The following is a 72089-nucleotide window of genomic DNA, read 5'->3' on the forward strand; positions in this document are numbered from 1 at the left end:
TATCATGGCATGTGCGATAAAATAATGTTGCTTACTAGTGGCTTTTGGAGTTATTTTAGTTTGAAAGTTTAAAGTTTATGCCACCATAGACTGAATTGATTTGTTTTAATAATAAATTCACCATTTTTTTGTATGATCATAATTCTTTGCATTCAACTTTGTTCAGTGTAAAGGACAAGACAAGTAGGAGAGGCCATAAGTTTCTACTAATTTTTTTGATTGATATTAGTACTTTTGTTGCTCTCATACTATTAAAACAAAAATCCAAGTTTAATTTCATAATAGTGCATCTATAATGTGCAAGTCATTGTGCTAGCTGTTGTAGGAAATGAAAAGATGAATAAATCACAAATGTTGCTGCTTTAGGAACTAATGCCCCAGGAATTAATAATAAAGTGGCTAGAGGACTTCTCTGGTGGCATACTGGTTAAAATTCCACCTGCCAATGCAGGGGACACGTGTTCGATCCCTGGTCCAGGAAGATCCCACACACCACAGAGCAGCTAAGCCCACGAGCCACAACTACTGAGCCTGTGCTCTAGAGCCCATGAGCCCCAACTATTGAGCCCACACGCCACAATTACTGAAGAGCTTGTGTGCCTAGAGCCCATGCTCCACAACAAGAGAAGCCACCACAGTGAGAAGCCCGTGCACCACAACGAAGAATAGCCCCCGCTCGCCACAGCTAGAGAAAGCCCGCGCGCAGCTACAAAGACCCAACGCAGCCAAAAATAAAATAAATAAGTTAAAAAAATAATCAAGTAGCTAAATATGATGGTTACATACATTAAAAAAGGGAATCTTAGAGAAGAGCCCCAAGACAAAAGAAGGAGGGGCCACATTTACTTGGGTGCTCAGAAAAGGCTAGACTTGAGAGTGTGAGTTGATCTGGGTTTATGGGAACTAGTAAAATTTCAACATGAGCCTTCTATATAGATAGATTGTATTTTAGCATATCACAGCTACATTCGTAATTAGGACATGGTTTCAGAATGGCTTTTCTATACAATCAGTTCTTTTGATTCTAAATCCATATAGGACTCTCCCCACCATGATGTTGGTAAAAATTTTGAAGGAGCAACTTCTTAACATCCATAATTTAGTTTGGAATCATGAGGAACTGTGAATAAATTCACATTCCAAATGTATATTCTTTACCACCAGTATACATGCATACAGATACACACACACACACACACAAACTGCACTAGGCTACTAGCTCTTCTAAAGACAGAGGCAGACCTATGTTAGTTCATCTTGCCACTATCCATTTATGAAGCTCCTTCTATACGGCAAAGTGCTAACTCTAGAGATACAAAGGGTAAAAGAGACAGGAACCTTCAAGAGAAGTAATTCTAAATGCTCTTTTATTCTAAGTACAGGCAGTTCCAGGTGACACTACAGTACATCCACTCCAGTGGAACTGAGAGGGAAGAATGGATCTCTTAGTTAGGACAGAAAAAAATGCTTAAATATTAACCAGACAACATGTGTAAGGTAAAGGGAGGAATGTTCTAATCTGTACAAAAAAGGAAATCATTTTCAGAAGTAAGAAAATACGTAAGTTTGAGAACCTGGCTTTAGTTCTGTATGCTGAGTATATACACTGTGAGTTGAAAGAGACATGAGATGAACCTAGAAAGAGATAATTTATACATAAATCATTAAGGACCTTATAATTTATTTTAAGGATACCAGACATTAGATGAAAAACTTCTAACCACTAAGTGCTAAAACAGAGCTACTCATTATATAAAATAAAATTGAAAGAATATAAGGAGACATTTATAAATCCATAACATCTGAGAGATCTTAATACAGTCCTTTCAGAAATTGATATATCAAACAGAATATAATACAAATACAGAAGTTTTGAATACAACACAGCACAAGGTTGATCTAATTGTCATATGTAGATCACTATATCCACACAATTTACTTTCAAGAGCACATGGAATCTTGAAACGTGATTAAATTCAAAAGGAAAACACTGATAGTATTGTTGAACAGATAGGATGCTGTTGAAGAATAGATAGGAAGTTAAAGAAATGGGATCAAAGTGGGGTACATAAGACAGTTCAACTGTATATGTATTGTTTTAATTCTTTACTTTTTTTGAAAAGAAAAAGGTTGAGAGTTGACATAGCTTGGTAGTAAATGCATGGGTTTTCATTATTATAGTTTCTTGTAAACATGAAGTATTTAATAATTAGAAGAAAAAGGGTTAGATATGAAAAGAAAAGCTTGTAAGAAGACAAGGATGAAGGAACCAGGGAGGAAGGTAGATTTCTAGAACATGGTTACTGAAACTAAGGGAAGGAAGAAACTGTTCCAAAGAGGAAATGATCAGCAATAAAATAAAAGGCTTATGAGGTATCAAGTAAGATAATTATACATGTATACACGAGCATACATACAAATACATATGCAGTTAATCTGTAGATGAAGACGATCTTGAGAGATGTTTAATATATTGATGGCGGCAAATGTCATATTTCAGTGCATTACAGACTGAATGGGCTGTGAAGAAATGAAGAAAGGGTGTATATGCACAGCTCTGTAAACAAGTCCAGCTATGAAGGAAGGAGATGGGAGTTGAGGGAGGTTGTTTTTCAATTTATTTTTAATGACTGGAAATCTTCGAAGTTATTTAAATGCTGATAAAATGAAACCAACAAAAAGGAGGTTGATTATCATTGTCAGATGAGATAAAAGATAGAGTGAAGTCATTAAGAAGGAAAAGTTTAATAAGGTCTAGAGTATCCTTACAAGGATTAACCTGGGGCTAGAGAAATGCTTATTTGATCCTACCAGGAAGATAGAGGAAAGATGCTTCCACATGCAAGTTGTGCACCAGAAAATTAGTGAAGATCTCTGGATTCAATATCCTTTGTGATTTGAGAGGCAACTTCTCCTAAAACTAACAGTGGCAGATTTAGCAGTGTCATTTGGGGGAGAGGGATGACTATTTTAAATAAGCTGTGGCGAATGCGAGAGACTGATAAGTAATCTGCTGGCAGCTCTGAGGATCCAGTTGAATTTGAATGTCATGAATTCATAGTCACAGACTCTGCATATTACATGCTTTTCTCCAGCAGTTCAGGAACCTGCACGTTGCTGTAGGAAGGTGAATGTTTAGAAGAATCTTTAGTGTAAGGATTTGTGAGGCATGTGCAACAAGATTAGAAGGTAAATGGCAAGGTAAAGAATGACAAGGAATTTAATTGTAATGACATAGAATAGATTGAAATAATGAATCATGTCTCCCCACCGGAGTCTTTTCTCACCCATATCCAATATGCCATGCCTTTAACAATTTTGTGAAATTAATGGACTATATACAGGTAGTTTCTAAGTGTCAATAAATAGAAAATATATGTTTTCTTCATTTATAATACGTAGCGGTCAGAATATTTCTTTGCGCTTCTCTGAACAAATATATACTTTTAAATAATTATTTTAAAAATTCTTCTATTACCCTATTCATTGTCAAAAGCTAATAGCACATTTCTAATTTCATTGGAAAAGACTTTTATTTCAAAGGTATCAAGTCATTGCCTACTAAGAAACTGTCAAGGTAGGTAATTTATGCTGGTTTTGCTTTTATAAAATGTCACTGTTTATCTCTACTGATACTTTTTGCTTTAAAGCCTACTTTATGTGTATGATTAATTACCATTCTTTTGGTTAGTCTTTGTATGGTAAAACTATTATTCATATTTTACTTTCATGTTCTACATTCTTATACTTATGCCTCCTTTAGTTGGTTTTCTTGTTCTTTTTGGAAGTTATGATGTTTTTTCTTGATCCACTCTTGTGTCTTTTAATTGTAACGTTTAGCCCAGTTACATTAACATAGTAAATATGGTTGGGTTGAAATCTATGATCTACAATTTCCTTTTATAAATCTACCATCTACAATTGTATTAGCTGTTCTTTTCACTTCTTTTAGGCTAACACTTCTTATAATTTGATTTCTGCCCCTCTATTGGCTCATTAGTTATAATTCTTATTTTTTTAAGATTTTTTTTGATGTGGATCATTTTTAGAGTCTTTATTGAATTTGTTACAATATTGCTTCTGTTTTATGTTTTGGTTTTTTTGGCCCTGTGACATGTGGGATCTTAGCTTCCCGACCAGGGATCAAACCTGCACCCCCTGCATTGGAAGGCAAAGTCTCAACCACTGGACTGCCAAGGAAGTCCCCAGTTATAATTCTTTTATTATTATTTTCATAAGTTCTCATTATTTTAGTCTATTATTAGTTAATGTTTATAGTATTATAAACTTATAACAGACTACCTTAAATTATACTCTTTCCATATTCTGGACAATGCAAGGATATTACAACACTTTACCTGCATTTGTTCCCTCCCTCATTTCATGCTATTTTTTGTCATTTAAAAATGTCTACATACATGTTAAATCCCATGTAGTCCACACTGTCCAGCAGAGGGCTTTCTGCTGGTAGTCACATGAGGACTTTTCCTGCCCCCTAAATCCTACCTTGTCTGCACACAGGGAGGGCTGAAATGCCAAGGAGTTAACCATTCAGCCAAAGAATAAAGGATCCGATACATAAATAACCAGCATTCAGCTACTGCAAACTTTGTTTGGAAAAACTCTGTGGTCTGTTCTATACTGTCTCTCAGAGTTGTCTAATGAGACTGAGCTCCACTTATACGATATCTTTAAGAAATTAACTATCAGTTCTATTGTTGCACTTTGAAGATAACATGTCTTTTATCTCTGCTAGTAAGTTTATCTTCTTGTCTTAGGTTTCAGTAGTTTCACAGTGCTGTGCCTAGATGAAGATTTCTTTGTATTTATTCTTCTTGGGATTCACAGAGTTTCTTGAATGTGTGGAGTGGTATCTTTCATCAGTTTCAGAAATTCTCAAACATTATCTCTTTAAATATTGCTTCTGCACCATTCTCTTTTTTCTCTTTTTCTAGGACTCCAGTGAAGTGTTCGACCTTTTCACTATAGCTCATATATCTCTAATGTGCTTTCCTGTATTTTTCATCCATTTGGAGTTTCTTCAGAATTTTCTTCTAGTTTATTATACTTCTCTTCTGCTGTATGTAACACAGAATTCTTAATTTTATTTATTGTGTTTTTTTTTTACTTTGATGACTTATGGTTGATTATTTCAGGGAGCACACTAGTGACATTCTCTTTTTCCATCTTTTTCATCATACTTTTTAAAGTCTATACCCAATACTCCAATATTTTTATACTTTGAAATAATTATATTATTTTTAATAAATAACTTTTCTTCCGTGGTCATTTTTACTGTTTTATGGCATACTTTGCATTTTTAATTTGAATAATGGATGCACATTGTATATGAAAATCTGTACAGCCTCTAAATGTTATTGTCTCTTTTGAGATTCATCTTATAAGAACATTTGAGTAAGGGATAAAATTAAATAATTTTTCCAGAGTCTACAACAATAATCCAAATCACTGCTCTTACCTGGCCATTGGCCCTAAAGAATCAGCATCTCACCAGGAAGCCCTTTTTTTTTTTCTTTTTTTTTTTTGTGGGCCAGGTCCATTCTCTTTTCTTTCTTTCTTTTTTTTTTTTTTAACATCTTTATTGGAGTATAATTGCTTTACAATGGTGTGTTAGTTTCTGCTTTATAGCAAAGTGAATCAGTTATACATATACATATGTCCCAACATCTCTTCCCTCTTGCATCTCCCTCTCTCCCACCCTCCCTATCCCACCCCTCTAGGTGGTCACAAAGCACCGAGCTGATCTCCCTGTGCTATGCGGCTGCTTCCCACTGGCTATCTATTTTATGTTTGGTAGTGTATATATGTCCGTGCCCCTCTCTCACTTTGTCCCAGCTTACCCTTCCCCCTCCCCATATCCTCAAGTCCAGTCTCTAATAGGTCTACATCTTTATTCATGTCTTGCCCCTAGGTTCTTCTGACCTTTTTTTTCTCTTTTTTTTTTTAGACTCCATATATATGTGTTAGCATATGGTATTTGTTTTTCTCTTTCTGACTTACTTCACTCTGTATCATAGTCTCTAGGTCCATCCACCTCACTACAGATAACTCAGTTTCATTCCTTTTTATGGCTGAGTAATATTCCATTGTATATATGTGCCACATCTTCTTTATCCATTCATCTGTTGATGGACACTTAGGTTGCTTCCATGTCCTGGCTATTGTAAATAGAGCTGCAATGAACATTGTGGTACATGACTCTTTTTGAATTATGGTTTTCTCAGGGTATATGCCCAGTAGTGGGATTGCTGGGTCATATGGTAGTTCTAGTTTTAGTCTTCTAAGGAACCTCTATATTGTTCTCCATAGTGGCTGTATCAATTTACATTACCACCAGCTTTGCAGGAGGGTTCCCTTTTCTCCACACCCTCTCCAGCATTTATTGTTTGTAGATTTTTTGATGATGGCCATTCTGACTGGTGTGAGATGATATCTCATTGTAGTTTTGATTTGCATTTCTCAAATGATTAATGATGTTGAGCATTCTTTCATGTGTTTGTTGGCAATCTGTATATCTTCTTTGGAGAAATGTCTATTTAGGTCTTCTGCCCATTTTTGGATTGGGTTTTTTTTTTTTTTTTTGATATTGAGCTGCATGAGTTGCTTGTATATTTTGGAGATTAATGCTTTGTCAGTTGCTTTGTTTTCAAATATTTTCTCCCATTTTGAGGGTCGTCTTTTCGTCTTGTTTATGGTTTCCTTTGCTGTGTAAAAGCATTTATGTTTCATTAGGTCCCATTTGTTTATTTTTGTTTTTATTTCCATTTCTCTAGGAGGTGGGTCAAAAAGGATCTTGCTGTGATTTATGTCATAGAGTGTTCTACCTATGTTTTCCTCTAAGAGTTTGATGGTATCTGGCCTTACAGGAAGCCCATTTTTAACTGCTCTGCCCTCATATACAAAATCTATATATGTAACATTTTTAAAAAAATCATTATCTCCAGTTGACTGCTGTAGGCTATTTGGAGTAGCTTATATCAAACTAAGCCTCCAACTGAGAATAACTATGAGAGCTAGATTTTTTTAAAGGGGAGCAGCATTGGAAAACAACCAAGGCATCCAAGAAGGGAGGAATTAAGGGACAGGATCTCTGAGAAAAGGAAATCAAAGAGAAGTGAGTCTAACATACTGCATGCAGTTATCCCTTTAGGCATTTGCCAAATGCTGTGTATGTGGAAGACAAGGGCAGAATACTAAGTAAAAAACACTTACTGAAAAGCTAAAAAATGTTAAACAGAGTTGTTTTTTGTTTTTTGTGTTTTTTTTTTTGATTTAACAATCTCATCCTCAGGAAAGACACCACCTGGAATTTGGGGCTCAGAAACAAAGAGGGGCCCTTGCAAACATCACCAGGTCTCAGTTCAGGTGCTTAAAATGTCTATGACTTAGGCATAGACCATTTAGAAAGGAACTTTTTGAAAATGCTTTTAAAGTTTTATTTCTTATGTATGTGTAAGTATAGAACATTGAAGCACCAACAGGTCTATTCAGATTACACTAATACAACAGTGATCTGAAAATTTTTCTAACAATTTAACTGTTAGAACTCTGTTTCACAAAAGCCGCACTGGTCCAGAACAAACCTATATACTTAACATAATTTATCACAACCATGTAGATGTTGCTGCCATTGTATTCAAAATAATATTAGAGTGTCAAAAACATGCCAGAATTTTGTTCAAGAAATACTCATGGCTGTCATATTTCCCAGTAGACTTCTAGGTATCTTTTGTTTATATGCACTCAGCAAATACAGGATGATACCTCTTGCAAATCTGAATTTTTAAAGCTTTAAACTAACAGGTAGAATAATAACTATTCTTAGTTATCTTCCAGAGATTATATATCTTGGAAAAAGCAGTCTTTCAGTGGTAGGACAAGTGGACATTTAGTTCTTTTAATAAAATGGCTTTATTTTTGTTACGTGTTGGTGGTAATTCCTAGAATCACAGTATCCAGATCTATGCTAATGTGAGCTCTTCCTCAGGGTATGTAAATCTTTCTAGTTCTAGTGCTAGAATCTAGTAGATGTAAAGCAGTTTTGGAGCTATTGGTCACTTGCACGAATGCTTATTAATATCTATAATGTGATTATATAATATATATGCTTGGCATTATGGGGATACAAAATATACACATGATAACACCCTTCTTTCAGAATCATAGATTCCTATAAAAAATTGTTCCTAAAATCATTTGAGAGAGTTTTAAGAGCTATGATAAAACAGTCACAGGAAGCTATTATAAAAATATTTTTAGTTGAGTATTATTTTTTTTATTATCTGTAGGCATTATGGTAAGTTGTTTAAATTTAATCCTCACAATTATTATTGATAGATATTGTATATGCCAATTTCAAAATTGTAGATTCTGAGACATTACATTTAAGTAATTTAGAAAAATTTACAAAGCCATTTGGTTGGAACATTCCTAACCATTACACTGAAATTTGAAAAAATCAAAATAAAAGAAGTGAAAATAAGATGATGATTTTGTAAGGATGGATATTTCTATTGGTGCCTGGACTTCTGCTAATATATGCTAGATATATTCAGCAGTGTATTTGTCAATTTAAAGAAAGAAGATGATCCTTTCCCTGAATTAGAGTAATCCAGTAATATAATATGTGAGATTCTATTGTAATCCATAACACACACACACCATTGTGAAATCAATTGAGCCACAACACTAGATTTGAGCTCCAAGTTCACATTCTTTTTAAAGAGGTGATTGATTTATTTTTAGATTTATTTAATTTATTAGTTTATGTTTTTGGTTGTGCCAGGTCTTAGTTGGGGCAGGAGTGCTCCTTAGTTGTGGCTTGCCTGCTCCTTATTTGTGGCCTGTGAACTCTTGGCTGTGGTATGCATGTGGGATCTAGTTCCCCAACCAGGGATCGAGCCTGGGCCCCTGGCATTGGGAGCATGGAGTCTTAGCCACTGTACCACCAGGGAAGTTCCAAGTTCACATTTTTAATCAGGGATTTTTTTAATCCTTATGACAAAACAAAAAAACATGTAGAACAAACGTTTCACTGCTTCATTATCCCAAGTTATAATGCAGAATCATAATGCAGTGTTAACATGAGAACACCTTTTCTTTTAAGACTCCAATGCTCTATAGCTCTTTTGAGAATGAGAGCCACAGCTGCCATGAGTAAGTTACCTATCACAACCACTTTTATTTTTGATACTGCTGATTGACATAACCAAATGTATTAATTCAGGGGTGATGACTCCACCTTAAAAATGATCTCTACAAAGAAAAATTTGAAAACAAGTTAGTTATATCCACCTTTTACACCTCATGTGACTGTTTAAATAAAAGTTTTTCAAACTGTTTAGTGGTCTTTTTTTTTTTTCAATTGCTTTCTCTGTCTGAGTTTAGAAAAACCCTTTAAGTGTTTTCAAACATGTAAAGGATATAAGAAATGGAACAGGGTGCTTAAAATGAATAATTTGGGAGCAGAGTAAATTTTTGCAGGCATCTGACTGGAAAGGTCTTGACAAATAGAAAGTTCACTATATTTGACATTCAAACAAGCAGTCAATATTTAAAGAGAAGTTCTTGTTTTTGAAATATTGATTTGGGGAGAAAATAAGTTGTTAGGAGGAACTCTAGCTACTTGAAATTCAAATCTATGTGCATTTCAAAGTTATCTCAAGGAAAGTTGCCCAAGTAAAGATATATAGCATAAATACATGAGAAATGAGAAATAATTATCTTGAACTTCAGGCCCAGTATAAACGTGGAAAAGCTCCATTGACATGGGTAATTCTCAGAAGGTAACTAATGCCAACGTGCTTAATGATTATAGAAAAATCTAGGTATGAGCAACAAAATAAAACAAAAACACCAATTTTTCCTCATTAATAAAATAAACATCATCTGTACATTCTTCAATATGGTTCGTATATAAATAGATATTATGCATATAGGTATTTCCTCAACTTAAAAAATGTTTTCTTGTCCAGAATTCATAAACAAGAGGAAAAACATTTTCTACGTTGTGATTTAATCCTAAAATTCAAAATTTTATATTATTTTCAAGGTAGAGTTAAAAGAATCAGTAAGAATAATTCAAAGAAGGAATATTTTTTCTTCACCTACCTGAGTAACATTTTGAGCTTCTAGAATGTTCCAAATGATTTAAGTAATGACAACCTAATTTCTAAGAACTTTGTGCACTTTAAAAATCACATATTTTTCAGAGTATGGCTACTACACCTGCATGCAATCAGAAGTTTTTGTTTCCTTTTTAGAAGTTCTTTCTACTTTTCTTCAATATGAAAGTTCACCAGGTGTTTGGAGTGTTAGTTTGATAACAGAGTTATGAAAACTGAATGGTGCTTTTTCTCCCTGTCGCTGTGAACTGACTTCTTCATCTGTGCTGTAACAGACTTGTGGGTAGTGTATTTGTTATGTTCACAGTAAACTAAAATACCTTCCATTTACTTCAAGCATTTCTCTTTTCTTTGAACAAAAGAAAAGAAATAATTGTCCCTCAGCCACATGGTTTTTACTTTTACTTTTCTATAAAAACTGTAGTCTGTTTGCTATAGTTTTTTTCCCCTATCATTGACTCTTCCTGATTTTTCTTTGTCAAGTTCAATAGGGACTTTAAAAAAGTATTTTAAGAAGCAACAGATAAACAGGTTGAGACATTTCTCAAGTCCATAATACAAAATTGGAATGAACTTTTCAAAGTGCTCCTACAAAAGGAAAGTAGAATCACCTATAAGGAATAGACTTAAAAAAAAAAACCACCAATTTCCCCTAAGTCTTTTAATCAACCAGCCAAAAATTTCCATTTAAGATGATGAATGGTATAAATAATAAAGAACATGATCTACATATATGATCCAGTAATAGGAAAGAGAGAGATAACACAAAAGGTGATTCAGTGATATTTGAGAGTTAAGCCAACTGAATTGTAAGAATATCTGTGACCAAGTTAAAATTAACATAGAATTCAATAAAAGCGTGTTACCAGTTGTTACATGTTAGATTGTTGCTGATGGATAGCTTTGAATATTTTATATTTTTCTTTTATAAATCTATATTTAAATATGCATCATTATATAAAAATATTTGCAAAGGAGTAAGAGATTTGGGGAAGATTACAGTGGTAGTTTACAGAAGAGAACCACAAGGAATGATAGGTTAGTGTAGTAAAGCAGGAAGGTGAAAAATCTTTGTGAGGAATTACTGTTTTGAGAAACAAGGAGCCAAAATATTTATCCAAGGTTTTACCAAGTGTCTGTCACAGTATGATGTACCTTGGGTGTTCAAGGGGATCCAAGTAAGAGTCTGGATCCTAACTCTTAAGCTTCTAATACAATTTGGATGCAAGTTAGCATCAGCTTTAGAAAGCGCCAATGATGTAGATAAATCTCTCAAACACAATATTGCATGAGAGAAGTCAGATACAAAAGAATGACACATTAATGATTTGATGAATATAAACTATAAAACAGACAAAGCCAGTCTATCCTTTACAAAGTTAGAATAGTGGTTGCCCTTGAAGGAGGTTGTTACTGAAGAAGGTACAAAGAGTGGTGTTGACAATATGCTGGGTCTTGATCTGGATATTGGGGTCACAGTTATGTGCATTTTGGAATAAGTCATCAGTATGTGCTTATTATATGATAGGAGTTTCTGATATGTAAATTATACTTTAAAAATTCTAAATGTATTGAGAAAATGACAAATAATTAGCTTGAGAGTAAACATGACATTTTTTTAAACGTTTATTTTGAGCAAATTCTTAAAAGTGGTTAATGGTAAATGGTTAAAGTCTCAACAATATGGGAATTTTTTTCTTTTTTAAAAAATTTTATTGGAGTATAGTTGATTTACAGTGTGTGTTGCAGGTGTACAACATAGTGATTCAGTTATACATATACATATATTTATTCTTTTTCAGATTATTTTCCCATATAGGTTATTACAGAATATTGAGTAGAGTTCACTTTGCTATACAGTGGGTCCTTGTTGGTTATCTATTTTATATATAGTAGTGTGCGTATGTTAATACCAAGCTCCTAATTTATCCCTCCCCACTACGTAACCATAAGTTTGGCAGCCATAGTTTATTTTCGAAATCTGTGAGTCTGTTTCTGTTTTGTAAAGTTAATTTATATAATTTCTAAAATTAGATTCCACATATGAATGATATCATATGATATTTGTCTTTGTCTATCTTACTTCACTTAGTATGATAATTTCTAGGTCCATCCATGTTGCAGCAAATGACATTTTTTCATTCTTTTTAATGGCTGAGTAATATCCCATTGTATATATGTACCACATCTTCTTTATCCATTTCTCTGTCAGTGGACATGTAGGTTGCTTCTATGTCTTGGCTATTGTAAATAGTGCTGCAATGAACATTGGCGTGAATGTATCATTTCGAATTATGGTTTTCTCTGGATATATGTCCAGGAATAGGGTTAGCTACGTCATATGGTAGTTCTATTTTTAGTTTCTTAAGCAACCTCCGTACTGTTCTCCATAATGGCTGTACAAATTTACATTCCCACCAACAGTATAGGAGGGTTTCCTTTTCTCCATGCCCTCTCCAGCATTTACTGTTTGTAGACTTTTTTTTTTTTTTTTTTTTTTGCGCGGTACGCAGGCCTCTCACCGCCGCGGCCTCTCCCGTTGCCGAACACAGGCTCCGGACACGCAGGCTCAGCGGCCATGGCTCACGGGCCCAGCTGCTCCACGGCACGTGGGATCCTCCCTGACCGGGGCACGAACCCACGTCCCCTGCACCGGCAGGTGGGCTCTCAACCACTGTGCCACCAGGGAAGCCCTGTTTGTAGACTTCTTGATGATGGCTATTCTGACTGGTGTGAGGTGATACCTCATTGTATTGTACCTTTGGTTTGCATTTCTCTGATAGTTAATGATGTTGAGCATCTTTTCATGAGCTTTCTGGCCATCAGGAAATTTTTTCTTAGAGTCAAAATATTTGCAGGAAACTTGAATAATAACAATCACAGTAACTATAAAAATGCTACTACTAATAATCACTGTTATTATAATTATTAGTATTAATTAACAGACACGGGTCTAAGCATTTGACTTAAACTAATTTAACCCTTACAATGACTCTTGATACAGTTACTTTATCTTTGTTTAAAAAATTCAAAAATTGAGCTACAGAGTGAAGTAACTTGCCGAGGTAAGATAGAGAATCACATTATTTAAGGAAAAATAATCATGTATAATTGAAAGAATAAATATAGAGTCTGTGCAGATATTCAGGACAGTCTAAAGACCTGGAATAGCAATGCAGCTTTGTTCCCATCTTGAATAACAATATTTGGAGTCCCAGGAGGGACTGAGAAACTGTGTAGAAATTGGCTTCAGCTGTGCCACTAAAAGCTAGAGGCTGAGACTCCCTTCACCCATTGACTGAGGTTTGTCCTGGGGACGTGGTGAGCTAGAAAGTCCTCAGGTAGAAAAGATGAAGGCAAGTGCTTCGTGTGGGAAGCGTTGAGTGTGCTAGGGATTGTCCACAGCTCCAGATTAACTCATGTGATGCAGAGATGAAGGTGGATCATCTAAAGTGCCTGATGTAGTACTTCCTAGAAAACCACTTTCCTGAGAGATTTCAGCATATATAATCTGTCTCAAAGCATCATATCTTTCATTGCTGAGAAATAAACATTTACAGAGAGTATAAATTTGCAGAAATGAGCTCTGAGGCCACAACTGGCTCTTGAAAGACAAGATTACAAATATTTCAGAACATTACAGCTTTAAAAAGCCCCACAACTTGAAAGCTACTTCTGCCTGGCCTGTTTTACCCAAGTCCTAACTTGTGCCCTGTCCCCCCTTCCAAAGCTCATCCCCCCTAAATCCCTCAGGTTCCAACGTTAGCTTATCTCTATGAACAACAACAACAACAAAGTACAAACCAGAACAAAACTTTGTAAAAGTGTCCTTTATCAGGTGGTGTTTGGGAGTCTCTTCTTAGCAGTGTTTTTTTCTCGCCAGATAACAATATAGGACAATTTAACATTTTCGTTTGACATAGGCTTTTCTGATGTTGCAATGCGGAGTGAATGGGACATTGCCTCCCCTCTCTGAAATACGTGTTGTTGCTTAAATTTGCACACTTCACATATAACTAACACTTTTTGCCACTAGTATTTTTCATATCACGATGTGTCTCTTTATGCTCTTTGTTTACTTGCCAGTTGGACTCATAATAGTTTCTTATTCCTTTGTTCCAATTCTTCCTCTTAAAAATGTCACCCTATTATTCTAATGTATTTGGCTCAAGTGTACTCAGTTTATTGTTTACATTAAAATTTTTTCTTTATTATTGGATATGGAAACTTATTTAATTTTGCCCCATCAATCAACATTTTCTGCTGTTGCTTTGTTATTTTCTAAAATTTTCTAAAATTTAGAAAGTTCTTTTTGTTTAGTTTTATATCTTATCATTGTGTTAGTTTTTCATCAAATTTTTGTTTTTGATTTCTAAAAGTTGTATGTAATACTTAAGTATATTCTTATCTCTAATAATAGATGAATATAGTTAGTTAAATGTTCCATTTTTCCAATACCATTAACCTTAGTGCTTCTCAAACACTACTGTTTCCAGAGGCAACCAGAGTTAAAAGTTTGATGTTTATTCTTTTCTAACATGAAAAGAATAAATAGTTAATGAAATAATACACAGTTGTGTTTTTAAGTTTGTTTTATTTAACATAAAGAATATATGTCTTATATATTGTTCTTTTATTTGCTGTCTTTCTCATCAGTATACTTTGGACTTCATTCCAGGTCAGTACATAGAGATGAATCTTGTTCTGCTATTGTATAGGTGCACTATAATTTATTTAACCCCATACTGATGATGGAAATATAGCTCCTTTACAGTTATTTTCACATGTATCAAGACTTAAAGTTTTGCTCTATATAGTTTTACATAGAGAACAGAAATTTTATAGGATACCTAGAAATAGAATTTCTAGGTCAATGTATTTCAACATATTAAATTTGCTAAATACTCCTAAATTGTTCACTAAATTGTTCACTGTTCCAATTTATATTAATAATACAGTAACGTTTATTTTCTGTAATTAATACTTTAATATCTGAGTGATAAAAATCAGCATTTCAGTGTTGCTTTATTTAAACTTCCCTGAATAATTGTGTTAGGTCATACTTTTATAAATGCATTGGCCTATGCCATACTTTATTCTGGGAGTAGGCTGTTTGTCTTTTTAAAATTTTTTATTGATTTGTAGAAGACTTTTCAACATTAAATATAATAGCACTTAAAATAGAGAATTATTTCTCTAGCCACATCTTTTATTTTTTCTATGATATTTTAGTTTAGTGTTTACTTAGAAAGCCTTCTTTACTCCAAAATTATTTTTCTAAATGATATCCCACTGAACAAATATGTTTGTATATTTACTCTTAATATTTGTATACATTTATGTGTATTAAACTATACAACAACTCTAAATAACTTGAAATGTAATTTCTAATCCATCTGGAATTTTTTATATGTTTTGAATAACCAGACCATTTATTGAATAACTTACAGTTTTCCTTCTGGTTTGCAGTCCTACCTTTATCATTAAGTAAATCTTCAGATAGACAAGTCAATTTGAAGAATTCTGTTCTGTGTCCCCTTGCTTGTTTATTGCAGTTACTTGGTCTTTTAATTCCTATCATTTCACAGTAATCTTTAATCTTTGAAAAAGATGTCTTCTTTGCTATTTACTTGTTGCAAAACTATTTAAAATATTCATCTTCACTTTCCCTTTCAAATTTAATTATCTTCATACAAACTTTTGTTGTATTCAGAAGCATATTGAATATATGGATTTATTTGGGTGAATTGGCATTTTTCAAATTTTTAGTCTTTTCATCCAGGGTTTTGGCATGTCTCCATCCCTTAGATCTTTTAGAGCCTTTAGGTAAAGTATTATTGTCTTTACATTGTAAAGCTTGCATACTTTTTGCTAGTTTTATTCTTAAATATTTTATTTATTTTTGTGACTAGAGTTTATATTTTCTAATTTTATATTCTTTTAAATTATTTAATAGTGACATATAGAAAGCTACTTATTTGTGTGCAGTGGACTTCTTTTTATATATGTTAGTTAAATTTTTTTTAAATAGCTAACAAAAGAGTGCCAACATCATTTGTTAAATAAATGTTCATTTCCCAATTAACTCTGTTGCCTCCTAATCATGTATTAATACTGTTAATTCCCAAAACATAAATTAATTTCTGCTTTTGTATTTTTACAGTGTGTTATGGGATTATGGCTCCTTCAATTTTATTTTTATCTATTTGATATTTTTAAATGGAAGTTAAGTTTTTCAAATTTCTAAAATAAAATAAAAAACTATGATTCAGGTTGAAATTGCATTATTTTTTAATAAGTTATATTGCAAATGTTCAAACTTTTCTCTCTAATATGCTAAACCTCTCATTTTCTTCCTTTTTTATATACTTGATATTTGATAGTTTTTATTGCTTTCTTCACCTATGTCTCATATTCTTATGGTTATTCTAGTTATTTTGTGACTATATATGCTATTGTGAATGAGGGAATTTCCCATTATATATATCTAATTAAGATATTTATTTAGAATTATAATAATTCTTATATCTAAGGATATAAGGATTATTAATTCCTTGTCAGGATATTTCATATACTAGCCTACTGCACTAAACTTTCTATACTGATTTAATGATTCATCATTTAAATAGCATTCAGAATGTTATGACTTCTGTAAATAAAAACACTTTCCTTATCATTTAAGTTTTTTTGGTTTTATGTCTTCCTACATAAGCTATAATTTTTAGAACATCATCTCTTTGTTCTTGAATTGGGTAAATGTGCCTCTAATGTGGTAGTTATTCATCTACTAGGGCCATAAACCCCTTTGAAAATCTTATGAAAGCTATACATCTTGTTTAATGATGACAAAAAATCTTGGACATTTTCACAAAATTCAAATGTTTATTGAAAACTCTCAAAGACCATTTACTCTAATTTACTATACATGGATGTTTTCCATACCTGATAGTTATATAATGCTATTTTTATGTGAACTTACAAATATGTAAAATAATGAAGCAGATTCATTCTATTATTATCAGTGTACATATGCAATCTGTTTGACTTATTATAAAGGAAATAGCATTCTTAATATTAAAACAAAATGAAAAATGTACTATGGGTATCCTTGAATTAGAAAATGGTCATGCATTTTGTTAATATAGCTTTTATTTTAAGTCACTATTTCAATTGCTAATTTTAATACTGAATTTAAATTTGGTCAAATAATTTTGAGGTGACACTCTTTAATCTGTATGGCAAAGTAGCATAGTTTTGAATAGAGAATACTTAAGAACATACTTTACTCTATTGGTACTGTTTTTTAATACTTTAAACAAGGATAATTATAATGATAATTCTTCTCCCAGGGAAAAATCAATTCAATAGTCACCTTTACCCAGAAACACATTATAAAGGTCCTGCTCTACAGGAAAATACTAAATAGGGATAAAACAGATATGGGAAATCGGCTGATCAACTTTCTGAATTCTGCTAAAGTTGATAATCATATTACATAGAGCCTCCTAGTTCTTAGACTTTTAAAAACTGTCTTCCTTATTTTCCTATCAGAGATAATGTAAATATTATATTGGTACCAGCATCTCAAAAACCAATATCTTTGTCTTTTGGATATGTATAATCTGGTGCAAATATAGCTGTAAAAGCAGAATATATGACAATTAAATGATGCTCTGTTTTTATATTTATATGATCCTTGAATGTGAGCATGTTTATTATGCTGAGATATATACTTCATCTCTGTCATCTCTCCCATCTAGCTGTGCTTCCCTATTTCCAAATCAATAAACCTTAAATGTGCCTTGTAATAGTTACAGTATGTTTCTCCAGGGAGAAATTGTTGTGTTAGGTTTTTGGTAGGTTTTGACACTATACCAGTTTCGTTTGACAGCAAATTGAAAGTTGAACAGTGCACAGAGCCATGCTGGTAATTTAATACTATACTTGGAATATTGCCTTTCAATCTCAGACAGAAAGTCATTATTTGTGAAAACTGGCCTAAGTTTGTTCTTGTATCATGGGCGTGGTTTCATCATGAAAGAGAGATTAAGAAAGGATATCTTACGATAAACGTGTTAGAATCTTATTATTGTTAATTTAATAATGTTTTTAAGAGTGAATTTCCAAGACAACAAAGTGGATAACAATCTTCATTAACACCATTCATCATACTTCTACCTCTCCCACAATGGCTTCAATTTTCTGGTATTAAAAATAGAAGGTATTGCCTCAAATCTTAGCACTTCCCTACTACTTCTAGGGCCATAAATAGGTCATTTAAGTGATCTAAGATGCATTTGCTTTAACTGAAAGAGGAAATGATGAAACAGTTTTTGTCAAATTGAAATCGTTATACAAATGCCATTGCCTTGATTTTGTTGCCTGAGCTGTAAGAACACTGTACTGTAGCATCTAACACAGGCAGCTTGCTGGAATCTTTCCTGGCCTTTCAAGTTTCCATTTCTAATAGACAGCATTTCTGTATCAGAAAATCCATTATAGTAAACCTATAACAAGAAAAGTTTAAAGTCAATATAATGCATTGCTAAGATCATCTAATTGGAGGAGCTGATGAAAAATTTGTAACTTCTAATGTTAAATTTGTCATAATAGTTATAGAAATGAGAGAAACTATTATGGAAACCCAAGGATGCCAGGGACCCTTCCAGAACTGAGTGATAGATACTCTAGGGACTATGAAAATGTCAATTGATAAAAATTAGAAAAGATATAGGGATTCCTTAGGAGCTTTTCTTGTAGGTCTTGGAGCTCTGCTGAAGAGGCATGGATGCAGGAGATACCTTGTGAACTCTGAGGGCTCTTTATGCTGCAGAAAGATTTTCATAACAATTCATTGATGAGAACTGATCTGTCTGATAAAAATAGAGGGTGATAGTTTAAAATTATCATAGGGGATATTCACTAGATACTAGAAGTGCTTTGAAGAATTAATAACTTGGATTTTAACTCCTACTAATTTTATATATGTTGGGAAATTTACCAGAAAATTATTTATTTGAAGTCTAGATCTGGTGCCCCTCTGATATATTTATATCTGCTTCAATTTACTAACCTAAGAATAATATGGTAATAAAACACAAACCAAACAAGCAGCAAATATACAAACAGATGCCACTCTCTGTATGCTTGAAAGTTTACTGTCCTCACCTTTGTGTAATTGGATTTGGTTAATAAAGGAAATGGTTAAAGAGTTTGAACATCTTTGTTCACTGTTAGGAATATTTATTTTTAATTTAGAATCTAAAATATGAGGAAAAGAACTTGAAATAATTATCTCAACAGGTTAAACTCTGATGGGGAAATAAAAGATCAAAGGAATTTTCTCACTTATTTCAATAGCTAGGAAGTCATAAATCTTTCCATTCTTAAATTTATGGGTTGAAATATTGCATATGTGAATGGTTGCTTAGTGTGAAAAAATTGTGCAACTCTCAGTAAACACATTAAGAAGATGGGGTATAGAATAGGAAAATATTTAAAATAAAAAAGAATACTACTTCATGAACTACCTTAAGATTAGAGGCCACAAACAGAAAATTTTAAATTCCTAAATATAGTCAGGCAGAAAATTGTTACTCTTTTGAAGGAAGTGGTTAAGAAGCCTAGCTGTGTCATTGCAATGAGAGCAATCAGAGTGGAAGGAAGACTAGCTGAATTTTTTATACAAGGAAAATATTAGTCAAAAAGTGCATACATAAATATACACATCTTTTAGTAGTCAGGAAGTTTAAAATGTTTAATAAATTTATTATTATTTTGATTCTGCTAAGGATCAGCATTAGAAGGTATCAGATTTCCAAGGAAAAAGAGGTAAAAGCACTTAGATCTAGAGAGACACAGGCTTTTCTAAATATCCAGGACTTCTCTAAGTACCTGAGAACTCTACTGGCTTGTATAACGCATAATGCAAAACAGATAAATACCCACCAAAGAATTCAGTACAGATGTATAAGCAATGCATAATACAATCACTATAATACATAGAATGCCAATCATGATGATGCTTCAGGTTTCCAAATGGAAGGCAAAAGAATATATGAGTTTCTTAGATTTGGGAAGGCAAGAAATAATGTCTTGAGAATTCTCTGGATGGATCCCTGGTGTGTATACCTTGATTGGTGGATATTGACCTCATTTATGGGCTTTCTTAAAAATCCAAAGTGGAAGTCCTAACCTTCAGTACCTCAAAATATGATGATATTTGGATATAGGGCCTTTAAAGAGGTATTAAGATCATTAGGATGGGCTCTAATCCAGTATGTCTGATGCCTTATAAGAAGAAAACAATTGGACAGAGATATGCACAGAGGCAAGTCCAGAGGAAGATACAGAGAGAAGATGGCCAACCATAAGCCAAGGAAAATGGCCTCTGAAGAAACCAACCTTGCTGACACCTTTATTTCAGATTTGAGTCTCCAAAATTTTGAGAAAATAGATTTCTGTTGTTTAATCCATGTAGTCTGTGGTACCTTGTTTTACCAGCATAAGCAGACTAATATATCATCCTTAAAAGAAGGCCCATCCCCTTTGGGAATGTTAGCTGTCTGTTGTCTTGTATCACAGACTGGAATAATGTAATAAGATAGATAAGGACATTTTTCCAAAATATGAGATAGTTTTTCCACACTGAGATGGTGTGAAAGAGGATAAGAAAATGATTCTGGGCTGAAATTCTATATTTAGTGAAGTGGATGAAACTTTCCATGAAGATCATAGCAAATTTTAGGATAATAAGTAACCAGATTTTCAGGAAATTTTGATAAGCATCTATATTCATTGGTGAAGACAATATTTAAAATAAACTATTTTATAAAATTCTTGAGAGTATTGATTTTATTTGGAAGTTACTGACACAAATATTTACTGATCCATTATTGTCTCTAGGCTTATTTGTTGGAGTTGTAGCTCAATAGAACACTGAGGGTCTATGCACGTATTATTACATATTAGGTAATCAATACATATTTGTTAAATGAATTTGCAAAATGAATAATGCTAAGTTTTCCACATACATTTTCCTACCCAGGTTTTATTGAAAAAATTGATTACGGTCTGTAGAAAAGCTTGCTAAGAAAATTTTATTTGCAAATTGGCCAAGGTTATTGGTTTCAAGTGTTTACTAAAAATAAAATTTTTGACACTGGTATTAGCTTTTACAATTCTAGAGATTCTATTAAATTATATGTTTAAAATTTCTTTTTTTTAACTTTTTTTTTTTTTTTTTTTTTTTTTTTTTTTTTTTTTTTTGCTGTACGCGGGCCTCTCACTGCTGTGGCCTCTCCCGTTGCGGAGCACAGGCTCCGGACACACAGGCTCCGCGGCCATGGCTCGCGGGCCCAGCCGCTGCGCGGCATGTGGGATCTTCCGGGATAGGGGCACGAACCCGTGTCCCCTGCATCGGCAGGCGGACTCTCAACCACTGCGCCACCAGGGAAGCCCTTAACTTTTATATTGAAGTATAGTTGATTAACAATGTTGTGTTAGTTTCAGGTGTACAACAAAGTGATTCAGTTATACATATACATGTATCTATTCTTTTTCAAATTCTTTTCCCATTTACATTGTTACTTAATATTGATCAGAGTTCCCTGTACTATACAGTAGGTCCTTTTTGGTTATCCATTTTAAATATAGCAGTGTGTACATGTCAATCACAAACTCCCTAACTATCCCTCCCCCCGCCACCTTTCCCCCGGTAACCGTAAGTTACTTCTCTAAATCTGTGAGTCTGGTTCTGTTTTGTAAATAAGTTCATTTGTATGCTTTTCTCTTAGATTCCACATATAAGTGATATCATATGATATTTGTCTTTGTCGTCTGACTTACTTCACTCGATATGACAATCTCTAGGTCCATCCATGTTGCTGCAAATGACATTATTGCATTCTTTTTAATGGCTGAGTATATTCCATGGTGTGTATGAACAACATCTTCTTTATCCATTCATCTGTCAATGGAAATTTAGGTTGCTTCCACATCCTGGCTCTTGTAAACGCTGCGGCAGTGAATATTGGGGTGCATGTATCTTTTTAGACCATGTTTTTCTCTGGATATATGCCCAGGGGTGGGATTACAGGATCATATGGTAGCTCTACTTTTAGTTTTTTAAGGAACCTCTGTACTGTTCTCCGTTGTGGCTGTACCAATTTACATTCCCACCAACAATGCAAGAGGGTTCCCTTTTCTCCACACCTTCTCCAGCATTTATTGTTTGTAGATTTTTTGATGATGGCCATTCTGACTGGTGTGAGGTGATACCTCATTGTAGTTTTGATTTGCATTTCTCTAATAATTAGCTATGTTGAACATCTTTTCTTGTCCTCTTGGCCATCTGTATGTCTTTGGAGAAATATCTATTTAGGCCTTCAGCCCATTTTTTTTTTCTTTTTTTGCAGTTCGTGGGCCTCTCACTGTTGTGGCCTCTCCCATTGTGGAGCATAGGCTCCAAACGCACAGGCCCAGTGGCCATGGCTCACGGGCCCAGCCACTCCGTGGCATGTGGGATCCTCCTGGACCAGGGCACGAACCCGCGTCCCCTGCACCGGCAGGCGGACTCTCAACCACTGTGCCACCAGGGAAGCCCCCTCAGCCCATTTTTTGATTGGGTTGTTTGTTTTTATGATATTGAGCCACATGGGCTGTTTGTTAATTTTGGAGACTAATCCCTTGTCAGTTGCATTGTTTGCAAATATTTTCTCCCATTCTGTGTGTTGTCTTTTCGTTTTGTTTATGGTTTCCTTTGCTGTGCAAAAGCTTTTGAGTTTAATTAGGTCCCATTTGTTTATTTTTATTTTATTTTCATTGCTCTGGAAGACAGATCAAAAAAGATCTTGCTGCGATTTATGTCAGAGAGTGTTCCGCCTATGTTTTTCTTTAAGAGTTTTATAGTGTCTGGTCTTACATTTAGGTCTTTAATCCATTTTGAGTTTAGTTTTGTGTATGGTGTTAAAGAATGTTCTAATTTCATTTTTTTGCATGTAGCTGTACAGTTTTTCCAACACCATATATTGAAGGGACTGTCTTTTCTACATTGTATTGTCTTGCCCCCTTGGTCATAGATTAATTGACCATAGGTGTGTGGGCTTATTTCTGGGCTTTCTATCCTGTTCCATTAATCTATATTTCTTTTTTTTTTCTGCCAGTACCATACTGTTTTGATGACTATAGCTTTGTAGTATAGTCAGGGAGCCTGAGTCCTCCAACTCATTTTCCTTTCTCTAGAATGCTTGGACTATTCAGCATCTTTTCTGTCGCCATACAAATTTTAAGATTTTTGACCTAGTTCTGTGAAAAATGCCATTGGTAATTTCATAGTAGATTGCCTTGGGTGGTATAGTCATTTTAACAATATCAATTCTTCTAATCCAAGAGCATGGTATATTTTTCCATCCGTTTGTGTTGTCTTCGATTTTTTTCATCAGTATCAGTATCTTATTGTATTCTGAGTACAGGTCCTTTGCCTCCTTTGGTAGGTTTATCCTGGATATTTTATTCTTTTTGTTGCAATGGTAAATGGGACTGTTTCCTTAAGTTCTCTTTCTCATCTTTCATTGTCAGTGTATAGGAATGCAAGAGATTTCTCTGTATTAATTTTATATCCTGCAACTTTACTAAATTCATTGATTAGCTCTAGTAGTTTTCTGGTAGCATCTTTAGGATTTTCTATGTATAGTATTATATCATCTGCAAACAGTGACAGTTTTACTTCTTCTTTTCCAATTTGGATTCCTTTTATTTATATTTCTTTTCTGATTGACATGGCTAGGACTTCCAAAACTATACTGAACAATAGTGGTATGAGTGCACATCCTTGTCTTGTTCCTGATCTTAGAGGAAATGCTTTCAGTTTTTCACCATTGAGAATAATGTTTGCTGTGGGTTTGTTGTATATAGCCTTTATTATATTGAGGTAGGTTCCCTCTATGCACACTTTCTGAAGAGTTTTTACCATAAATCATTGTTGAATTTTGTCAAAAGCTTTTTCTGCATCTATTGAGACAATCATATGGTTTTTAGTCTTCAATTTGTTGATTTGGAGTATTACACTGATTGATTTGCAGATACTGAAAAATCCTTGCATCCCTGGATAAATCCCACTTGATCATGGTATCTGATCCTTTTAATGTGCTGTTGGATTCTGTTTGCTAGTATTTTGTTGAGGATGTTTGCATCTATATTCATCAGTGATATTGGCCTGTAATGTTCTTTTTTTGTGATATCTTTGTCTGGTTTTGGTATCAGCATGATGGTGGCCTTGTTGAATGAGATTGGGAGTCTTTCTTCCTCTGAAAATTTTTGGAAAAGTTTCAGAAGAGTAGGTGTTAACTCTTCTCTAAATGTTTGATAGAATTTGCCTGTGAAGTCATCTGGTCCTGGACTTTTGTTTGTTGGGAGTATTTAAATCACAGTTTCAATTTTAGGACCTGTGATTGGTCTGTTCGTATTTTCTATTTCTTCCTGATTCAGTCTTGGGAGATTGTACATTTCTAAGAATTTGTCCATTTCTTCCAGCTTGTCCATTTTATTGGCATAGAGTTGCTTTTAGTAGTCTCCTTGATCTCAGTGATCCTTTGTATTTCTGTGGTGTCCACTGTAATTTCTCCTTTTTCATTTCTAATTTTATTGATTTGAGTCCTCTCCCTTTTTTCTTGATGAGTCTTGATAAATGTTTATCATTTCTGTTTGTCTATTCAAAGAAGCAGCTTTTAGTTTCATTGATCTTTCGAATTGTTTTCTTCATCTCTGTTTCATTTACTTCTGCTCTGATCTTTATGAGTTATTTCATTCTACTAAGTTTAGGTTTTGTTTGTGCTTCTTTCTCTAGTTGCTTTAGGTGTAAGATTAGGTTCTTTTTTTTTTTTTTTTGCGGTACGTGGACCTCTTAACGGTTGTGGCCTCTCCCGCTATGGAGCAGAGGCTCCAGACACGTGGGTTCAGCGACCATGGCTCATGGGCCCAGCCGCTCCACGGCATGTGGGATCCTCCTGGACTGGTGCACAAACCCGTGTCCCCTGCATAGGCAGGTGGACTGTCAACCACTGTGCCACCAGGGAAGCCCAGGTTAGGTTCTTTATTTGAGATTTTTCTTCTTTCCTGAGGTAAGATTGTATTGCTATAAACTTCCATCTTAGAACTGCTTTTGCTGCATCCCATAGGTTTTGGATCATTGTGCTTTCATTTTCACTTGTCTATAGGTATTTTTAAATTTGCTCTTTGATTTCTTTAGTGATCTAAAGATCTTTAGTGATTTGTTGTTTAGTAGAATATTGTTTAGCCGCCCTGTGTTTTTACAGTTTTTTTCTTGTTGTTGATTTCTGATCTCATAGCACTGTGCTCAGAAAAGATGCTTGATATGATTTCAAATTTTCTCAAATTTACCGAGGCTTGCTCTGTGACCCAACATGTGAATCCTGGAGAATGTTCCATGTGCACATGAGAAGAATGTGTATTCTGCTACTTTTGGATGGAATGTTCTGTAAATATCAATTAAGTTCATCTGGTCTAATGTGTCATTTAAGGCCTGTGTTTCCTTATTGATTTTCTGTCAGGATGATCTGTCCATTGCTATAAGTGGGGTGTTAAAGTCCCCCACTATTATTGTGTTACTGTTGATTTCTCTATTTATGGCTGTTAGTATTTGCCTTATATATTGAGGTGCTCCTATGTTGGGTACACATATATTTACAGTTGTTATATCTTCTTCTGGGATTGATCCCTTGATCATTATGTATGTCCTTCCTTGTCTCTTGTAATAGTCTTTAAAGTCTACTTTGTCTGATATGGGTATTGCTACTCCAGCTTTCTTTTGATTTCCTTTTGCATGGATTATGCTTTTCTATCCCCTCACTTTCAGTCTGTATGTGTCCCTCGATCTGAAGTGGGTCTCTTGTAAACAGCATATATATAAGTGTCTAATTTTTGTGTCCATTCAACCAGTCTGTGTCTTTTGGTTGGAGCATTTAATCCATTTATGTTTAGGGTAATTATCAGTATGTTCTTATTGACATTTTGTTACTTGTCTTGGATTTGTTTTTGTAGGTTTGTTTTCTTCCCTTCCTCTTTTGTTCTCTTCTCTTGTGATTTGATGACTAACTTTAGTGTTATGTTTGCATTGCTTTTTCTTTTTTTGTGTATGTATGTACATAGATATTCAATTTGCATTTACCATGAGGTTTTGATATAGCAGTCTGTATATAAACAAGATTGTTTTTAGTTGCTGGTCTTTTAATTTCAAATGCATTTCCAATATCCTGCATTCATGCTCTCCTCTTCTCATAATTGCTCATTTTGTTATCATATTTGTATGTGGATGATTTCCTACCTTTACTGTATGTTTGCCTTTACTGGTGAGCTTTTTCATTGTAATTTTCTTGTTTCTAGTTGTGGTCTTTCCTTTTCCACTTAGAGAAGTTCCTTTAACATTTGTTTCAAAGCTGGTTTGGTGGTGCTGAATTCTCTTAGGTTTTGTTTGTCTGTAAAGCTTTTGATTTCTCCATCAAACCTGAATGAGAGCTTTGCTCAATAGAGTATTCTTGGTTGTAGGTTTTCCCTTTGGACACTTTCAGTATATCATGCTTCTGGCCTGCAAAGTTTCTGCTGAGCAATCAGCTGATAACCATATGGGAATTCCCTTGTATGTTATATTTTGCTTTTCTCTCATTGCTTTTAATATTTTTCTTTGTCTTTATTTTTTGTCAGTTTGATTACTGTGTGTTTTGGCATGTTCCTCCTTGGGTTTATCCTGCCTGGTACTGTCTGTGCTTCCTGGACTTGGGTGAGTGTTTCCCTTTCCATGTTAGGGAAGTTTTGATCTATTGTCTTTTCAAATATTTTCTCAAGTCCTTTCTTTCTCTCTGTTATCATTCTGAGACTCCTATAATGTGAATGTTCATGCATTTAATGTTTCCCAGAGGTCTCTTACACTGTCTTCATTTCTTTTCATTCTTTTTTCTGTGTTCTGTTCTGCAGCAGTGATTTCCACCTATTTGCCTTCCAGGTCGCTTATCCGTTCTTCTGCCTCACTTATTTTGCAATTGATTCCTTCTAGTATATTTTTCATTTCAGTTATTGTATTGTTCATCTCTGTTTATTTGTTCTTTAGTTCTTTCAGGTCTATGTTAAACATTTCTTGCATCTTCCTGATCCTTGCCTCAATTATTTTTCTGAGCTCTTGGATCATCTTCACTATCATTCTGAATTCTTTTTCCTTAGTTTGGCTATCTCTAGTTCACTTAGTTGTTCTTCTGGGGTTTCATCTTGTTCCTTCATCTGGGACATATTCCTCTGCTGTCTCATTTTGTCTAAGTTTCTGTGATTGCTGTTTCTCTTCCACAGGCTACCGGATTGTTGTTCTTGCTTCTGCTGTCTTCCGTCTGGTCAATGAGGCTAAGAGGCTTGTGCAGGCTTCCTGATGGGAGGGTCTGGTTCCTGCCCAGTGGTGGGTAGAGTTGGTCTTGTCCCTCTGGTGGTCAGGGCCGTGCTCAGGGAGACTGTAAGCCACTTGTCTGCAGATGGGTGGGGCTGTGTTCCTGCCCTGTTTGTTGTTTGTCCTGAGGTCACCCAGCACTGGAGCCGACAGGCTGTTTGGTGTGGCTAATGGTGGGCTACGGGGGTGCTCACGCCAGTGAGTACTCCCCAGAATTGCTGCTGCCTGTTTCTTTGTCCCCACAGTGATCCACAGCCACCCCACCCCCTGCAGGAGATCCTCCAGTACTAGGCAGGTAGGTCTGGCTCAGTCTCTTATGGGTCACTGCTTTTTTCCCCTGGGTCCTTGTGTTCATGAGACTTTGTGTGAACCCTCCAAGAGTTGAGTTTCTGCTTCCCCCAGTCCTGTGGAATTCCTGTGATCAAACCCCACTGGCCTTCAAAGCAAGATTCTCAGGGGACTCCTATTGTCAGGCCCCCAGGCTGGGAAGCCTGATGTGGGGCTCAGAACTTTCACTCCTGTGGGATAATTTCTGTGGTTTAATTGTTTTCCAGTTTGTGGGTTGCCCACCTGGCAGGCCTGGGGTTTAATTTTTTTCGCACTTGCACCACTCCTACCATCTCGTTGTGGTTTCTTCTTTGTCTTTGGATGTAGGGTATCTTTTTTGGTAGGTTCCAGCATTTTTTTGTTGAAGATTGTTCAGCAGTTAGTTGTGATTTTGGTGTTTTCATAAGAAGGGGATGAGCTCATGTCCTTCTACTTTGCCATCCTGAGCTCATCCGTGTTTAATATTTTTGGTTTTATATGATTATATTTATATAGAGGACAGGTTTGTTCAAACAGTATATTGCATAGTTATACAAATAATTTATAGCATCATAAAAAAATCTAAAAGTAAAAATGTATCAACAGTTACCTTCACTGACAGGTAATGTGATTTACAATAAATAGTACCATGTTTTCATTTCTTTATAGCACTATGTTCTCTTTTTAATTTCAAAGAAGTACAGGAGATAGCATTTATGGCACTGGTAACTCAGGTGTAGAATTATACTTTATAGTTTATTTACTCTACATCAAAGGACTTAAATTTATTTACTACAACTCAAAGACACTTGGCAAATATCTTAGAAATAGAATTTCCATGTGGTTTTTGACTAAGGAATATTAAGAATCAATTTGAATTATGAATATTTCATTTTACCTATTCTGACATTTATTGTAATATATTATTTTAAAAGATTGGTTGGATTAGTTATTTCAGATTTCTTAAGATATCGAAGAATTAGACATGATTTTGTGATAACTAATAGAAAAAGCAATGACCTTTCAGCAGCTCTTTTAACGTGTCTCAGCCTCAGCCTTCATCTATGAAATGGGAAAAACTATACTGACCTACTTAGCTCAGAAGATGTGTAAAAGTCAAATAAATTGATGTATATATAAGGAAGTTACATAAAAGCACCATATTAATACAGGTAAGATTATTGTTATCTAGGTTGCCATAATTTTTGTAAACTGCTCTGTAGTATAAGGTTTTCTTGGACATACTCTAAACCAAGATCTTTTCAGCTCAATCTCATCATTACCACAACAGAGAATATATTATATGTCAAACAAGGAAATCTTAAAGTATTCCTAAATAGGGAGGTAACTCAGTAGTGAAAATTAGGGGGGGGAAATGGATGAAAACTGAGGGGAAAGAGCTGGCAGCAGCGGGAGAGTGAATGGTACAAAGGTGGATCCAGAAGCAAGAGCTTCAAATGAAAATGTGTCTTCTGCCAGAATTGTTCCCAATGTAAGTTTATAATAATCCTGGAAATGACTGAATTTTATGAACCAAAGCAGATAATTGAAACAGGTGTCTGGCATTAGGAGAGATGAAAATGGTTTCTCTTCTTTCTGCTATCAAGATGAGGGAGACATAATAGAAATGCATATTGACTCCAAGGGGACCACCATGCCAGCTCTATGTAGCAGATGGAATTGTGCAAGGCATCCTAAATGATTAAAAGTGAAAAAGAGTCAAAATTAGGATGCATGATACACAATAAAATAAAATAACTTTTTCCTCTTGGATGTACATTATCTTTCACAGATGTTGAGACCAGTGTCTATGTTTCCATTTGCTAATTAACACTAAAATAGAATGTATGGTAAATGGAGACTTAGTATGAATACTTTTTGATTGGTTAAACGTGAAATGGATGCAATTGATATGAAAGATAGCTGAGCACATGATGTTTTCTGCATCAGATGATGATGGTGAGAGTCTGGAGACATTGTCTAAAATGACACAAAAAACATGAGTTAACTTATGGTCAGAAGTGAAAATTCATTTAAAATCTTCTGGAGTGGGCTTCCCTGGTGGCGCAGTGGTTGAGAGTCTGCCTGCCAATGCAGGGGACACGGGTTCATGCCCCGGTCCAGGAAGATCCCACATGCCACGGAGTGGCTGGGCCCGTGAGCCATGGCTGCTGAGCCTGTGTGTCTGGAGCCTGTGCTCCACAACGGGAGAGGCCACAACAGTGAGAGGCCCGCGTACCGCAAGGAAAAAAAAAAAAATCTGGAGTTTTAAAAGCTTACTGAAAATTAAACATATTGAGTAATATATCACTGTCTCCTAATAGATTTCTAATAAAAGGCATTGCAATAACTATTTAAATTCATCACTGATGTCAGTATAGCCAAACATTAATGCTAAGCACAAGATCTAAGAAATAATGTTGAATAATGTTTTCCCAGTACATTAGTTTCATTCTATTTAAAAGATAAACATGTTTTTTTGTTTGTTTGTTTGTTTTTTAACCAAGGACTCTATAATGTATTTAAATAGTTTTTTTTTTTTTTTTTGTCTTGACCCAGTTTTGAAGTCCTGATTAGGAGCCAGTCAATTCTTCTTGAGCAGCTGAAATCCACACTCCCTTATCAGGCTCTCACACTGGGGGGCACTATGCACCTGCCCTAATTGCCTAATGCCAGGTACCAGAAAACGAGAGAGCACTCCTCTGTTCCCCAGAGCCTGCAAAATTATTCAAATTAGTTCATTTATAGGGAGCCCTGGAAACCTAGCTAACCCCATCCCTCTTTTTTTAACAATGAAGTCAATATTTAATTTTTATTGAAGTATAGTTAATTTACAATGCTGTGTTAGTTTCATGTGTAAAGCAAAGTGATTCAGATATTATGTATATATATCTTATTCTTTTCCAGATTCTTTTCCATTATCAGTTATTACAGGATATTGAGTATAGTTCCCTGTGCTATACGGTAGATCCTGGTTGCTTCTCTATTTTATATATAGTAGTGTGTATCTGTTAATCTCAAACTCCTAATTCATTTCTCCCTCCCACGCCCACTATCCCCTTTGGTAACCATAAGTCCCTCTTGCTGTATGTAAGCTTCTCCCTGGAGCTCCAAACTTCTGTTGCTCAGTTCTCAGGTGCAAGTGCCTTTGTGGCCTTCCTTGGCAGCCTTCTTTTGTTTGGAGATGTATAACAGACAGTTCTCCCTTTGACCTATCTTAGTGTCATTTTGTTGTGTTCACTATCAAAAGAATCTTTAAATCTTATAGAACAGATAGGTGGATACTAAGTTGTGGAAACATGTACAGCATCTTCAAGCATCTCTTGATCCACATGGGGACCAAATGGTGTAGCATCTGATAATGATAAATAGCTACCATCTATTAAACACTATTATATGCAAGGAATGTGACATGGATCATCTTTATTTCTTAAAATAAACTTGAAATTTTGACACTATTATAATTCTATCTTACAGACCAATTAAAAGCCCATTGTAATTGTTAAGAGGTGGGGGCGGGGAGAGAGAGAGAGAGAGAAAGAGAGAGAGAATGAGAATGAGAGAGTGAGTGAGTCAGCCACCTAAACATTGAGAAAGACATTTGGAAATTAGCTGGGGAGATTTTGGAGAAGACTGTATGATGATGGAATAGATACATGTAAGTAATTATCAAAACCCATTTTATTTTCCTTCCGGACACACAGGTGCCTAAATGTTGTAACTGCCATGCAATTAGGTATAGTCATGCACAGAGAGAGATCTAATTAATAAAATTATGGCAGAAAACTTGCATGTTGTTCTACACTTGGTCCATAAAAGCCACTGAAGAAAAAATCTCTATACTTTCTACCTCTGTTGATTTCCTGTATGGAGATGACTCTCATAGTGACTTTGGGAGCCAAAAGTTAAAGTTGGAGACAAAAGATATAAGGAATCTACATTTCTGAGTCAATATTGCAGAAGGGCTACCAGCCAGGAGGAATATCTGTTTTTTACTGTGATGAGAGTGAGAAATAACTTGTATTAAATTAGGCTATCAAATTTGAGGAGTTTATCAGTTATGTCAACTAGCTTATAAACTGACACCCTTATTATGATAAATGATTTCCAGTAGTTTGGCTTTGTGACCAGAGATTGTGGTTGGGCTACAAATCAAAATGGGAAATGCTGGAAGAAACAGAGTTTTGATACATTTGGGTGAAGGTAATGGCTTTAGTTTTGGACTTGTGGAGATTAGAAATGTGTGCAATGTCTAAGTAGAGGTCCTGGAAGGCAGTTGGATGTATGCTGGTGGAACAAATGTAAGACAGTTCTGCAAAGGAGATTTTGATTTGAGTATCAGTAACACTAAGTCCACATTTCAGCAAGACAGAGAGAATATAAAATGACCTAAAGAGATTAATGTGAGATAAAAGCCAAAAAAACAATCTGAGGTACCATCAAGAGCAATAGTAATAAACTGGTTAATTTACTTTAAAAATAGTCTCTACCTTGATTATATTTAAGCAACAACAAAATAAACAAGTTGTATGAACTCAAAGGTGCAGGGAATGAAGTTAAATGGAATAGAAATAAAGGAATGGGATTTCTATTATAACAAAAGAATCCTTTCCATTATGTAAGAGATAACCATTTGGGGAAAAGTAATGATGAGCATTGTCCACATTAAAATTTTAAATAGTGATCATGGGAGATTGTATTCTGGTCAGAGATTAGTAGGTTTGAAAATACACGTAATTCTAGTAACTGGCTCATCTGCTCTGAAACAAAACTAGATGGCACATTTACATCCTGTCTATATAAATGCTTATTCAACCCAAGTGGAAACCGCTCTTTTAAATGTATTGTCCTATGTTTATACTCAGAGAAAATATATTTTTATTTTTATATTTTTGGGTGAAAAAAGTTAAAAAAATTTATTTTATAAAAATTTTATTTTATATTGGAGTTGATTTACAATGTTGTGTTAGTTTGTTATACAGCAAAGTGATTCAGTTATACATATACATATACCTATTCTTTTTCAAATTCTTTTCCCATTTAGTTTATTACAGAACATTGAGTTCCCTGTGCTGTACAGTAGATCCTTGTTGGTTATCTGTTTTAAATATGTAGTGTGTATATGTTAATCCCAAACTCATAATTTATTCCTCCTCCCAACCTTTCCCCTTTGGTAACCATAAATTTTTTTTCTAAGTCTGTGAGTCTGTTTCTGTTTTATAAGTAAGTTCATTTGGATCATTTTTTTTAGATTCTGCGTATAAGCAATATCATATTTGTCTTTCTCTGTCTGACTTACTTTCACTTAGTATGATAATCTCTAGGTCCATCCAAGTAGCTGCAAATGGCATTTCATTCTTTTTTATGGCTGAGTAATATTCCATTGTATATATGTACCACATCTTCTTTATTCAACTATTGATAGACATTTAGGTTGCTTCCATGTCTTAGCTATTGTAAATAGGGCAGCAGTAAACACTGGGGTGCATATGTCTTTTCAAATTATGGTTTTCTCTGGATATATGCCCAGGAGTGGGATTGTGGGATCATGTGGTAGCTCTATTTTTACTTTTTTAAGGAACCTCCACTATTCTCCATAGTGGCTATCCCAATTTACATTCTTACCAACAGTGTAGGAGGGTTCCCTTTTCTCCAAACTCTGTCCAGCATTTATTGTTTGTAGATTTTTTGATGATAGCCATTCTGACTGGTGTGAGGTGATACCTCATTGTAGTTTTGATTTGCATTTCTCTAATAATTAGCTATGTTGAACATCTTTTCATATGCTTCTTGGACATCTGTATGTCTTTTTTGGAGAAATGTCTATTTAGGTCTTCTGCCCATTTTTTGATTGGGTTGTTGTTGGGTTTTTTTTGATATTGAGCTGCATGAGCTGTGTTTATATTTTGGAGATTAATCCCTTTTTAATTATAAAAAACAAACAGATTCTGTCACTCTGATAAGAATTTCATGGCAAACTCATTAGAGGATCGTATCTCTATTTTTAAGATGATTACCATTACTATTTTGTAAAACTGACAATATGATACACTTCATTTTGACACTTAAAATTGAAAGTGACCTCAGGAAAATAATGAATGACAAATGTTATTCTTAAGTGTTAATGAGTCAAGCAATGGTTTATATTTGACCAACAATCCAACTTCTAAAACATCTATAGAAAGAATTTATCTTAATGCCACAATCAACAAAAGGGAAATCTACATATTTATTGTATCATTCATTCATCTATGCTATTAACAATAACGATATACTCTTATTCTCTTAGTTTAAATACCAGAGAACATATGTTCCCACACAGTTCCTGAAACCTAGTGAGAGTTCACAAAATATTTGTTAAATAAATTAATATATGACAAAGTATAAAAGAACTTTTGTGTCTTTGTACCCCATAATCCAGTTCTTATTTACCTTACTTCTGAATTTCTTCTTCCTATTAGTCCCCAGAATTCTCATCTATAGCAGATATTACTGCTTTCCTAGGTTCTAAATCAAAAGATATCTGAGGAATATCTCTTAGCTTACTTTGATTACAAAGTGTGTTTTATTAGTCAAAGACAAAGCCAGCGTATCTCTTCTGGTAGGAATTTTAAAAAATGATGCAATGACATGCAGCTTTAAGAATAACATTGGAAACGTAAAAATTGAAACTCCTCTTTGAAAGGAAGGTGTCAAGAGATTATAAAGACAAATATGCTTTCCTTTTCAAAGAGTTGCACTTTGAAAAGGAGAGGAAAAGAGAAGTTTTAAACATCGTGGCTTTTTTGGTATCACTTCTTCACTGGTAAAAAAATATAGCTCAAAATATAATTGGTAAGTGCTGAAAAATGGCAAGCCATAAAATTTGGGGTAGTTTTATTTTCAAATGCCTAGGGAAGACATGGGATTTGGCAAGCAATTGCTAATTCTTTTGAGTTTTTATTCTGGTGGCTAAACAGGACACAATGAAGATGAAATAAAGAGGCTGATAATAATACACATCCTTTGACAATGATACACATTCCTATTTCAAATACTGTGTAATCAACATTTGAAGTGGCAGAATACACATCTGGGTCTCACTTTTAGGCATTTTTCCAAGCATAGAATTGTTCATAGTATTTGATTCATTTACAATATTTAAGAATAAGTGTATGATTACAGTAGAATTTAAACATCAACATGTTAGTTTATATCTCAAATGTAAGGCAAAGAGTAAGAATATTTTCCTGAAAAATCAAAGCATTTTTCTCCCCATTCTATGGAATGTCTCTGTTCATGCTCTGCTGTGGCAGTGCCAGTCCTTATACTTGTGTAGTGTTCCCAATAGCTGAAATTTTTAAGTGACTTGATTTTCTAAAACTTGTTTCAGTAAGGTTTATGACTTAGAATATATTTACATGATACACAAATTCACGAAATCCCCCAAATTTCATTTTTGTAGACAATTTCAGGCAACCTTCTAATCAGCCACCTTTGACTGGTTTTCACGGCCATCACCAAGTACCATACAAGTTACCTTACATCAAGGTAAAGCCTTATTTTGGAGATGTATCTTTAAAAAAAAAAACTTCACAGAATATGAATCATCATAAACTGAAATTTGTTGTCCTGATTGTCAAACAAAAATTGATTCAAAACATCACAGACAGGGACTTTCCTGGTGGCACAGTGGTTAAGAATCCACCTGCCAATGCAGGGGACACGGGTTCAAGCCCTGGTCCGGGAAGATCCCACATGCCGTGGAGCAACTAAGCCTGTGTGCCACAACTACTGAGCCTGTGCTCTAGAGCCCATGAACCACAACTACTGAGCACACGTGCCACAGCTACTGAAGCCTGCGCACCTAGAGCCCGTGCTCCACAACAAGAGAAGCCACCAGAATAAGCCCATACACCGCAACTAGAGAAAGCCCACGAGCAGCAATGAAGACCCAACACAGCCAAAACTAAATAAATAAAATAAATAAATTTATTTTTAAAAAATCACAAACATTGACAGTTTAAAAAAAAAGTCATACTACTTGAGTATATAAAAGACCTCAGTAAAGAGAAACATATGAGTGAAAATGTTTCTTGTTCAAAGAATTTCATTTCCCAGACATAAAAGACCCTCTCATTTTTCTCCAAATGAATGCCAGTTCTAGTATATTTTATGAGTACCTTTATTGATGTTAGTTAGGTCCTAATGAAGTGACCCTAATATGGGAATCCCTCAAAACATTTATTAGACTCTCCAGGAAGCTGTGTCAGCCCAGAATTGGAAATACTCCAAGACCATTACTTAATAACTCTTTGGGGAGATTTATTTAAAGGAATTTCATCTGAATAGGAAATCCAGCATTATTTTTAATGATTATTTTAAAAAACTGGGATGAAGTGAGAGAGTGGCATTGACATATATACACTACCAAAAGTAAAATAGATAGCTAGTGGGAAGCATCTGCATAGCACAGGGAGATCAGCTCTGTGCTTTGTGACCACCTAGAGGGGTGGGATAGGAAGGGTGGGAGGGAGACGAAAGAGGAAGGGGATATGGGGATATATGTAAGCATATGGCTGATTCACTTTGTTATACAGCAAAAACTAACACAACACTGTAAAGCAATTATACTCCAATAAACATGTTTAAAAAAATAATAAAATAGCATTCTTCCATGTCAGTGTTTCCCCATCTTGAATGGATCTTAGTCATTCTCTGAGGATGGATTGGGTTCTAGCAACTTCTCTAAACACCTGGGAGGAGTAAGCCCTGGCTCCTTGCCATTGTTACAGAAACATTTATCTCCTGTCCACCTAATTAATGAGTCCTTATCCAGAGATCCCAATGTGATAGAAGGTGTTAAATGACTGTGGACCACCCCAGGTGAAACAATGTCTACAATAGTCATCATGGGGCACAGTGTGCAAGTAAAACAGAAAAAAAATTGTTTCACCAAAGAAGCTGTCATCTTGAATTAACATAATGTAAAATGGCAGAGCACAGATGGTTCAATATTTTTTTAATACTTAAAACTACGAACATAACACTGGGTCCTGGTGTTAGTGTTGTGGCAGTGACTTCAAGTCAACTGGGAAAGAGTGCTTGGAAAGACTGTTCAGAAGAAAAAGTATCCATCACTGTACTTTTTGTAACTCTGAAGACCTGTTCACGATTTAATTATGGATCTATCTACTACTGCTACCAGGGGCAGGTAGCTCCCTGTCAGTTCTGTGTCCCAGACTGACATAGGGCTTTTTGCTCCCCTTGTTACCCTATTCTCGTCGCTTCTGTCTGCTCCAAAACTACAGCTAAAAAATGAAAAGAGCACTTATTTCCACTGTTTTTTTTTTCTTTCTTGTCATTGGATTCTACTGTGATTCCAATCCTGCAACAGTGCTTTGACTTTAGCCACTATTTTGAACTTGCTGGCCTTTACACCTTTCCAGGATACAACCAACAAAAGTTGAGGGATATCCTCCTGCAGCCATGAAGATGCACCACTCAGATCTCCTACTATGGGGAGCATGACTGATGAAGGATCCCAGCTGCTGTGGTTTGAATCTACCACCAAGTTCACACAGAGGCCACACTTCCTATGGGTTAATGTCAGATGAAAACTGAGCCAGGCAAGGATACTGAGGCAGGTCCCTTTCTACGGGTTATAGGACTACATGGAAGGCAATAAGTTTCCATAAAGGCAGAGGGCAGCAGATGATGTCTGAGATTTGCAAGCAATCTGCACAGAACACCAATAAAAGGCCAAAGTTGAATATTGTGCCTTTTTTTCAGGTTCTGTTAAACAACTTAAGGGAATTAAATAGTTACTTTTATTCAAGTGATGTGAGAAATCATTTTTTTCAAGAGAGACTTGCCTAATTCTGGTTTAGAGTTATTTACATTCATGTATTCAGCACCTAATATTTTGCTAAGGAAAGACCAGTGTCCAATAAATGGTTTTTTTAACAAATAAATATTTATTGTATTAACTGATATCAAATTTTTTATTATCCACTTTCAGTGATAAATGAACATCGGCATTGTATATAGCAGATCACATGTTATGCAGAAAATCAGGTAGGGTTTCATTTTTATAGAAAACGTATATAGAAAAAATAGATAAAAATGAGCAATTCATAGAAGAAATAATTATATTTAGTAAGCACATAGAAAGGTCCCAGTTTTAGTAATAATATAAGGAATATAAATAAATATATAAAAGATACATTTGAGATATTTATCACCTATCAGTTTAGCAAAAGTGAAAAAAGATCAATGCACAGTTTGGAAGATATAGAGAAGTAGGCCATTTTATACATTTCTGAAGTCATACTACCTCTTTTAGGAGGGTCATTTGACAATATCAAAATTTCAGCTATGCTTTGCTTTACATACAGAGCAAGTCTTAAAATAAAAATATATGTGATTTAAATTGCACTGATAATAATTAGATAATTTGTATACCAGCCATTAAATGGAACACAATATAACTTGTCAAAAAATTAATTAGATATCCATGTACTTATGGAAAAAATCATATGTTGTACATCAGTACATAAATATCTTCTTAATTTTTAAAAAATGTGTCTTGTGTGTGCATGTGCGTGTCTGTGTATATGTTTAGTCATGGTTTTTAAAAAGATTCTGGGAACCATTATTTATAGCATAACCTATATTATTTGGTTTTAAAATAATAATATGCATACTTGTGTGACAAAAATGAAAGTCAGGAAAGATATGAATCACATTTTTAACAGTGATTTACTTTAGGCAGAGAAGATTATGGAGGATTTTCATCTTGTATTTTATAAGATTCTGTATTATTGGAATGTGTTGGTAATAAGCATGAATCACTTTCATAATCAGGAAAGTAGAACCATTAATTCTAAATTCATTACAATTATGTAATATTTTACTTTTTTTTTTTTTGCGGTACGTGGGCCTCTCACTGTTGTGGCCTCTCCCGTTGCGGAGCACAGGCTCCGGACGCGCAGACTCAGTGGCCATGGCTCACGGGCCCAGCCGCTCTGCGGCATGGCATGTGGGATCTTCCCAGACCGGGGCAGAAACCCATGTCCCCTGCATCAGCAGGCGGACTCTCACTGCACCACCAGGGAAACCCTTCACTTCCCTTTTAATGATTATGACAATTTCATAGCCAACTACGATTCCAATTTACATAGGGATACCTCAGAAGACCTCAGGGGTCCTGTTGATAATCATCCAATCTGAAGGCAGAGATAAATGATCCATTGTGTTTCATTGAAGAGTTCTAATGCAGGAGCTGACAGGCTGTGGGAATTTCTGAGCTATTAGGTCATTTCACAGAGAAAGTGCTATACTCCTTTGTGCGTCTGTTTCCCTCTACAAAAATGATGATTCATACGTAATTGAAGGAATGTCATTTCAACACTATGGCTAGAATTTTGAAAGTCTCAAACAGCTTGTATTTTTTCATTAGACTATAATTCTTTCTTTTTTAAAAAATGTATGGGTGTGGGGGAGGGATGAGTATTTTGGCTTTTCCTCTCACGAATGTTCATGAACAGAGCTGCTCTCTGCTTCCCATACCAGATGGAGGAGTAGCAACATACTGAAGTTATTGACAAAGAGGAAAGAAGAGGATTGTAAATCATTCCAAAGTGGCACATCAGGGGGATCCGTGGGGAATTAGCCAAGAACACATTGTAGGAGAAGAGGGAACTAGGATACTTATAAGTTGTTTTTATTTAGCAGATTTTTTTAAAGGCAGATATTCAAAAGGGAATGTGTCAGTCTGGTTGATCTTATGAGGAACTATTCAAACTGAGCTGTGTCCTTTTAATAATTATGAAACCTAGACAAAAAGTATATACATGTGAAAATTGCTGTGTTAAAACTGGATTCACTATTGTCATACTTCTTACCAGTACAACAATATAGTATACTTCTCATCACAAAGAATGAAACAACTATTGACAGCATTACAAGGGAAGTGGCTTGCTATGTATAGTGTGATGAAGAAAACGTGTTTGCCTTACTTTATTTTCAAATTGACCTCTTTTTTAAAAGAATCATATTTTTTTTATCACTGGCTAATAGGGTATTCCCAAATAATTGTCTAAACTGTATCATGAGAGATGATAAGATACACAGCCAGTATTAACAGTTAATGTAGCTGTAGGTACCCTGTGAAAAAAGAAACTGGTTAGGGTAATTGCCAAAATTCTCATTTTGAGAATGAGCTACCTGGAGTTCAAAAAAGCTAAGGAATATGCCCAGGTTCACGTAGCTAATAAATAGTATATCTGGGACTTAAATCTATATCTTTTTTATCCTAATGCCTATGTGTTTTACAACCATGATCCTTTGCCTTTCCTATGGAACTGGTAAAATTCACTTTTTCTGTAATGTTGCAAACGTGCTTTCATTAGAGAGATATTACATTATCACTTATATCTTTTCGTCTTTTGAGACTTTTTTTTTTTTTTTTTTTTTTTTTGCGGTATGCGGGCCTCTCACTGTTGTGGCCTCTCCCGTTGCGGAGCACAGGCTCCGGATGCGCAGGCTCAGCAGCCATGGCTCACAGGCCCAGCCACTCCGCGGCATGTGGGATCTTCCCGGACCGGGGCATGAACCCGTGTACCCTGCATCAGCAGGCAGACTCTCAACCACTGCGCCACCAGGGAAGCCCTTGAGACGTTTTAAAATTAGTTTTTCTACTGTTACTTTAAGATATTTACTTATTTATCCTCTTTGTGCCAAAATAGATTTAAATCAACTTAAACTGTAGGAAAAGCTAAAATGACAATTCTGACTTAAGTGAAGTTTACTCTTTTATTTTTTTGTAAAGTTTATCCTAGGTAATAAAGAAGTTAGAGTGAAGTTACAGACTAATGTATTCAATGACTACTGGACTCACTGTGTTTTAAATGAAGAATATAAAAAGTATAAACTAATTGCTGGAATAAGCTTATCATAACTAAATGTTGCTGGGACAAGAAGAAATGTGTCCCAGTCTATATAAGAGATGCTGATTTTTCCACTCAGTTTACTCATCCTTTATTTATTTTATGGAATTCTACTCTTTCTCCCTCATAGTAAGTTGTTTGAGTTCTTTTTTACCATTTATATTCTTCTTCTAATTTTTCTATTAATCTCGAGCATATTTTTCATTACGTCATAAGCATAGTTATAATAGATGCTTTAAAGTCTTTGTGAATTCAAAAATCTTATATCTTGACATTGATTTCCACTGAAGGTCAAATTTTGTATTGTCTCCTAGACATTGTGAATATTAGGTTGTAAAAATTGTGGATTCTATTATGTTCCCCTGAAGAGTGTTGATTTTTGTTGTTCTTTTAGCCATCAGTTAATTTGTTTGGAACCAAATTGCCAACTCTCTCTTGGATGGCAGATCAAATCTCACCTCAGTTCTTTGATTCTTGCCCTGGGCTGCCTGAAGTCTGGAATGAGCCAGGGATTTGAGCATAGTTTACACACAGAATTTAAGGCTCCTATCTGTGACTCTACCTTTCTTGGAATTTTCCCTTCATTTTCCAGCAGTTGTGATTGCCTGAAACCAGAAAGATTGCAGGCTTTTTATCAGCAATTGAGCCATCCCATATGGCATAGGCTAGAAACCCTCAGATTAAAAACTGCAAAATTAAGAAATTTCCCTTAAGCCTTCCCTTAATCTGAGGGTTGATTTCCCTCCTGAACCTCCTTGTTTTTTGTTACCCTGCAGTGCCTTTGATAGTTTTATTTGTGGTTTTTTTGTTTGTTTGTTTATCTAGGGACAAACTTCTATAATTTTAATCTTACATTATTTGTATCAATTCTATGGTTTATTAACATAATTCTTGGGTTACAAGTAAGAGAAATACAACTCAGTCTGTCTTAAAGAAAACAGAAAGGTAAATGGCTCACATTACTGAAATAGTCAAGGTTAATTTCCAGAATAGCTGGATTAAGATTCTCAAACAGCATCACCAGGAATTTGTTTTTCTTACATATGTTGTATCTTGGTTCTGATTCCTCTCTTCATAGGTTTTGTTCTGAAGGATTCTCTCCCCATATAGTTTTCAAAGCTCCAGACCTAAATGCTACCAGCTTAAGGACCTCAGCAGAAAGAGAAGGTCTGATACCCACTGGTTCCAGGAAAAGCCTTGGAACCAACCTCTGCATTTTTGGCTGGTTGACCCATTCCTAAACTAATCCCTGTGACTGCAGTTGACCAAATCTAGGTCATGTGTTTGACCCCTGGAACTGGCTGTGAGTTCAGTCCCATCTAAGCCACATAGCCTGAGAGTAGAGGAGAGTGGCTCCCTAAGGAAAATCAGGTGATAATACTAAATGAAAGAGAGGCTAGTAGATAGTTCAAACAACAGAATCTCTCTGTTGGCACAGACAGGAAAAGAAAAACATGTCAAGTTGAGAGAAGGGAAATAACCAGTAACAGATGGTGGCCAAAGTGGCTCTCGTCCATTGTCAGCTTTCTCCTTCATCCTCTTAAGAGCCAAGTCTAAGTCCCTTCTTGAGCACATTGCCTTTCTTTGACTCTTTTCATTAGAGTTCTGATCTCCCTTCCCTTTGCCAACAGAAACAGGGGTTTAGTTCAATTTCATTTTACCAAAAATAATCAAATTATTTTCCCTATGCTGCCCCACAGCAGCCAGGGACATACATCCAACAAAAACATCTCCCTTTCTAGAGGACTGAAGAGTCACAACAGCTTTGTTGACAACAATGACCATGATCTACTAAGAAAAGGAAACAAAATCTCCATGTTAAAATAAAGAAAAATCAGTAAGTCCAAACAGTTTGTAAATGGGAATAGCTTTAAAAAAAATAGTTCTTTTGGGTTACAAGACTATTTTTGTGCTTTGTGTGATTCATACAGATATGGAAGAAGAATGTACAATATGACTAGCTTAGGAAAAAAAATTCAAATTTATTTTAATGTGTGTCTTATAATGGCTCTCAGTCCCCAACTCGTCATGAGGCAGTCGATGGTTTGGTTCAGATTGACCTTAACCTGGGTAACGCACCTTCACTAGGGCATCTTTGCACTATTAGTGAACTCCATCCAGTCAACTCACTTCTAATATTATTATTGCTTCTTTTCTCTCTACTCGTCATCTCTACAAGGAGAGATCTTTCAACTTTTTTTTTTTTTTTTAATGATCTTTGAAAGTTTTTTTTTTCTCTTTTACTTGGAGAGAGCCGCTTCACAGCTCTAGGTTTACCCCTGGTAGCCATTTCAGACCCTTAGTCTTCTGATTCCCCTCCCCCGCCTATGTCATTGTCCGTTTTATGCAGAGGCCCACTGTAGCAAGCAGAGATGCTAGTTCTTATTTTTCTCCTGTAAGAGGCTGTCTGTTAAAGAGAAGATTCTCTTGAGATTTTATATTAGAGAAAGTAGGTGTATTTTTTCTACTTCCAGATTTTTCTATAAAAAGAAGCAGAATCCCAAAGCAAGAAGTGGGAATTGAAATCTGTTGTCTTGTTCACACACCTTCTGATAGACACGCTTTCTGCTTTCCCCATATACAAGACTGTCACCTCATAAGAACCATTAGTACCATGATCCACCGTATCAGTTGGCCTTTACCATTTTCTCAAATCATTAAGGGAGAAAAAAAGCTTAAATTATGATTGGGCCAGACATGTAAGACCAATGTATAAACTCACTGTCAAAAGATGAGCTACTTTAACCACTCACAAGAAGAAATAAACTATAGCAGATGTTTGTTTTTCCTCTTGTCCATGTATCACCGTATGAAAATAAGCAGCAGTCTGCCAAATGGCATATACGGCATGTGTGTGTACGTGTGTGTGTGTCTGTGTTTTCGCTAATTTGTATGCTGGTATAGGTATATGTTTATATATATTGTAATACTCAGGACTTAGGGACAGCATTTACAAAGTCTTGCATTAGCAACTCATTCATCTACCCTGGGAGTAGTGTTAATTGCTCTGTTATACTGATGGTTTATATATAACCCAGCCTTCAAATGAGATTCATTGAAAGTTGGCAATGTTTGTTTACATCTGCAAAAAGGTGAGTATTTTTCTCCTAGCTTGGGAATAGAGGAGACTGATACTCATCACTTGGTGTATGTCTAAAGAACAGTATTTTTGTTTGCCTTGATTATTATGCAAAGCCACAAGGCAGACTTTGTATTAAAAGAAATTTGCTGAAGAACTTTAGGGAGAAATCATGGCTCTCACAAAATAACCACATGTTGGACAAGATATTTATTTAAAACATTTGTTTGAATACATATGAGGCAGAGTGAATAGAATTACAGAATTATCCTGCTTATAAATTTATTATTCCATTATTTAGATAGCATTGCCAACTTTAAAAATAAACTTTACCTTTATTAAGGTATTTTATTAATGGAGACTATATTCTCTTTCCTTGCATAATATGAATAGAAAACATTCAGCTATTTATGGGTCTTCTCATTCTCACAATTCATTTGAATAGCATAGATTAAGTAATTTAGAGAGATGTGGAGTAAGCTAATTCTAGCATGCAAAGTGTGACAGTTAAAATATTAGCTAGTAGCAATCTCCATTGGTCCAGGATGAAGCAGTACCTGTGACTTGGAGGCTTTGAACCATCCCATCACTTTCAATATGACGTTTTTATTTCCCACCCGACACCGAGGTCATCTTAAAACTCCCTCGGGTAGGGCGGGGGAGAGGGAGAGAGAGATGAGTATACATGAGACTCCATTTTTAACATTAAAAGAGGTTCTGTGAAATCTGGGTTTCTCATGAGAATTATTGAGTTGATCATTTGGAATGATAAATTCTGATATAGTTTCTTCCTTGAATAGTTGTGCCTTCCCAGAATTCACATCAGCATAGTGTTGATTGGACATCTTCTCTGTGCCTCCAGGGACTCTGAGAGGGACTGGGGATATAAGGAGGAGAAGCTTATATGTTGATCTCATTATTTTCATAGTATAGTAAATAAATGTTGTCTTAGCTAACTGCTTCAGCAAGTAGTAATATTATAAGGTATTTCCTAAGGAGTTAAAAGAAATGCAGTGGGGGGCACTGCTCTTAGACTTAGTTCTTTTCCATTAGAATAGTTTAGTTTTCTTTTCCAGGTCTCCAAACAATTACTGAAATAATAGTTGAGATAGAAGAAGTGTTGACCTCTTGGTCTCAGCCCCACTCTTTGTCTTATTAATACCATCATCAGTCATTCAGTATTACTGTTGAGATAAACCTAGATACAGAAAAAGCATGTCCTTTCTGTATATAAACCCAGTCAGTGAAATGAATAAGATGAGTGCAACTTAGGAAGGCTTGGGTAAGCCAAGATATACTTACCCTTTCCTGTGAAGATTACTGCAAGATAGCAGACATGGCTACAAACCTACTTAGATTTGTTATTTTCAGTTAGGTTACCTAGATAAGTAAGGGCTCAACCTTGGAAGAGCTTCTGGGCTATGTTTGTCTGAATGGAGAAAATAGATGCACAGATCATAAATTCAGGCCTGGAAACAGCCTGTGAACTTGTGCCAGCAATAGCTAATTTGCAACGATGGGGACTTCATGAAAATGACAGTTTCGGGCTTCCCTGGTGGCACAGTGGTTGAGAGTCCGCCTGCTGATGCAGGGGACACGGGTTCGTGCCTCGGTCTAGGGAGATCCCACATGCCGCGGAGCGGCTGAGCCCGTGAGCCATGGCCACTGAGCCTGCGCGTCCAGAGCCTGTTCTCCGCAACGGGAGAGGCCACAACAGTGAGAGGCCCGTGTACCCCCCCACACACACACACACAAAGACAGTTTCAGTCGGCATGGGGAGGCAATCAGAGCCATTTGAGAGGATGGAGAGAGTCTGGTGCCTGCCAATTGATGTTGGCAGGGGATTGTCAACCCACTGGGTACCAGGACTCATCAGCATATTTAATGTTATGAGCACAGACAGTGTCTTCAAAAACATAAGCCATGAGAGGGCAATGTGGGTGGCAGACTGCAGGGAATAGCACTTCAGGCAGGTGGATGGCACAAAGGCTCATAAAAGTGTGGCAAATGGGAAATAGGAATAGAAAGGAGCCAGAAGCAAGGAGAAAGAGGTAAAAGGCCAGATGTAAATTCACAAGAAATGTGAGTCTAGAATTTTTAATAATCATTTTTTTCTAATAACAGAAGTAACAAATGTTGAATGCAAAAAGTGAAAAAGACAAAAATGTTAGAAAATCCAGAAAAGCACAAAGGGAATAAAAGTTATTCTACTACCATTACCACAAATAGTACTGTTAAAGCTCTACTCTAAGATTTTCTAGGATTTTTAGCTCCAGAATAAAATAATGAAAAGTATTAAGGGTTAGGGTGGGCAAATCTATTATAATGAAGATAATGTTAAATTTCCTCTCCCACGTCTTGTATTATAAACAACTAATCTGTAAATTAGGGTAATTGCAGCAAGCTACCAAAAATATTATAAAGACCCTCTATTAACTTACAATTTTACCTACATGATAACAAATAGATATCTTGAGAATAGTTGCTCATGTGTGTATATTGATAGAAATTAATGAGACTATAAACTAGTTCTAATTACATTACATTAAATTCCAGTGCTTCAAAATACTTGTGAACAGGTGTTATATGCCACAAGAAAGCCTTTCAGTTATGCATTAGATACATAGTCTTACTCAGTCTTAGGTATGTCATGCTTTTTATTCAGTATTGAAAATTCAGTGATAATACAGCATCAGGTACAGCGGGAAACAGTGTTAAAGCAGTAACTGGTGAGTTTTCCTACTTTGAGCTTTATGGAATTTCTCTGGTTGTATCTATCTCATCTCTTAGCCTGGGAATTGAGGTCACAATTTTTCCTAGAAAAATTATACTTGTGGAGGCAGTGACCGCCCGCCCTTCAAACCTTTCCTTCTCAAACCCAGAATAGGTAAATAGACTGTCACCAAGGAGGGGTAAAGAGAGCTTAGGGGAAAGAGGAAGAGAAGTCAACTCTGGTATTTTGGAGAATAAGAACAGGACTTTACAGGAGTAGAATAGGGCTCTGCAGTGTAGCAGGGGTATCTGATTGGGATGCTGACATTGGATGGGAATGGGAGATGGTCTTTCCACATCGTTTGGGTTCCAGGATGCCACAGAGAAAAAATATATTCCAATCTCCCCAATGAAATTTCAGGCTTTAGTTAAGAGAAGGAAGCTAGTGAGAGGCTCAAGGGAGGCTGAAGCCTGGGAACCTCTGTAGATACCAAATTGAAAAAGTGTCCTCCTCTCCATCTCCATCTCCATAACCATGGACTCTGGTAAGAGAGAGGGTTGCCTCAGATCTACCTACCCTGCATCACAACTGATTGCATAATGGTAGGTTAGGTTTTTCTGTCATCAGGTAGAATAGGGTTTGAGATTGTTTAATAATCCAGTTACAAAGTAGAAAAAAAATTACTTCATTTTCACCCTTGAGTATCTAAACTCAACGTGTATGCCTATTTCTCATATGTTTTAGAGCTGCTACTTATATTCTCAATTAACCTCACAGTAACTCTATGTTGTAGGTGTTATTGGTCCCCACACCTTGTTCATTCATCATAAATAAAATGTATTAGGGCTACTAGGTGCCCAAATCTGCACCAGGTTCTGGATATTCTCTGTTATAACAGACACTTCTTGTGCCCTACCTAACATCTGTGGAGCCCAAATTAACTCTAACCATTTTTTTATGGCAACCAGCTTTGAGATGGTGCAACTGACAACCACTTACATCTCAGCAGCCGTGGGTGCCTTATACTCATGCCTGTGCAATCTGGAAATGTGGGGAAGTTACCTTATCCCATGAGTGACCCTCGACCAATGGGGCTTGGGAGCCAGTGGACAAATGGTCCACATTTTGTTCCCTTGAGTAAACAATTCTGGCTTTTTAGAATCTCTTGTCTTGACTGAGCCTCAATTATCCACAACAGTGACCAACTCAACAGTGAATCTCCTACTTTATGTCACATTCCTCACTTTCTCAGCATGCTCTCTGCCATTAACTCCCCAATAAACTATCTGTCCATCCATCCATCCATCCATCTCACACATAATCACATGTGTGTGAGAGGATGTCTGTGTTGTGTTGGAGGGAAAGACCTATGGCACTAATTAAAAAAATGTATAACTCATGGTCTCAGGAAGCTAATGGTTTTGTGGGGAAAATGTTAAAACTAGAGATTAGAGAAGTTTAGACACTTTTTTGAGACTAAATAGCTAATGAGAGGTGCAGCTGGAGTTAGAAACAGGACTGCACTTTCTCAAAATGTGTTCTTTCCACTATAAAATGGAAACCAGCAATTTATGGTGCTATAGTTTATGTTGCAGCACTGTTAAAATTTTCCCTCTTTACATGTACTATGTTCTCTTCAAAATAGACAGTGATGTCAAGGAAGTGAGAGAAATGAGGTATTCTATAAACTGATTTAGGTTGTGATGTTTAGCAGCAGGTTCAAAGAAAGAAAGTTTGGGTTCAGAGTCAGTAGAAGAGAGTCTGAGAGAATAAAAATACAAATAAATTCTGTTTAATTTTCAGAGGAGATGAAGTCAATGAGAAAGACATCAAAGAATTCCTATAAACTATTTGAACCCTCAAATCCAAGTAACTTAATTTCTTTCCATCCACAGTTTGAAATAAAGACTTCAGAAAAATAATATACTCGAAATTACAAAATTAGTCTAAAGACCTGTACTGAAACTCCAGGGGCATGGCTTGCTATTGTATTGCATCTGCCAAATAGCTGTGGGCACTTGATTAAGGGCTCCATAGGGAGAATGGTTTTCAAAATTAATATAGGTTGCCCTTAGCTACACACATTTGACTTTCCATGTAATTAACATTATATGATGATATTCTAAAAAGTAAAGCAGTATTCATGATGTCATTTTTTTCTAGTCAAGTGTTTGTGTTAAATAGCACTATCATATTTATAGAAAAATATTCAAGTGATCACTAATATTGTTGCAGGGAATTTAAAAGTTCTTCCACAGAGTTTCAGAGTCCTTTTAAATGCCTGAGACCACAGCTGAAAGTCTGGTGGATATCATGAGGCAGTAGCTAGATGGATTCAGGTGCCCCTACCTGGTTTCAACCAGAGCTGCCTTCTGTTAGTGTGTTACATTGGCTTCCTGGTAAAATATAATCATAGAAACTTATTTTATTAAAATAATTGAGAAATACAAAAATTAAAGTGATGATACCAATTGAAAGAAACACGTTGTTTAAATTTAAAATAACTGAAACAAAATTATAAATCTAGTTGTGTCAAAAATTTTTAATCTTTAGCTTGATGTGCAAAATAACTAGACTTAAGGAGGCTAACTATATGTTCAGTGCTGAAAGAATGAGTGCAATTAAATAACAAACATGACAGTACAGAAATACATGGTTAGACATTTTATACACAGGTTAAAATTAGGGATATGTCATAGTTTTAATCACTGGGATTTTAACAAATTTCTTTAACATTTATTGAGTAGCTGCTTTGTGTCAATCACTTTCTGACAAATAGGGCTGTACCTCTAGACAAAATGACCTCTTGGAACATTCTAGTGGAGAAAAGGAAACAACAACAACAACAACAAAAGAGTAAATTATATCTTAGGTTGCGTATTAGTTTCCTATGGCTACTCTAACAATTTAACACAAATTTGGTGGCTTTAAACAACAAAGATTTATTCTCTTACAGTCTTGGAGAACAGATATCTGAAATCACTTTCACTAGGTTAAAGTCAGAGTGTCAGCAGAACTCTAGGGGAAAATCTGTTTCCTGGTCTGTTCTGGCTTCTGGAGGTCACCTGCAGTCCACTCGTGACCCCTTATCTCTTTCTTTCATCATCACACCTCCTTCTCCTCTTCTGTATTCAAATATCCCTCTGTCTCCCTCTTTTAAGTGCATGTGGGATGGCATTTAGAGCCTGGTTCACATAAATAATACAGGATAATATTCCCATCTCAATCTCTTTAGTTTAATTACATCTGAAAATGTCCTTTGGTCACATAAGATAACATTCAGAGATTCCAGGGATTGGGACCTGAACATCATTTTGGGTTATCACTGCAAGTGATTATCACTCAACATAAGAGAGATTAGGAGTATCCTTGATGTGCTATTTTTAAGTAGTGTCATCAGGGTAAGTCTCATTGAATGAGTAACAATTGACCAAAGACAGGTAAGGAGTTGGTTATATGAATATCCAAGGCAGAGCACTACAAGCAGAGTAATAGCCATTTAAAGAGTTTAGGGGAGGGGGTGTGTGTGTCCATGTGTCCAGAGTTGAACCAGGAAAGAGAAGAGAAGTGGAAGATGCATCAGGGAGTAAATGTCAGGGTTATGTGAGATTTTTAAGGAAATCAATTCTCAGTGAAATGAGGAGCTCTTTCAGGTTTTGGGGTTGAGAGGTGACATGATGTAACTGATGGCAGGATCACTCTGGCTACTGTGTTGAGTGTGTACTAAATGGGGCAGGAGTGAAAGAAAGGAGACCCATTAGAGAGATATTGCAGAAACCTGAGAAAGAGCCTATAGCTGGTACCAGAGTGTAGAGAAGATGGCAAGAAATACTCAGATTCTGAATATGTTTGAAGACCGTGCCAAAATGATTTGTCAACAGATTGAATGGAGTGTAAAGAGAAATTGAGAAGAAAAGGCATCTCCAAATTTTGGACTGAGCTTTAGAAGGAAAAGACTGTAGGAGGATAAATTTAAGAGTAAGGTCAGGAATTCTTTGGATGTGCTAGTTTGAGATTTCTGTTGGGTATCCAAGTGGAAGTGTAGAGTAGCCACCACTTGAGCAGGCTGTGGAGGGAACAGTGTTGTCAGCAGACAGCTGTGCTTTCAGAGAGTTTCAGAGAAGTACTGAAGGATACAAGGAATGATGCTAATAATGGTCCATGAATTCCAGACAGTATGGTGGATGGGTTCACAAAGTAGAGAATATGCCAATCCCTACAGGGGATAAAGTCCAGAAGATAAGGTGTAAACTGAGTCACTCCTGTCTCCTTTTGGGGAAGAAATCGACTTACTCAAAGGATATATTGATGAGTTTAGGGAGGGTAATCAAATAATGTATTGCCCATTTTTGGATACCCTGGGAGACTGAAGAAGGCACTATTCATAATTCCTGGGATAAGAAGCCTAAACTGAAACCGCCTCAGGAAAGCTGGGACCCATGTTCATCCTAGGTTAAGAACATCTGGGAAAGTCAGATTTTTTCCTGAATGCATTGTCCCCTCTTGGCCCCTGGTGATGGAAGTAAATTGTTTTAGGAGTAGTGGTCTTGGTCCCAGGATGCAAGGTCCACTCTTAATCTGTGTTGAGGATACAGCAGATTTATTAAAAGGTTCCCCTTTCATCTGTGCTGCTTCAATTGAGGAAACCTGGCTTTAATCCCAGTGCGTGTTGCCAAGTGCTGATCTCTGGCAGATGGCTTGGAGAAAACCTGACTCCCCCTTGAAGATGATGGATGAAGTTGAGGACATCTGGAAAATATATTCTGCTCAGCTTGGGTCTCTTCTGGATCCCTGTGCATATAAGGAGGAAGACCTTGGGGAAACATGGTCTTAGTCCCAGAGTGTAGGTTCACAGGGAATAGGTGTTTATATTAGACTTTTTGCATATTAGTGCACACTATTCTTTATAATCTACTTCAGCCTAAACTAAGTTATTCAGGGCTTTCCTGGTGGCGCAGTGGTTAAGGATTCACCTGCCAATGCAGGGGACATGGGTTTGAGCCCTGGTCAGGGAAGATCCCACATGCCACGGAGCAACTAAGCCCCTGCACTACAACTACTGAGCCTATGCTCTAGAGTCTGCGAGCCACAACTCTTGAAGCCTGGGCGCCTAGAGCCCATGCTCTTCAACAAGAGAAGCCACCGCAATGAGAAGCCCACGCACCCAAACTAGAGAAAAGCCTGCATGCAGCAATGAAGACCCAGTGCAGCCCAAAGCAAATAAATAAAATAAATAAATATATTAAATTTTTTAATTAAAAATAAACTAAGTTATTCAAAGCATACACTAAGTTCTTAATTTCAATGACTACATATCTTATTTCCAGACATTCCATTAGATACTTCTTCCAAATTTTTTGTTATTTTTTTCATAATGGGCTTTATTTTAATTATATTTTGTATTTCTTCTTTCATATCTGTCATCATTTAAAAACATACAGTTTATGATCCCTTTCAAGTTGTTCCATCATCTCAAGTTCTTGGGATGGGGGCCATTCCTTCTATTTATTTTGTCTGCCACTCACTTTCTTTAGAGTAAATGGATTCCATGTTTTCTTAATGTTTTTACTTTTAGCTCATTAGCAGCTAGTTTTTGTGTAAATGTGTGTTTGAGAGGTAAGGGGCATATCAGGTCTGACAAGGATTAGTTGTTGTTTCCTTCTGATTTCTTTTGGGATTCACATGAAACCTGAGATGAGGAATTTTCCTTGAAAAGAGAAATAGCTTACATTTGTTTTTACCGGGTATCTCAGAGGTTCGGTCCCAAACCAGGCTTGATCTGGTTTCCTTGGTGGTGTTAATTTTTAGGCTTGGGATTCCCTCAAGATACCGTGCATTCTGAACCCATAATATTGTGTAGTTCAGACTTGTGTTTTTAGTTATTTATATCTCCAGCCCAGAGAGTGAAGACACACTTCCCGGCCAATGCCTTGAGCCAGGGAACAGTGGCTTGCTTGTTCTTTATTCATGACACACTCTTGGGCTACTTCTTCCAGCTTCCTGGATGAACACGAGAATTTCAATTCCAGATGCTCATCTTTTATGGGCTCATGGCCAATTCTATAGTCCTTGTGTTGGCATTTGAAGCTTTGGCTTCCATGGCTGGTCCATTCTCCCCGTGGGTTCCTGTACCACCTTCTCTACCTATGATTTCCCTCCTTATTTCAGGCACTAGGGAATTCCTTTATTTTATATGTATAGCTTTATATTTAATCATTTTGTAATATTTTGGAGCACAGATATAGTTATATTGAGAAAGTAGAAAGTAGCTCAGTCTACCAACTTCATGGAACTGGATTTTCCCTCACTTCTTTTTTCATTTTTTATTTTATTTCCCTTTTTGGATGTAGGTGGGAAAGAATTATTTGTTTAACTATATTAAACATAATATAAGCCTGCTCTATCATTCTTAATAATTTTTTACCTACTTTGTGTTCCTCCATTTTTATTAATATTGTTTCAATGATTTCTAAACCCTTGAAGACTGATCCTATGTGCAAGTGTTTTCAAGATAATATTTTTGTACAAAGTAAATATTTCCACTATGGGAAACACCAATATAATAATCTCATTATTTGATAATTACATGAACATTCAATAAATCCCTATGTGAAACCTAATTAGAACACTTATTTTCTAATTTCTCAACAAATATACCTTTTTAGCAATTGCATTTTATTAGACATTAGAGGAAATGAAGCATTATTTAAAACTACTCAGAATCTAAAAAAATTGTTAAATAACAGATTCTTATGGGGAAAATTATTGTATTATTAAGTATGATAACAAAATACTTAATCTCTGTTCCTTATTGAATTATATCAATTCAATTTGCTAATTACATTAATATTAGCACCCTGTGTAAAAATAGATGTAATGCAAAACAATGTTAAATCTTATCAAAACTAAATTGTAAAGATACAGAGCTTCATCAGAAAGATAATTATCTGTGTAATAGACAGCATGAAAATTATGTGCTTTGAGTAATTTTAAATTCCCATTAATAATTGATTTGTTCAAGTCATATTTGATTTTTTAAAAAAACAGAATACATTTAAAAATTTAACTCATCAATTGGAGTGGATTACAAAAATATTTGACAGATTCTAGTTTTTGAACTCTCTGACAAATGGTGTAAAACCGAACTAAAGCTTTTTAATTTTTTTTTTCTGATTATTAAGGTTATAGTCAGAAATAAGTACAATAAAGTAGAAAGGAAGAAAATATTACAAGCCAGAATGTATGAGAAAATAGCATAAGGTGAAGGAAAAATATAATAGTGTTTAAAAAACTTATTTGAATATGACATAAAATTTTAAAAGACTATAATTTCAAACAGCACATGTGAAAAATGAAATACTGTACAATCAATGAAGAAGTTACTCCAATTTGAGAGTAGTATGATGTGTGTCAATCTCTTTATAAGAACTATCCATGAAAAAAAAAAAAGAACTATCCATGGTTCTTATAAATGATGATAATCATCAGCATCATTATTTTCCTTCTATAGTTATCATAGCCATTATCATCATCATTAACAGAGAGCCAAGAATATAGAGTAGACAGTTCACTGCCCTCATTTCCCAAGAACCCCTTTCAAATCCTGGTTCCACAAGCTTATTAATTACATGGTATTGGGTTATGTCCGTAAATTTTTTGTATTGTTTGCTTCTGAAAAAATAGTATTAACAATAATGCCTGCCTTACTAAACTCACAGTGTTACAAGAATCAATTTTAAAAATACATCATAAAAGACATCCAAAGAATGATATTATATGTTTTCGTTATATATTAAAAAAGGAATAGCAATTGAGTCCCCTTTATTTGCCTAGAACTGAATTTTATGCTAGTACAACTTCAGAGAATAAATACCCTCATTTTACCCAATCTAATCTATCTAAAATATACCACTTACTATTTAAACATTTACAGTCTTCTTTTCTTCTTGTTACAACTATAAAGCAAGCTCAGTTGGCACAGGTATCATTTCATCACTACATGTGAAGCCATTGTTTAGACAAAGATATGTTACTTGCTTCATTTGTAACAGTAAACTTTTTATATCTATGCTTATTTGTCTGACTTACCTCCAGCTGAAGTATTCATTGTGTACCTTTTTCAGGAAATGTTCATGGTTGGCACAATTTCTAAGTCATTACATACATAGTAATTGATTTCTGTTGACACTGTCCATGATGTGCTGTGTGATATTTGTGTATATGTATTCATTGAAGAAATGTATGACCAACAATAATGAGAAATAGTGGAGGGTTACTTCTGTTTACTTCAAGTCTTGGTTACATTTAGTTGGATTGTTGCTGCTTACATCTCTGTTTTCCATCACAAAGAACTCTCTAGGGCTGTACTGACACATATATGTGTCTATTTAAATTAAAATTAATTAGATTTAGATGACACTCAAAATTTAGTTCCCCAATCACACTATCCCCATTTTAAGTGCTTAATAGCCACATAGGACTAGAGACTACCATTATTGGGTAGCATAGATGTAGAATATTTTCAACATAACGAGAAGACCCATTGAACAGCATTTCTCTAAAGTGTCTAGATTTGTCCAAAGATTTCTCACAGCCACAAATTCAGAATTCCGCCCAAGTCATTGGATTTTACTTTTACAAAGTTTAGACCCTTTAACTTTTTCTAGGCATCCTCATAAGCCTCTATAATGAGTTGAGTGTCTTTCTCCAAGTTCTTACTGGTTAACCAGTGATGTTTTTGGTTCTCTGGTTGTTCTTCTCATCCATAGTTCATTAATTCACCATTCAATTTTTCATTAAACACCTGCCTTGGAATTAAAGGCACTGAGTAACAAAATGTAAATTGCTGGGGATTTTCAAGATATGAGGTTAGCGGAGACATAATCTTTAACCAATATAAAACTATATGGGATAAATCCTAAATTTATAAGTATTGAGAGGCCAAGTTTGATTCATTATATTATAAAATTGTACTGCTTCAGTTCACCATGATCATCTATATGGTGTCTTCATCTTGCAGGGTTTTTTTTTTTCCTTAATAAAACTTAAGTTAGTTTATTTCTGATTTTTTTATACTTGTCTGTGCTTACAAAATATACTTTCAAGTGAGGTTCATTAAATTTAAATTCACTGATAGTTAGGTAGATAGATATTACTGCCAAAAATCAAGGAAATATTTTTCTCCCTGGAAGAACCAGAGAGTACATATTGTGATGCTTTGAGTAAAGAATAATTTTCAACACAATTTTAGAGAAGCTTCAATATAAAAGCAAATGTATTTTCAACCACAGAAGCACACTATAACTGAATTCCTGCACAGCCAAACAAATAGAATAAAAATAAAAGTTTTCATCTAGCCAGTTATTTGGCACAATTCAGACAAAGGAAAAATATATTTATTTATCTTACTGAACTCAGTGAAGTAATTTGCATGAAGTTAGCCTGTTTCATCCTGAAATGAAGTGAGAGTAAATGGGAAGCTATCAGTTTATTAATATCACATATTTACTACATGGAGAGATTGTGGCTATGAAGGTTTGGTAAACGCCAAATTACAGATGTAATGATCACACCAGACCAAGCATGTTTATGGCCTAACTACAAATGTCAATGGAATTGGATCAGGAAGGAGAAAATGACAACTAGACCTTTTAACTGATTAAGGAGAAATCATTCAAAGGAAGTCAAACATAATATTTACATTAGAGCAGCGTCTGCTGTTTCAGAAAACAAATGGTAAATAGCAATAAAAAAAAGAACTAAACATTTCTCTCTGTCTCCCTATTGGGACCCTCTCTCTTTCTCCCTTCCAAGCTATTCTTTTTACTTTCAGAGTCAGAAGGTGAATACATAGCTGAGAATAGGTTGATTGCCCCAGAGCAGTTTGCATATTCCCATAAAGATCATAAATTAGAGGCCGCAGGGTGGGCATAAGAGAGACTAGAGTTTTGAGCACTAAAGGAAAATGCTATATACGGAGGTGGTAGGTTTCAACAGGTAGTAGTTTAGAACACGTGAGTTATCTTGAGTGAAGTGTGAAGATCAAGAATTTGGAAGCACAGGGAAATGCCTGTCAGTTTTATAAATTGATCCTTGCCTTAATGTTTTTATTTCTTCTTCTCTGACAATAAAATTTGTTTTTAACTATACAAAATAACCAGGGTATAAAGATGTACATTTTATACACAGGAAAAAATACTGTTGGGTTTCAATGTAACAGATGTTCCTAAGCTTTCTTCAGAAAAGGAATATTCACCTGAATAATAATCGTGGGTCTTTACAGAAGATCACATATCACTGAGGGATAACAACTACACTAGAGAAACATGCTGTTTCTCCACGTACACGCTATTGGCATTTAGGCCACAACAGTTCTTCATTTTGTGGGATCACCCCATGCATTGCAGGATATTTGACATCCCTACTGCTAAATGGCAGCAGTGTTCCATAGTCATTCGAGGACCAAAAAATGCCCCTTTTCAACATGTATATGGAGTTTCCAAATACCCCCTAGGGTGAAAAGGTTGGTGGGTTTCACCTCTCCGTTAAATACAACTAGGAAAGATTGAAGAAGAAGACGGACTTCTAACTCCCTGAGGGTATGAGGGTATTAAGAGAGGTGTGAGAGAGTGAACTTAAAGGTGTTAATAGACAATGAATAAGGAACAGATAATTATTCTAGATCAGTGTTCTTTGAGTCATTTCTCCTCTGTGATTTCTTCACTCACCTGTTGTTCCTGTGGTTGCTTTTTTGGTTTTACTTATGTTTATCTATCTATTATCTATCTATCTATCTATTTATCTATCTATCATCTATCTATCTAGTGGCTTAGTTAGATGTTTAGTTACAAAAACACACTTGTTGCAATCAAAGAGAACTTGTTGGGAAGCAAAATTAAAACACAGTGGGTATATACAGTGAAGGTTACAATCCTCCCTTGCCACCCCTTCTGTTCTACCCTGCAGCAACATTTTCTTTATTTGATTTTAAATAACCTTTCTAAGACTTATGAGTCTGTATTTTAAACTTATTTCAAGCTTTACTTCTCTGTGAGAGGCTAAATCTGTCTACATGGAAAGTTCAAAAGATGTTATTGGCTCTGTAGCTAGAGTCACATGTTTCCATAGCTAGATAGGGAAAGTAGCATTTCAAGGGGCTAACAAGGTCATTTATTATGGTACTGCCTTCTCCTCCTCCTGGGGCCTTCTGACCTCAAACCTGACCTATCAGTTGGATAAAATTGTGTTGTGCAGATACAGTCCAATCCAATACAGCAAGCATTTTTTTGAATTCCCTAGATTTTGTGGTAGTCCTATGCAAGATTGCGTACGGGCATGAATGACAGCTCTCAAAATGCTCAGTGTTCAGGTGAAAGGACTAACAGTAATGAAACATGACAAGTGCTATAACTGTAGGACTGCTGCTGTCACCCCCATCCTAATCAATTCTGTTTTAGCCCAAGTGTCATCCTGTGAAGGCTCTACAGTTCCACTGGGTAATATGATTCCAATGCTAGAGGCTGGCAGCTCAAGGGACTCTTAGAGATCAATAATTCTTAATATCTCCTTTTGTAATTGGAGAGAATATGATCCAAAGTGATAATGACCTGTACACATTCGCTCAGTGAGCTTACCCATGATAAATGCTTACAAAAGAGGGTTAAAGGGCATCTAAGCAGCTCATGTGCATTGTACAATGGCTTTCTGAAGATTAGGTGTTCAATTTGTTTTTGTTTTTCTTTTTGATTTTCTGTATTTATTTTCCGTAAGGATGATTGGTCTCGGTGAGATAAGGAGTAATGCAGAGGTGAATTATTTGGCGTGAAAGTGAAGTGAAACAATGATTTGTTTAAGGAGATAATTTAGAAAGGACATCTTTGTGCTGTATCTGCATTTTATTGTTTTATGGGCCCAGTTTATCTAATTCATTCTTTTCCCCCAAAGGTCTTCAATATCAAAATTATCACTTTTTTTGTGAAGAAATTTAATTGAACATTTTATAAAAATCCATAAGTCTCAGATATGTATTATGCTGTGTACCTGATATCCTTACTTCATTAAAAAATATAATCTGCATGTTAAAATTAAGGACTATTGATCTTTAGGGAAAAAAATAAAGCCATTTACACATTTATCCTCAACTCATTGATTATATAGATGACTACGTTTCATACAGATGAATAGACTTATTTCATTTTCTCCCAAACAGTAGCCTTCTCCTTAACACACTAAATGAGATGCTGTGCACAATAGTGTACTTTCATTAAAAGAAATTACTTTCTGCTAAAAGGTCCCCTAGTAAAAAATCTAGACAACATGACCCGCTGTCTAGGTTCCTTTTCATTTTACAACAAACATTATCATGAAAAATGGGTGAGTGCGTATTTTCACTCAAAGAAATATTACTCAGCAAAATCTTGAAGTTCTACATGGTCTTCTGTTTTGCATAGCTTTGGCATCTTCCCCATCTTATTCCATCTAACCTGCAAGTGGAATACATGGAAATCATTTTCTACATCCTTAGGCATCTATACTGTTCTTGTTAATGGAATGTCTCAGAGACTCTTTGGGGAAAATAAAACATTTTCTCAAATATGATTAAACAGTTGTATACCTCATTGTTTTGGGGTTATAGTAACAGACCTACCTCCTAATAGCACTTAGTGCTTGTTAAATACAAGTTGATGATGATGACTGATATAGGCTGCAGTCGGGATTGAGCTCTTTGTTACACTGCTTGCCTATGCACACTGTGGGGCATATAGATAGGCCAGAAATATGAGCAAGCGTTGATTTACATAGCACACATGTACAAAAAGTACAATGATGTAGAAGATTTTTTACTGGTGATCATAACTCAATGTGCTAGACCATCAGTATGCTAACATTTTGACTCCAAGTTGAAAAAACTTTAGAGTTAGTAGCGGCAGTATGTCCAGGTTTATATCTGAGTGAAAGTTGTTAATGGTTAGTGATGTGTTTTTCAAGGATCATAAATCTTTATTTTTCATTGCTGGTATATGCTAAAGTGGTACTGAAAAATGCATTTTGATTTAGCTTTTTTTAAAAAAAAAAAAACCATACTCAAAGTTTCAGTTTGGAGATAGTAACTCCAATAAGCTCCTCACACAACTATCTGAGCAGATAACCTTGGTTCTATTTTCATGATGTTATAAAAACAATCAAACATGAACTTGCTCACTTACCTCCATTAAATCTCCCAGCTCATTTGCATTTGTATACTTTCTGCTTCCCTCTGGTTACAGCTGCAGGAAATGTTATTACTCCCATCAAATGATCACCTCTCCTGCTCTGGATGCCGTCCGCTCTCCCTTCTCAAGGATTTTGCTCTTTGATCAACCCATCTTTCGTGCAAGATTGGTTTCTCTTTCTCCTCTCAACCATTTCAATTAACATAGAGACATGCATTAAAGCTCTGATTTTCAGAAAAAAAAAATAGTAAAAAAATGTCCTTTCATCTCACTCTTCCCATCTACTGCTACATTTCTCTGATCCTCTTCCCAGTAAAACCACTTGAAAAAATTGTCTTCAATCACATCTTCACTTCATCTTCCGCTTTTCTCCTAAAATCATTTCAAAATATCTCCACATTCCATACTTCATGGACACTGCTATTATTGTAGTAGCTTTGCCAAATTTAATGATCACTTGTTTGAGTTTATATTTCTTTCTCTTTCAACAGCATTCAACACAGTTGACAAGTCTTAAAACATTTTCTTCTTCTGACTTCAGTCCTACTATTTTCCTGGGTTTTATTTTTTCTCCCATTTTGCCTTGTGTTTCTCAAATTTCAGTGCTGCTTTCTCCTATTTCTATTGGACATGAAAGTGTTGAAATGCCTTAGGGCTCAGTTTTAAGCCCCTTTCTCTGCTTCAAGAAAAATTTTTTCTCTCTAGATAATAAATCTCATTGAGAGATTTAAATAATAATATCTATGTAATAAATAATATCTATGTAATCCAAAATCTATTTCTCTATTACTGAAATCTGTAGACTCATTTCCAAGCGGTTCGTTCAATTCTCTCCTTTAACAGGCCCAAACAAAATACTTGTTGTTTCTCCAAAGCCTGCTCCTCTGCTTTATTGTTTATATCAGTAGATGCAACCTCCAGGTACCCAGATACTCAAGCCAACACCAAAGAAACATTCTTGATTCCTCTCTTTCTGTCACAGTAACATCCAATCCACTAGCAAATCCTGTGACATAACTTTCAAAATGTATTCTGAAAATATAGTCCCCTTCATTTAATTCTCTACTGAGAAGATGGAGTAGTCTTTTAAGAGCTTAAACCAGATTATATAGCCATACGGACTTCGTTCCAGTGACTTCTTATAATCACATAGAATCTTTAAGTCATACTTAGAGTCTTTACATTCACTTAGGATAGACTTCTGAGTCTAGCTGTTAGAATCCCAATCTGGTGCCTTCACTTTACATCTCTTTGCTCTCTCTGCTCCAACCATGGTGACACTCCTTCTGCTTCTCATTTGTATCTTAGCACATTGCATAAACTTTCTCCTTTGCATAGAATGATATTCCATTTTCCTGGAATACTCTTCCCCTTAATCTTGGAATATCTGGATCTTTCTTATAATTCAAGCCCAGAGCTGTAGTGCTGCTTATACAGGCCATCCACAGTAGCCATATTCAAGTTTTAGCTCAGATTTCATCCATGGAGAAAGGTTTTCTTATCACTGAATGTAAAACAAAATAAAAATTAAAAAACAACACAACAAAACTCAAAGGAATTTGTGGAATTTGGAGAGGGACAAGTGTGAATAAATGTGTTCCAACTTCTATTTTTACTTGGAAATCTCTGTTAATATTTTAAAAGTTATTTGTAAAATCAGTGATCTATCTCTCCCTGAGAATAAACTCTACAAAATCATAAAAGTTGACAATCATGTCAACTGCTCTAATTTCAGCCAGGCAAATAACAAGTACATAAAGACATGTTTGTTGAACAATAAAAAATGAATCGATTAAGTAGAAAGAGCATGTGATTTGAAATCAAAGGATTTGATTCAAAGGATTTGAAAAGAGACATTATATAGTTCATATTATTAGGGCAGAAATGTCAAGCAAAGTGGATAGGACTTCCAGGTATAAATGGCAACATGGATGATTGCAAATTCTTTAGGGACAATGACTATACCTTCTTACTGTTTGCATCATTTAATTAATATTTGTTGGTTTGTTTAATTTCACATATTGTAACAAATGTAAGAGCATAAAAATTAAACATCTTTTAAAAAAAAATGAGGATGGAAAGAGAATTGAAGGAAAGATGGAAAAAAGGATATAACAAAGACCTTAAAGGACTCAAGGTCTAAACTTTAGTTTTGGTCTTTAGTTTAGGTCTAAACTAAATTCTAAGCCGAGAGTGGGAAAAACCAAGAGCTAACCTGATGAACAATTCAGAATTCCCAAAAGGCTCAAAAATTGGTAGCGCCATTACCCTAGAATGGGGTTATGGAGAGAAGCAAAAGCTACAATGAAAGGTAAGTTTGAAAGTTTGTGTAAAATTAAGCTACATTCTCACATACCCTTCCAATAGCAACTGTCCTTCATAAGTGTAATCATACAAAGACTATGAAAGGAATATGAAAGTTGGAACCCCAAATAAGCAAAGAGGTAAATAGAATTTGGGAGAAAAAGACTATGCTGAAAGATTAAAACTTGAAAAGAAAAAGCAATATACTTAGAGGGATATGAGAACATATTGAATATGATTTAAAAAATAGGATATTGTTTTTTTAAAAAGAGGGGAAAGTTCTTAGAAATTAAAACTATAAGAAGAGTCTTCAGATCTCAAATTGCACCACTGCATTACCCTGGTAAGTTTCATTTTCATTCTCAGAAATAATGCTTTCACATTTTTCCTTCTCTCTTCAAGCCTCTTACATGCCTTCTCTTCCCCCATTCTCAACTCTTGACCTGACCTCATATTTCAATGGAGAATACAAAAACAAATGATAGTGTCCTCAGCTTCTCAAATCTTCAACCCACATCTGTACCCATGCCCTCTGTTTCTCTCTTGGTGCAATGTTTGAGGTGGCCCTTCCCCTGTCAGCATCAAATCCCTCGCTGACATCCTGGATCTCACCTTCTCCTGCCCATTCAAAAATCCTTCTCGGGTAACTCTCTCCTCTATCTGTTGTATCATCAGCTTCTCCCTCTATACTGGATCTGTCCTACCAGTGTACAAGCATGCCTCAACATCTGCCATCTTAAAATGATAACTCTCTTTTATCTCTCATCTTTCTCCACCTACCACCCCACTGCTTATCTCTTCTTCTTGATCAAATTGTCTATGGCGTCAGCCTCTGCAACCCTCCCTCCTATATTCCCCTTTACCTTCTTCAGCTAAGTATTGAAATCTCACTCCACTGTTGAAACCACTCTTGTCGAAATCACCAGGGACCTCCAATGTTGCCAAACCAATGGTTTCCTTCTGTCTTCATCCTACTACTCTTAACAGTCCTTACCATTTCAACTCAGCCAACCACGCTTTCCTTCCTAAACCCCTTCTTGGCCTAGATTTCATGGTCACTCATAATTAGTTCTCTTCTTACCCCTCAGGCTCAATCTCCTTGCTTATTCCTATTCCTCTCTTGATATCTCAGTGTTCATGTGACCCAAGGGCTCAGTCCTAGGACCTCTTGACTTTTCTTTCTACATTCCTAGAAATATCATCCAATTTCAGGCAGTGAGCATCACCTATACCCCAAATGAACCCTACATTTGTTTTGTTTCAGTCCTGATCTCCATCTTGGGTTTCCCACTCATATAACATAGTGCCTTCTCAGCATAGCACCATGGTTTCTAGCGAGGAACTGCAGCAAAGGTTGGTGTATATATCAATACGTATATTGATATATACTGAATCATATCTGTTACAATTGGAAAAGAGGCCCTTCTTATTAGCAGGTTGCTATGAGAATATCACCTGTTAATTATTTTAATATCACTCCTGACATCTCAAATTTCATATGTCGAAAACCACACTCTTTACTTTCAAAACTGTATCTCCTTCAGTCTCTGCATCTCAGTGAAATCACACCACCATAACCCAGTTGCTCAACCCCTAAAGCCTGTTTATTCCCATGCTTTCTCTTACCCTGCTCTCCCTACTGTGCCTCACACATAGTGTATCACCAAATCCTGTTGACTCTACTTCCAAACTCCACTACTGCAACAGCATCTCTCAAATCCTTCTTATTACACTTAAAATCTAAATCTCTTATTGCAACTTAAAATCACAACATAATTCAGGTCCTGCTCTCCTTTGAATTCATTCTATCCCTTTCTGTCTTCATACTTGCACTCACTTCCCTCCAGACATAATGACTACATTTCAAATGTTTCATTTTTCTTAGGAAAGTTTGAGCAAGTCTGAATTTTCCCCTAAAAGCAACTTATATTTTGTTGTTTTTTTCACTGTTATTATTGTTGCCTAAAACTTAGAGTAGTGATTTTCTTTGAGGTCTCATAAAATTAGGGCATATCCTGGAGTTGATAAATCCATATTGATTTAATCTGAAATGTACTACACCCTTTCAAACTGTGGATTCAACCCTTTCTTAATTTCAGGAACACTCTCTTAAATTATATCTCTGGATATTTTACTTCTCCATTTCTTTTTTCCTCGTCTTCCGGGTAACAAACTATGCACACCCTGTATCTCCTTTGGCTTCCATATCAATAACTTTCTCTTTAATTCTTTTTACAATTATTTGTGTTGTCTGTTTTTCAAATATACTCTCTCTGTTGCTGCTCTATTTTCATTCATATTGTTTTTTCTACTTTCTGTAGTCAATACGACCTCATTTTTAAAAAACAGATCTTTATTGGAGTATAATTGCTTCACAGTGCTGTGTTAGTTTCTGTTGTACGACAAAGTGAATCAGCCATATGCATACATATATCCCCATATCCCCTCCCTCTTGAGCCTCTCTCCCACACTCCCTATCCAACCCCTCTAGGTGGTCACAAAGCTCCGAGCTGATCTCCCTGTGCTATGCTGCTGCTTCCCACTAGCTATCTATTTTACATTTGGTAGTGTATATATGTCCATGCCACTCTCTCACTTCAGCCCAGCTTACCCTTCCCCCTCCCCGTAGCCTCAAGTCCATTCTCTATGTCTACGTCTTTATTCCTGCCTTGCCACTAGGTTCTTCAGTACCAGTTTTTTCTCTTTTTTTAGATTCCATATATATGTGTTAGCATATGGTATTTGTTTTTCTCTTTCTGACTTACTTTACTCTGTATGCCAGACTCTAGGTCCATCCACCTCACTACAAATAACTCAATTTCGTTTCTTTTTATGGCTGAGTAATATTCCATTGTATATATGTGCCACATCTTCTTTATCCATTCATCTGTCAGTGGACATTTAGTTTGGTTCCATGTCCTGGCTATTGTAAATAGTACTGCAATGAACATTGTGGTACATGTCTCTTTTTGAATTATGGTTCTCAGGGTATATGCCCAATAGTGGGATTGCTGGGTCATATGGTAGTTCTATTTTTAGTTTTTTAAGGAACCTCCATACTGTTACCCATAGTGGTTGTATCAATTTACATTCCCACCAACAGTGCATGAGGGTTCCTTTTTCACCACACCCTTTCCAGCGTTTATTGTTTCTAGATTTTTTGATAATGGCCATTCTGACAGGTGTATGGTGATACCTCATTGTAGTTTTGATTTGCGTTTCTCTAATAATTAGTGATGTTGAGCATCTTTTCATGTGCCTCTTGGCCATCTGTATGAATTCTTTGGTGACATGTCTATTTAGGTCTTCTGCCCATTTTTTAATTGAATTTTTTGTTTTTTTGATATTGAGCTCCATGAGCTGTTTGTATATTTTGGAGATTAATCCTTTGTCTGTTGTTTTATTCCAAATATTTTCTCCCATTCTGAGGGTTGTCTTTTTATCTTGTTTATGGTTTCCTTTGCTGTGCAAAAGCTTTTAAGTTTCATTAGGTCCCATTTGTTTATTTTTGTTTTTATTTCCATTTCTCTAGGAGGTGGGTCAAAAAAGATCTTGCTGTGGTTTATGTCAAAGAGTGTTTTTCCTATGTTTTCCTCTAAGAGTTTTATACTCTCTGGCCTTACATTTAGGTCTTAATCCATTTCGAGTTTATTTTTGTATATGGTGTTAAGGAGTGTTCTAATTTCATTCTTTTACATGTAGCTATCCAGTTTCCCCAGCACTACTTATTAAAGAGACTGTCTTTTCTTCATTGTATGTTCTTGCCTCCTTTGTCGTAAATTAGGTGACCGTACGTACATGCTTTATCTCTGGGCTTTCTGTCCTGTACCATTGATCTATATTTCTGTTTTTGTGCCAGTACCACACTGTCTTGATTACTGTAGCTTTGTAGTGAAGTTTGAAGTTGAGAAGCCATATTCCTCTGGCTCCATTTTTCTTTCTCAAGATTGCTTTGGCCATTCAGAGTCTTTCGTATTTCCATACGAATTGTAAACTTTTTGTTCTAATTCTGTGAAGAATGACATTGGTAGTTTTTTGTTTTGTTTTGTTTTTTTGCAGTACGTGGACCTCTCACCACTGCGGCCTCCCCCACTGCAGAGCACAGGCTCCAGACGCGCAGGCTCAGCGGCCCCGGCTCATGGGCCCAGCCGCCCCGCGGCATGCGGGACCCTCCTGGACCGGGGCACGAACCTGCGCCCCCTGCATCGGCAGGCAGACTCACAACCACTACGCCACCAGGGAAGCCCACCATTGGTAGTTTGATAGGGATTGCATTGAATCTGTAGATTGCTTTGGGTAGTATAGTCATTTTCGCAATTTTGATTTTTCCAATCAAAGAACATGCTATATTTCTCCATCTATTTATGTCATCTTTGATTTCTTTCGTCAGTGTTTTATAGTTTGCTGATTACAAGTCTTTTGCCTCCTTACATTGGTTTATTCCTAGGTATTTTATTCTTTTTGCTGTGATGGTAAATGGGATTGTTTCCTTAATTTCTCTTTCTGATTTTTCGTTGTTAGTGTATAGGAATGCCAGAGATTTCTGTTCATTAATTTTATATCCTGCAACCTTACCAAATTCATTGATTAGTTCTAGTAGTTTTCTGGTGGCATCTTTAGGATTTTCTATGTATTTTCATTTTCATGTCATCTGCAAACAGTGACAGTTTTACTTCGTCTTTTCCAATTTGTATTCTTTTACTTCTTTTTCTTCTCTGATTGCCATGGCTAGGACTTCCAAAACTATGTTGAATAAGAGTGGCGAGAGTGGACGTTCTTGTCTTGTTCCTGATCTTAATGGAAAGGCTTTCAGTTTTTCACCATTGAGTATGATGTTTGCTGTGGTTTTGTCAGATTGGCTTTTATTATGTTGAGGTAGGTTCCCTCTATGCTTATTTTCTGGAGAGTTTTTATCATAAATCTGTGTTGAATTTTGTCGAAAGCTTTTTCTGCAGCTATTGAGATGATCATATGGTTTTTATTCCTTAATTTGTTAATATGGTGTATCACATTGATTGGCTTGCATATATTGAAGAATCCTTGCATCCGTGGGATAAATCCCACTTGATCATGGTGTATGATCCTTTTAATATGTTGTTGGATTCTATTTGTTAGTATTTTGTTCAGGATTTTTGCATCTATGTTCATCAGTGACGTTGGTCTATAATTTCCTTTTCTGGTTTTGGTATCAGGGTGATGGTGGCTTTGTAGAATGAATTGGGGAGTGTTCCTCCCTCTGTAATTTTTGGAAGAGTTTGAGAAGGATTGGTGTTAGCTCGTCTCTAAATGTTTGATAGAATTCACCTGTGAAGCCTTCTGATCCTGGACTTTCGTTTGTTGGAAGATTTTTAATCACAGTTTCCATTTCATTACTTGTGATTAGTCTGTTTATATTTACTAATTCTTCCTGCTTCAGTCTTGGAAAATCGTACCTTTCCAAGAATTTGTCCCTTTCTTCCTGGTTGTCCATTTTATTGGCATATAGTTGTTTGTAGTAGTCTCATAATCCTTTGTATTTCTGCAGTGTCAGTTTTTATTTCTCCTTTTTCATTTCTAATTTTATTGATTTATGTCTTCTCCCTTTTTTTCTTGATGAGTCTGACTAAGGGTTTATCAATTTTGTTTATCTTCTCAAGGAACTAGCTTTTAGTTTTATGGATCTTTGTTATTGTTGTCTTCATTTCTATTTCATTTATTTCTGCTCTGATCTTTTTGATTTCTCTCCTTCTACTGATTTTGCATTTTCTTGTTCTTCTTTCTCTAGTTGGTTTAGGTATAGGGTTAGATTGCTTATTTGAGATTTTTCTTGTTTCTTGAGGTGAGAATGAATTGCTATAAACTTCCCTCTTAGAACGGCTTTTGCTGCATCCCATAGGTTTGGGGTCATTGTGTTTTCATTGTCAATTGTTTCTACATATTTTTTAACTTTATTCTTTGATTTCTTCAGTGATCTCTTGGTTATTTAGTAGCGCACTGTTTAACCTCCATGTATTTGTAGTTTTTACAATTTTTTTTTTTTTTTTTGCGGTACGTGGGCCTCTCACTGTTGTGGCCTCTCCCATTGTGGAGCACAGGCTCTGGACGTGCAGGCTCAGCAGCCATGGCTTACAGGCCCAGCCACTCCACGGCATGTGGGATCTTCCCAGACTGGGGCATGAACCCGTGTCCCCTGCATCGGCAGGCGGACTCTCAACCACTGCACCACCAGGGAAGCCCTACAATTTTTTTCCTGTAATTGATTTCCAATCTCATAGCGTGGTGGTCAGAAAAGGTACTTGATACAATTTCAATTTTCTTAAATTTTCCGAGGCTTGATTTGTAACCCAAGATGTGGTCTATCCTGGAGAATATTCCATGTACACTTGAGAAGAAAGTGTATTCTGCCACTTTGGGATGGAATGTTCTATAAATATCAATTAAATCTATCTGGTCTATTGTGTCATTTAAACTTGTGTTTCCTTATTTTCTGTTTGGATTAGCTGTGCATTGGTGTAAGTGAGGTGTTAAAGTCCCCCACTATTATTGTGTTACTGCTGATTTCCCCTTTCATGTTTGTTGGCATTTGCCTTATGTTTTGAGGTGCTGCTATGTTGGGTGCATAAACATTTATAATTGTTATATCCTCTCCTTGGACTGATCCCTTGATCATTATGTAGTGCCCTTCCTTATCTCTTGTAACAGTCTTCATTTTAAAGTCTATTTTATCTGATACGAGTATTGCTACTCCAGCTTTCTTCTGGTTTGCATTTGCATGGAATATCTTTTTCCATCCCTTCACTTTCAATCTATATGTATCCCTAGGTCTGAAGTGGGTCTCTTATAGACAGCATATATATGGGTCTTGTTTTTGTATCCATTCAGCCAGTCTGTGTCTTATGGTTGGGGCATTTAATCCATTTACATTCAAGTTTATTATTGATATGTATGTTCCTGTTACCATTTTCTTAATTGTTTTGGGTTTGTTTTTGTGGGTCTTTTTCTTCTCTTGTGTTTCCCTAGAGAGTGCTAGGGAAGTTTCTTTAGCATTTGTTGTAAAGCTGGTTTGCTGGTGCTGAATTTTCTTAGCTTTTGCTTGTCTGAAAAGCTTTTGATTTCTCCGTCAAATCTGAATGAGATCCTTGCTGGGTAGAGTAATCTTGGTTGTAGGTTTTTCTCTTTCATCACTTTAAGTATATCCTGCCACTCCCTTCTGGCCTGCAGAGTTTCTGCTGAAAAATCAGCTGATACCCTTACGGGGATTCCTTTGTATGTTATTGGTTTTTGCCTTGCTGCTTTTAATATTTTTTCTTTGAATTTAATTTTTGTTAATTTGATTAATATGTGTCGTGGTGTGTTTCCCCTAGGGTTTATCCTGTATCGTACTCTCTGTGTTTTATGGACTTGGGTGACTATTTCCTTTCCCAGGTTAGGGAAGTTTTTTACTATAATCTCGTCAAATATTTTCTCAGACCCCTTCTTTTTCTCTTCTTCTTCTGGGGCCCCTATAATTCAAATGTTGGTTTGTTTAGTGTTGACCCAGAGGTCTCTGAGATTGTCTCCAATTCTTTTCATTCTTTTTTCTTTATTTTGCTCCTCGGCAGTTATTTCCACCATTTTGTTTTCCAGCTCACTTATTCGTTCTTCTGCCTCAATTATTCTGTTATTGATTCCTTCTAGTGTATTTTTCATTTCAGTTATTGTATTGTTCATCTCTGTTCTTCTAGATCTTTGTTAAACATTTCTTGTATTTTCTTAACTGTGCCTCCATTCTATTTCCAAGATTCTCGATCATCTTTACTATCATTATGCTGAATTTTTTTCCAGGTAGATTGCCTATTTCCTCTTCATTTATTTAGTCTTGTAGGTTTTTACCTTGCTCCTTCATCTGTGACATATATTTTTGCTGTCTCATTTTTCCCCCCTTTTTTTATGAGTGTGATTGTGTTCCTGTCTTACTGGTTGTTTGGCCTGAGGCTTCCTACACCGGAGTTTGTAGGCTTTTGGGTAGAGCTGGGTCTTGGTGCTGAGATGAGGTCTGGGAGACCTCACAACGATGAATATTCCCTGGGGTCCGAGGTTCTCTGTTAGTCCAGTGGTTCAGACTCGGAGCTCTCACCACAGGAACTTCGGCCCAAGCCCAGTTTGTTTGGGTGTTCTTCCCATCTCCTTGGGCATTGTGGTCCCCCACCAGTGTCTGGCAGGCACCCTAGTTGTGTGGAGATGTGAACTCTGTGTCTTCCCACACCGCCATCTTGACTCTGCCCCCTTGACCTCATTTTTTTGATAATTTAATTTTTTTCCTTCTCTTACTTGAATACCACCAACTAATTTTTCATCACCTTATTGTCTTATTTCATCCTTAAGCCCTGTGTCTCCATCATAAGTTCCTGATTCATAGAGGCTGTGAGTATTATCCAGTTCTTTGAACCCATAGACACTGTATGGCATGGTTTCCTCTGATCTGCAGCAACATTATTCTGCTTTGAACTCTTTATCTTCCTTTTGTTTATCATGTGTCTTCCTTCCTTCCTTCCCTCTCACTTCCCTTTCTCCTCACATCCCTGCCTCTCTGTGTGTGGTTTGTTATTTAACCATCTTTAGTTCTCAAAGACATGGGATGGCCAGTATCTTCTGCAGTGGCCCCTCTTCTGAGCCACAGTCACAATCAGATGGTTGCAAAGAAGGCGGCTCTTCATGTTTCCTTTCACAGCCCCTTTCCCTGATGTTCTGTGGCTCAGGCAATTTTTCAGAACCTCCTGCAGCCAGTACACTACCCCAACCTTATTTCAGACAGGGGGCTGTGGGATTAGCTCATAAAATCTGGACGTTCATCACATAGCACTTGCTCTGCCAGGTTGGTCTTTACTCACTCCATCAGGCATCCTCTCTTGGATCTACCTTCCCCATGTCACTTCCTGGATGCACATCCCACATGTTCTGTCAGATCCACACTTCCCACGTCTCATGTCATATCTTAGATAAGCTGGTTTAATGTTGTCTGTCAGATCCTCATGTCCCATGTCATATCCTGGATCAGTTTGTATGATGTCATCTGTCAGATCCCCACATCCCAAGTAGTCTCAAGGATCTGCATGTCTGATGTCCTCCTGTAGTGGGTGGTCTTTGTCTATAGCCCATAGGGTGGTACTTTGTCCTATGATCCAGCAGGTAACTGTGTTTCCGTCCAAAAACACTAGACAGGGATTGGGAAGAGAGGAGTTCACACACAGCAGGGACCTCCCATGCTCAGAGACATGTAGTCCAAAGATGCTTTAAGATCTGTGGGGTCCTGACAAATCCATTTTTGATAGCAAAGACTTTTCGCTGTAAAATGTAAGCTCCATGCAACCTCCTGCTAAGACCTGCTTGAGATGCTCCACTGTGACTGTGTTGGACACCTCCTCTCTTACAGGACGTGACTTTGGTCAGGTCTCTGGCCTCTGGTCTCACCTAGAGTGGACATAGTATTGCCCTGACTCCCTCAGGAAGCCGTCCTGCTGTGTGGACCATAGTTGGTGGTGAGGTTAAATGAATTAAGGCAATTTAAGATGCTGGAACAAACACCTGTGTGTATGATGGCCAATAGGAAATCAGTTATGTACAGCTCATATAAAGTCCAAAATATGAACTGCTGATTGAAGGTGTGTCCCCTCCAAAAGTGACTCAGGTATCCAGGTCACTTCCTTCTTGTGGCTCCCTCAGTTCCAATATTTGGCCTCCAAGTTCCAAGGTCAAGCTAGTGGAAGGTCAAGGCACAGTGGGAGGTTCATGAGCAGTTTTATGGGTGAGCCCTGGCAGGACAAGTATCTCTTCTGCTCACATTTCCTGACCACGATCCCATCACTTGGACTCACATAACACTTGAGACCTGGGGTGGTTGGGCTGGCTGTGGGTCCTGAAAGTCCAGGATGCATGTTTGGCTGCAGCAGGCAGTCCCTGCCCCCAGGTGTCCCTGAGAATGATATGGATCAGATGCA

This window comes from Mesoplodon bidens (genome assembly GCF_964165515.1).
Source record: "Mesoplodon bidens genome assembly, chromosome: 1".
NCBI lineage: Eukaryota > Metazoa > Chordata > Mammalia > Artiodactyla > Ziphiidae > Mesoplodon > Mesoplodon bidens.